At 43.9% G+C, this 71,648-nt stretch overlaps 1 protein-coding gene, 2 long non-coding RNA genes and 1 other non-coding gene across 6 annotated transcripts; 3 read left to right on the top strand and 1 right to left on the bottom strand.

The window, feature by feature from the left end:
• The first annotated feature begins 8,020 nt into the window (after nt 1–8,020).
• On the top strand, nt 8,021–13,123 carry LOC110743039. Its single transcript, XR_002521434.2, has 4 exons — nt 8,021–8,156; nt 8,824–8,983; nt 10,894–11,004; nt 11,905–13,123. It is a non-coding gene; the product is annotated as an uncharacterized LOC110743039 (long non-coding RNA).
• Nucleotides 10,364–12,355, bottom strand: LOC108585362. The gene is made up of 2 exons (XR_004184200.1): nt 12,260–12,355; nt 10,364–11,074 (listed from the first exon to the last, which is right to left on the bottom strand). It is a non-coding gene; the product is annotated as an uncharacterized LOC108585362 (long non-coding RNA).
• A 6,928-nt stretch (nt 13,124–20,051) lies between the features above and the next one.
• Nucleotides 20,052–39,304, top strand: CD83 (CD83 molecule). Of its 3 annotated transcripts, none has more exons than XM_003897081.4 (5): nt 20,052–20,400; nt 20,493–20,608; nt 34,114–34,342; nt 36,265–36,371; nt 37,728–39,304. In XM_003897081.4, exons 1-5 carry the CDS (start codon nt 20,364–20,366, stop codon nt 37,854–37,856), a joined length of 618 nt encoding a protein of 205 aa, XP_003897130.2. In that variant the 5' UTR covers nt 20,052–20,363; the 3' UTR covers nt 37,857–39,304. The 3 variants fall into 3 exon arrangements, with proteins under 3 accessions (XP_003897130.2, XP_009202733.2, XP_021792710.1); XM_009204469.3 differs by having other exon boundaries at nt 37,731–39,304; XM_021937018.2 differs by having other exon boundaries at nt 20,212–20,400; nt 33,972–34,342.
• Nucleotides 39,305–58,290: 18,986 nt separating this feature from the next.
• Nucleotides 58,291–58,351, top strand: LOC116275556. The gene has a single exon (XR_004184671.1). It is a non-coding gene; the product is annotated as a U7 small nuclear RNA (small nuclear RNA).
• The last annotated feature ends 13,297 nt before the right edge of the window (nt 58,352–71,648 follow it).

The raw sequence follows: 71,648 nt of genomic DNA on the forward strand, positions 1-71,648 counted from the left end.
AACCAACCTGCGTCTCCTGGGTTCAAGCGATTCTCCTGCCTCAGCCTCTCTAGTAGCCAGGATTAGAGGTGCCTGCCACCACCACGCCTGGCTACTTTTTGTATTTTTAGTAGAGACGGAGTTTCATCATGTTGACCAAATTGGTCTTCAACTGCTGACCTCAGGTGATCTGCCTCCCTCGGTTTCCCAGAGTGCTGGGATTACAGGCATGAGTCACCGTGCCCAGTCCTACTATAAGTAAATTTGAACACATTTTCGTATGTTTAAGGACCAGTGTTATTTCTCTTTTAATGAATTATCCGTTCAGGTATTTTGTCTATTTTTCTTCAGGATGTTTGGTCTTTTTTCTCAATTTTTAGAAGTTTTAAAATTTTAAAACCTTATGATCAGCATCTGCAAATATTTTTCTGTCAGTCAAAACACAGTCATCATGTTTTGACTGTGTTTATGCCTTTTTTAAAACAAGTTTTGTTTTTTGTTTTTTGTTTTGTAGTGATATTTTGTAGTTTTTTTTTTTTTTTTGCAGTCTTTTCTTTGTAGCCGCTGGATTTTGGTCATATTAAAAAAACTTTTCCTATCCAGGTTATACAGGAGTTCACCCATGTCTATTCCAGTACTTGTATAGTTTCATTTTGCATCTAGGCCTCTGATTCATTTGGCAATTATTCTTGTGATAGTGTGAGAAATAGATATGATCTTATTTTCTTTTTTCTTTTTTTTTTTTTTTTTTTTAAACTGAGTCTGGCTCTGTCGCCCAGGCTGGAGTGCAGTGGCCGGATCTCAGCTCACTGCAAGCTCCGCCTCCCGGGTTTACGCCATTCTCCTACCTCAGCCTCCGGAGTAGCTGGGACTACAGGCGCCTGCCACCTCGCCCGGCTAGTTTTTTGTATTTTTTAGTAGAGACGGGGTTTCACCATGTTAGCCAGGATGGTCTCGATCTCCTGACCTTGTGATCCGCCCGTCTCAGCCTCCCAAAGTGCTGGGATTACAGGCTTGAGCCACCGCGCCCGGCTTATTTTATTTTTTCAAAATGACTATCCAGTTGTTTGAGTGCCCTGTATTAAGAAGACTATCTTTGCGTCAGTGATTTGGGGATATTTGGAGATAGCACCTTTACATAACCTGGATTTTTATAAGCATTTGGATCTATTTATTGACTTTTTATTTTATTTAATTGATCTTTCTGTATTTTTATCAGTTAGTACCACACTGTTTTCATTATAGAGGCTTCACAGTGCATACTAATACAGTGTAGAACCACTCCTCGTTCAGATAGAATTTTTTTTTTTTTTTTTTTTTGAGACAGGGTTTCACTCTGTCACCCAGGCTGGAATGCAATGGTGGGATCTCAGCTCACTGCAGCCTCAACCTCCTGGACTCAAGCGATCTGCCCGCCTCAGTCCCCAGAGTAGCTGGGACTACAGGCATGCACCACCACACCTGGCTGATTTTTTTGTAGAGATGGAGTCTCACTATGTTGCCCAGGCTGGTCTCGAACTCCTGGGCTCAAGCGTTCCGCCCCACTCAGCCTCCCAAAGTGCTGGGATTACAGGCATGAGCCACTGCATTTGACCTAGATAGAATTTTTTTAAAGAAAGGAGTTACTGCAGAATATATGTAGACTGATGAGAATAAGCAAGTTGGGTCAGGAGAGAGAGGAGATTGTTGCGAAGTCCTTTGGTAGGCACAAGTGGAGAGGTCTTGGAAAGGAGCCAGAGAACCCAGATTCAGGAAGTTGGTAGATTTGTTGATGAGGAGAATTCTCTTCTGATTTTCTTTTCTGGTGAAATAAAAACCAAGGTCAACAGCTGAGTGGGGAGAGGAAAGAAGATGAGAAATAGTCATCTTGCGCAGGGGGATTGCAGAGTGAGTTGGCTAGGGAACTACCCAGATGGTGCTGGGGCCCACTTGAGTTTTACGATCATACATATAAAGGAAGAAGTAGGCCTAGTTATGTGTTTTCCACCAGCCTTGTATACAGCTTAGGTTTGGGAGCTGAGTAGGCAAGGAGGTAAGTGTAAGCAGACTTGGGGTGTTAGCCTCACAAGTATGACAGATGGGACAAGGGGTTAAGTGTGGAAGGACATGGATGCAAGGGAGCAGAATGACGGGCCCTGGATCCAAGCTGGGTAAGAGGGACAGATGTGAAAAAGATAATGGTGCCAATGGATCAGAGATCCCAAGAAATGCTGGAGTCTATGCAAGGGGAAGCAATGATCCCGGATATTGATCTAGGAAATGATCTTGGGAGTGGGCGGATAAAGTGGGATAGAAGAAAAGATGTCAACAAGGAGATAAGAAACAGAAGGGCCAGAATGTAGGGTGGGTCATCTTTGTAGTTGTGATGATAGCGGTGGTGGCAGAGAGACAATGAGCCAGATCCTGAACTCCTGATAAATAGGGGCAGTGGCTGGAAGGCTAGAGATGACTGCGGTAGCATCATCATCATGTAGATGAGAGCAGGTAGACAGCGGCATCTGAATCAATCTTTCTTCAAGGACTTGCAGAATTGCAGCACCAGGAAGTCCTAGTCCTAACACTCCCAGAAATCTCCCCACACCCCTTTTCAGTCTATTTCCCCAGTAACCTTTCAGGATTGGATTTAGTTGTGAAGTCTGAGTCTAAGAGGCTTGTCTGTAGAGCTTATCATTTCTTAAAACCTAGAGGCAGAGAACCTTAAGGGCGATCATAGAAAGCCCTTTATGAAAGACTGGCATGAATTTCATTGTGAAAAGAGCCTGGGATTCCTCTGCAGTGTAGACCAGATGAATGAAGAGTATATTCAGTGTCATAATGGAACTCAGAGCCTAGACCCTGAAGGAGTCAAATAGGCAAAAACCTGGATCAAACCACAGGGATCCCTGCCTACCTGAGCAACCTGCCCTAGGTCCCAAATCAAAGCCTCAGCTCTTTCTCCAAAAGCGAGCAAGGGTTGAAAAACACCTTCCTACTTTGAGCTTCCTTTTCCATCCAGACTTCCTGAGAATCCCAAAACATTTGAAGCCAGATTCTGAAGACTGTAGGTGTCCCTGCCAGGTGAGCTTAACCTGGGCACCTTCGGAAGATAACACATTCCTAACGAGCCCTATTTAATCGGTGACTCCAGTGTTGCTTTGGCTGTGCCACTGAGGGTGATCTTACCTGGAGTCCCTAGGAAGGAAGGGTCCCCGGTTGTTCTGAAGGGAAAATAGATAGTGTCAAGGAAATCAGTCTTTCAGGGAGCAGAAATAATTAATGGACTTAGGATGAGGTCCATGTATGAGGTGACAAATCGTGTGTATGGGATGTAAGAGCCGGGTATTTACTAAGAATTAAAGATGATGGTCTATGACCAGTTAAGATGTTAGAAATAAAGTTCAGATTTTTTTTTTTGAGACAGTTTTGCTCTTGTTGCCCAGTCTGAAGTGCAGTGGCACAATCTTGGCTCACCGCAACCTCCGCCTACTGGGTTCAAGCGATTCTCCTGCCTCAGCCTCCCAAGTAGCTGGGATTACAGTCATGTGCCACCACGCCTGGCTAATTTTCTTTCCTTTTTTTTTTTTTTTTTTTTTGTATTTTTAGTGGACACGGGGTTTTGCCATGTTGACTAGGCTGGTCTTGAACTCCTGACCTCAGATGATCCTCCTGCCTCGGCCTCCCAAAGTGCTGGGATTACAGGCATGAGCCACTGCACTTGGCTAGATTCATTTTTTCAGTCATAGCTGTATAATAATAATTTGGAAATTGACATCCATCTTTTTGGGGTAGAAAAAAAGTGTGCCCTGAACTTGGGATCCCCTGACCCATGCTCACACAGGCAGGAGAGGAGAACAGGGGAGAAAAGCCACCTCTGTTTCCATGCCATGTCTCAGGAGGTCTTTGTGTGAAGGAGAGGCAAGGTCCCACCACCAGCTCTTGCTCTCAGGCCTGGGTTCCAAGGTTGATGGACATGGTCTGGACAATGGGGAAGAGGTTAGTGATGACAGGTGAGGTTGGAGACATTCACCCATTCCTCCAAGTTCCTCTGCTCACAGAGAGAGAAGTGATGCTTGGGGATTACCAGTCCTGAATCCCCATCTGCAAGAGATGCCTCAGATCTTGAGGAAACACGCATACACAAACATGCACAGAGAAACACACACACATTTGTTCACAACCACACATATACCCACCCTCATATAGGCATGTCCTCAAATGCACAAACCTGGAGTTGCAGCTCTTCTCATCCAGACACAGGCAGCAGCCCAGGACCCTCCTATTGCTCAGTAACCTGAGGTTGTGGGTGGGATAAAGGAGTCTCATCACTTAGATAACATGTTTTGAACCCAAACACCATTTTAAAAAAATACCAGTCAATGGATAAATAAAGTATTTTATTTAAATGCCAGTCCTTTGTTAAATAAAGGCTATCAAAATCAGCTTGGGGTCTTGGGGACTGAGTCTGACCCAGGCAGGAACCCCGCTGGAAGTCCTCTGGCTCAGCTGGGTGGTCCTGGTCCTGCCTGACTCTGGCCTAGTTGCCCCGAGCCCTTAGGGTCAGGGGTCTGACCTCGCTCCCCAGCCTCACTTTCCTGTCCCCAGTCTTAGCCCCTGGCACCCACTCTCACATCCCTGATGCTGGTCTCCTGCCTTCCTGGGCCCTCCTCACACCCTCACTGCCTGCCCCATTCCTTCTTGGACCAAATGACCACACTCAGAGCCTGATGAGATCTTGGCTTCTGCTACCAGACATCTGACCTCTCTCTTTCCTGGCAGGCTGGCCTCCTTGTACAGATCTACTTTCTGGGCTTGTGTCCCCACACAAACCTATCTTTGGAATGGTAGAGAGTTGACTGTGATATCATGTTTGAATCTTCAGGGAAGGTCTATTCGGCTAGCCACAAGACATGGGAAAGGCTGCCTTTACCTTTGCAACATCATAATCTTCTCATGTAAACTACTGAAGGTACCGTTGTCAAGGAGCTTTCAATTGTTTGCTTCCCTCTCATGGAAGTGACCAGAGACAAAGTTGAACTCAACTCTTCCCTTTTGGCTTGATGCTCACCTGTGGTACCTAGAGGGCATTTATAGAATACCTTATAAAAATTCTGTAGGATATTAAAAGAGCATGGGGATAGGGGGCTCCTCACTGGCCTCAAGCGCAAAGTGAGGCATTCCCAGGAAGGTGTAATTTGGCTGGGTGCATTTTCAAAATCTGGAGCGTTTCAAGGCGTGTACTACCATATCTAACAGTGGTCTCTTGGAGTCAGGGCCTCTGGGCATCCAATTTCCTCCTTATGTACTAGTGGACATTTTTTTTTTTTTTTTTTGGGAGTGGAGTCTGGCTCTCACCCGGGCTAGAGTGGTGGGATCTCAGCTGCCATGGCTCTGCCTGCAGGTCTCACGTAATTCCTGCACCTCCAGCCTCCCAAATGGCTGGGACTACAGGTGCCTTTCCTTGGCCCCTAGTTTTTTGTATTTTGTAGGAGCCAGGACACTCACTGTATTTAGCCAGGATGGTCTCAGTCTCCCTGTGCCTCCAGCCAGATCAGCCCATCTACAGCCTCCCAAAGTGCTGGGATTACAGGCTTGAGCCACCGCGCCCGGCCACTAGTGGACATTTTAATATCACCCATCAGAATTATCATCAGGATTAAATAGTGTGATGTCTTGTATGTCTGAGTGCTTAATTATCCATCGATGGATGTTTGTTTTCTTTTGCATCTTACTTGTTTTCCAGTGAGATGTGCTCGGTGGCGTTGTTGGCCTTACATTCTTAAAAATAAAACCCTTAGGCAAGCTTAGGTGCTTTTGCGTATAAAGTGGCCTTGTTCCCATTGCAGGAAGAGATAAATGTTCTGTCATTTCTGCTGTTCCTGCCTGCAGCTGCTTTCAGGTCTGCGCATGTGGGGGAGACCTTCCCTGGCCTTCCTCAGAACCATCATGTCTGCAGCGTCCCCGGGGCTACAAGACAGTAAGGAAATGAGGAAGAGCAAGCAACAACCTGGTGCTAAACAAATATCAGGTTACAAATGACTTGTCTCAGGAATAGTTCTTGCACCTGTAGAGTAGACAGAAGCTCACATCAGGACCAGTGACTGGAGAATAAACACCTCGAAAGGCAGTTGTAGGACTTACTGACAGCTCTACTGTGTCCACAGCTGAATTCCACCTTAGAAAAAAGAGTAGGTGCTAATGTCCATAGCTTTTAGTCACAAACGGAAAAGAAGCCCACCTCTTGCTTTTCTGTTTCGAAGAGCAAAATTCTGCAAACACGGCGGAGGGTCAGTGTTTGGGGCAATACCTAGTGAGGGGCGAGCATATGCAGGGGCTATGTTAGCACCTTCCACCTTGCCCCTGAGCCCCAGGCAGAGGCTACTCATGTTGTGCTGTCGCTGATGTCGCTTGAATTCCTGAAACATTCTGCAGCACCCTACGGAGAGTTATGCATGTAAATTACTTTGCTTCTTGCCTGATTATTATGGGTGTTACACCCCCACCATCGAAAACTGTTAACAAATAATTTCAGAACCCTCAAGTGGCTCCATTAAGATGTGATAGGAACAGCCACGGGCCAAATAATGGTGGAGAAATTTGTCTTTGGTATCCACTTGTTATGCCTGCTCTCCTCTTTGCATATTTTTCCTCTCTGAACTAAAACCCATCACCCAGCTGCACACAAGGCAACTGGTCACCTCATGCTGACCCTGGCCGTCAAGGGTCCTCTCCTTAAGGTCCCAGACAAGCCTGCTACCACCAGATGTTGTACATCATGACACAAATGAGAGGTTGCATACAGACAGCCATAGGTGTGTTTGGTTTGTCTTGCAACAGTGTTTTGAACAAAAATCAACCATTTGCAGCATTTAAGAGATTTCATGTAATATCTATATCCACTTCTCTGAAAAAAAAAGCTTGAAAGATTTGACATTGGTTAACATTTTCCCATTAGCAACAATTGGTGGGAGCTAAGTGGTGGCTTCTCTTAGATGGGCGATTACTGTTCAGTTTGCCGTAGTCCTCACTACTCTATTGCTTTTCTTCTCACATGGATCACATTTATTGTCAGGTAACTGGCTTTCTTTGTTCCCTCACATAACCCTCCTGGCCCTGTAGGTAACTGTGTTTGCAATCACTGCTTTAGACCTTGCAAGCTTCCTCCCTCATCACCTGCTTTCATCCAAACTTCGTCAACTTGTGCCCATTTTCTCAAGCTACCCTGTTTCTATGAAAGCCAAAGGAGTTCTAATAGGATCAGCAAACTTATAGAAAAATGTAAGTGGTCCTTAAGGGTTTGATGCCTTTATTAGTTAATTATACCCATGATAATGCTGCTTAAAAACCAATCAGAAAATCTCAGCAGCATATAGCAGAAGGCATTTGTGGAGTTCAGATAGTTGGCCCGTGAGATGAAGGCTGACTCTAGGCTAGGTTCAGACTGGGGGTGGGGTGGCTTTGCACCACATGTTTCTCATCTTCTTCCTGGCACTAATGGGCTGGGCTGGACCTGTTCTTCTTATGATGATGGTAGAGATGAAGGAGAGAAAGTGGAATTAATACACCTTGATTTGTGCTTCATTCCATGAGCAAGAAGTCACACTACAAACTGTATAAAGCACCCTTGACATAAGTGACTCAATCTTAGAAAAAAACTCCATCTTACATTTCATAGGGCACTTGCCAACAAGGACAAGATATTTTGTGTAATAAATAAATTAATAAATAAAGACTGCATCCAAACAGATAAGGACATAAATAAGCACAATCTTCCACTATCATTCTTCACTAGAGGACACTGCAGCCATAAAAAGGGCAGGAGCAGGACTTCAGCGCTTGAAACAGTGGTTTTTTGTTTGTTTGTCTTGTTTTGTTTTGAGAGGAGTTTCACTCTTGTTGCCCAGGCTGCAGTATAGTGGTGCAGTCTCGGCTCACTGCAACTTCTGCCTCCCGGGTTCAAGCAGTTCTCCTGCCTCAGCCTCCTGAGTAGCTGGGATTACAAGCACGTGCCAGCACATCCAACTAATTTTTGTATTTTTAGCAGAGATGGGATTTCACCATGTTGGCCAGACTGGTCCCGAACTCCTGACTTCCAGTGATCCACCCACCTCAACCTCCCAAAGTGCTGGGATTACAGGCATGAGCCACCACACCCAGCTGAAACAGCTGTCTTAATCAACACTGTCTTGCTGTCACTCGAGGTAAGCTCCTTGGCATCTGCCATGAAAGGCTCTGGCATCTGCCATGAAAGGCTCTACCCACATCAAAGGTGTTCCTCGCAAGACCACTGGACTGCCTGGCCCAGACCAGGAGATTCTTTTTGTTTCTGTTGCTCTTCATGAACTGGTTCTTAATCCTTTTTTCCCATTTATTTTCTCTTGATGGTAAATGTTATTTTGTTTGTTGTAGATGTTTAACCCGTAACATTTATATATTGATTGGGTGTACTATTATGTATAATTTGGAATATAGACTGACTTGTGGGGTGGCTTCAGCCTGTGTGCCTGTGACTCTGACTGCCCAGTGAACAGGAAGTACTAACGAGAATTGCCTGCTTGGGGATTTGATGTAGCTAGTGGCTTTTGTGATTGAAATAGCATCAATAAAAGTCTGACATTATGAAAAGACACAAATGTACATGGACCTGGTTACCTCTGATCTTGCACTGCTCATGAGACAAACCCAAGGTCAAGAGCTGGGGGAGTTATTCCCACCCACAGCTCAAGGGCACAGCAAATTTATAAGGCATGTGTGAGAAAAGAATTAACTTTACCCAAAGAGAGGTCTGACCTTTGCCCTTCACTACTGGGAGGTAACCCCTAGGCTCCTGGAATATCAAGACTGATAGAAATGTCTTTGTTTGTCTAGGGGCATTGACCACTTGACAGTCTAAAAATATGATATGCAATGGAGGCATTTGGTGGAAGTAGTGATGTTCGCTTTGCCTTTGGAGGAACTAGAGAATCATGTCAGCCATGTGGGCAGTAGTGATTGAGCTGCAATAAAAACTCTGACCACCGAGGCTCAGGTGAGCATCCCTGCTTGGCAGTATTCCATGCATATTGTCGCACATCATGGCTGGGAGGAGGTACCACTGTCCATGACTCCATGAAAAGAGGATGCCTGGAACCTCCACATTGGACCTCTCTTGGACTCTGCCCTAGGCTTCTCTTCCCCAGGTGGTTTTAATTTGTATTCTTTCTCTGTAATAAATGGCAACCATGAGTATAACAGCTTTCAGCCACTTCGTGAGTCCCTTCAGTGTATTCTCACACTCAAGGGTGGTTTTGGGAACCCCTCAAACTTGAATTGATGTTGGAAGTGAGGGTCCCCTGACTTAACATTTGGCCTCAACTTTCACAGCATGAAAACGAGGAGGCATGAAAATGAAAGTTGATAATGCAAATTGCCACAATATTTATCTCAGGTACATCTGTCTTCATTGATACATCCATTCAGCAAACATTTATTGAGCACCTACTACATGCCCAGTGCTATTCTGAGACTAAAGGAAGTGAATAAGACATGGCCTCCCCATTCTAGTGGAGGAGAAAAAATATAAATAGGCATACAAATATGTACAATAATGTCAGATTGAGAAAAGTGCTGTGGGAGAAAATTAAGGCAAGGTACAAGGAGTGTGCAGGGCTTAGATCTTTTAGATAGATGGTCAATAGATACTCTTCTGGAAGAGTGACATTTGAACACACTTGGGTGAAATGAATGAGGAAGTTGGGCTGTGATTCTGGGCAAGAAGTTTCTAGAGAGAGGGACAAGCAAGCTCAAAGGTACAGCAAGAAGCATACAAGTAGGAGATTTCAACATAGAAATTCTTGCCATTAAAAAAAAAAAAAAAAAGGCAGCCTGGTGTGGTGGCTCAGGCCTGTAATCCCAGCACTCTGGGAGGCCAAGGTGGGTGGATCACCTGAGGTCAGGAGTTCAAGATCAGCCTGGTCAACATGGTGAAACCCTGTCTCTACAAAAATTAGCCAGGCATGATGGTGGGTGCCTGTAATCCCAGCTACTTGGGAGGCTGAGGCAGGAGAATTGCTTGAACCTGGGAGGTGGAGCTTGCAGTGAGCCAAGATCACACCATTGCACTCCAGCCTGGGCAACACAGTAAGACTTCATCTCAGAAAAAAAAAAAAAAAAGTAAAGGCTTTCTTTACATGGTCCTTGAAGGACTGTGTTGTGCCTGTGGAAAGACTTTCCACTAAAGTGCCTCAAATCAAGCCTGAGACCAGTATCTCTGTGTTTTGTTTTTGTGCCACTTGCTGGATTATGCGGTTTCTTCCTCATGTTCAGCAAAGGAATTGTTTCACCTCCCTCTTTCCTCCTTGGCAGAGGATGGGCACTCTCTCACAGGCTTTTAGTTTCTAAGAGAAAAAAAGAAAGCAAAGACAAAGTATTTGAAATAAGAGTTATTTCTATTTATTTGGTTCATTCAGAGAACAAACAAGACCATAACTGGAAAGTACAGGGTGACTAAGAAGTAGCCCTTAGGGAAAAACCTGATGGGAAATTTTATCTAAAAACACAATTTACATAGCCACACTTTGGGCTTTCCTTCCAGTCCTTCTGTGGTTCTCAATGGCCCATGGGTGTTCAGGTCTTAACGCTGGGGAGCGCCGCGAGCAGTGGAGGGTGTTCGCGAAGGTTCTACCGGCTTGAGGGAAGGGTTGTGGGAATGGGGACCCGAGACCTGGAGGCCAGCATATAAGAGCTCCCCACTGGGGTTGCTGGGGAGAGGAGAATCAGAAGGGACTGACCACAGAAGGCTTGACTCTTGGCCAGAGCTCAACAAGGGGCAGCTGCTGCGGTAGTCCGTGGGCGGGCCGAGGTTAAATGCATTCTTTTCACTCAGAAGCCCTTCTCTGGAAAGAAGGCTCAGAAGGCACACTTGGGGCAGAGGGGAACCCCCGCCTTCCCCTTTTACAGAACTTCCTCATCCTGAAGATCAGTCCAGCCAGGAAGTCAGAGGCTGAGTGGAGAGCTGGGTGCCTGGGGAGTACCATGGGTTTTGTCCCCATCGCTGGCAGCAGTCATCAGGTGAGCTGTTTTCAGCCCATCACAAACTTCTCTCTGCCTATTTATGATCCATTCAGCATCTGACAGTTGTCTAAGGCAGACAGCAGAAACGTGTTTACTGGCCTCCCTCCCTCGGGACTTTTTCTTAAAGGGCATGCCTTACTCTCATTTCCTTTTTCTACTAATCCTCTCTCCTTCCCCGAATTCTCCCATCACTAATTCTCTCTCTCCTCATAGAACCACCCGCATCCCACTCCCCACAGACCCTCAGAGAGAAACTGTGTAGAACTCCAGAGAGGCAAGCAAGGCCCACTGTGAGAAATGATATTCAGTGGCCAGGCACTGCGGCTCATGCCTGAAATCCCAGCACTTTGGGAGGCTGAGATGGGAGGATCAGCTGAACTCAGGAGTTAGAAACCAGCCTGGGCAACATAGTGAGATGCTCCCCCTGCAACTCCAGAAAAAAAAGGAAACCGTATTCTACTGTGTAAACTTCTTGAGAATGGTCTTTTTTTATGCACCACCTACCAGCTGCTTAGTAAATGTTTAATAGTGAATTAAAACTTCCCTCTCTCCACACCTGTTCCCCATGAGTCCCTGCCTTGGGATGGGCAGGTGAGAGAACTAATAAAACATTCTAGAGTTTTCTCCCCTGGCCCCCAAACTCTGACCAGCTTCTCAAATGTCTAGGTTCACAATGTTCTGCCATGTTCCGTCAGGTCGCTCTCTGAGAGAAATTAAACGACAAAGCCCTGGCCGTGATGCAAATTGCAATCAGACAGGAAGGTTTGAGGGTCAGAAGAGAGGCAGAGGGCCCTGGCTAGCTTTGTCTTTGCGCAAGGTTACCAAATGCTTGCCTTGGCAGTGAGAATGCGTAACCACAATGTTTTCTAATGATTTTGGGTTTTTCTCTTTTTATAGTGTCAGCAGAGAAAACATGAAGGTGACAACTAGTGGTTTCAGAAAGGCAAGAAGTTCTTCCTCTGCATTCACCTTTCTTTTCCCTTTTCACTGAAAGTGAAGATCAACATACGGGTAAGCTCCTTTCATACCTTCAAGGAAGAACCCAGGTCAGGACTCGGAGCCACTGAATTTCCACTCCCACTCCCACTCCCACGCCAGACACATGCTGCGAAATACTGTCTGGTTTTTTTTTTTATGTTAAGGGAGCCTGTAGTTAGCCTGAAAATGCTTCCTCAGGAATGGCCTTCATCAGAAATCTCTTCATGCTCAGTATGAGGACGTGAGGAAGAATATGCTATGTGTGAAAATATACCTTGGCGTTTCAGCTCTGTGGGTTAAGAAGGGGTTCCTGTGACGGCAAGCTTTTAGGTTATTGAGCAGCAGATTGGATACTTCTATTTTTCAACAACATAGGTTTCCATGTAATATGAAAAACAGCTGTTGCAAATTTCTAGAAATGTTGAATCCAGTCTAATAAATGCCTAGCCGCACCTGTAAGAAAGTAAGGGAACACTGAAGGGTCAAAAATGGAGGAAGAACTATGACCAGCCTGAGCTGCCCCTGGGGCTGCTGGGGATAAGGTTGGGGAGGACAGTTGGCCAGGCTGGGAATCTGGTTTGGGAATATGAATTCACTTTAGAATTTATTAAATCAAGGAGCTTAGGCTTTCATGACCAGCAGGCACACAAGAAGGGGCTTGGGTCCCAGAAGAGTAGGGAGTTGGAACTGGAACCCTGGTGTAAGGATGAACTGAAAACCATTGCCTGCTTACACAGGGAGATGACAGGGAAGCTTGCTTGAGAAAAAGAAAAAAAGCTCCCCTTAAAATTAATTTATAATAATTAATGTGCCCTCACATGGATATGATATTAAAATTTATATTACTAGAGTGGTCTAAGACATGTCCCACCAAGAAATTAATATGAAGTGCTGCCACATGCTGATAATATCCTTGGGAACCTGGTTGAAACAAAAATAAAACCTTTCTGGGAGGCCATACACCCATCCTAGGCCTCCTGGCATATCCTCACATGAAGTCCCAATTAAAGATCAACTTATAATTAAAAACTACCATACAGTCCTGGCATGGTGGTTCATACCTGTAATCCCAGCACTTTGGGAGAGTGAGGTGGGTGAATCACCTGAGGTCAGGAGTTCGAGACCAGCCTGGCCAACATGGTGAAATCCCATCTCTATTAAAAATACAAAACTTAGCCGGGCATGGTGGCTCCCAGCTACTTGGGAGGCTGAGACAGGAGAATCACTTGAATCCGGGAGGCAGAGGTTGCAGTGAGCCGAGATCGTGCTGCTACACTCCAGTCTTTGAGACAAAACCAAAAACAAAAAAACCCCCAAAAACAAAAAAACCCCAACTACCATACACATGAAAAAAAAATCCCCCAAAACCAATAGTTAGTGAACAAAACAAAAAGCAATTATGAAACTGCCAACAACTTCAGATAAAATATGATTATCAGGTAGATTAAAAATAAGCATGTTTAAAATGAGAAGTCATAAAAGAAGCATAATAATGATAAAGAACATAACAGAATAAGACATCATCAAAAAGATTAGACTGAGCTAAATAAGAAATCAAATATAACTCAGAAATTTAAAAATCATTTAAAGCTTACTATGTTAAATCAAAGATTATATATTACCAAATAAATAACTAATGAATGGAAAGAAAGAGCTGAGGAATCTTCAGAAGCCAGTGCAGAGAGATGAAGAGACAGAACATGCAGAGGAGGGGCTTACTGACAAGGAGTGTGGACTGTGAAGGACCAACCACACCTATTACATGTTCAAGACATGATAAATGAGGACTAATGAAAGTTATGAACCACAGCAAGTTAAATAACATGAAATCCTCTACTGGACACAACACAGTATAACTAAAAGAAGACCAGTCGGGTGTGGTGGCTCACCCCTGTAATCCTAGCACTTTGGGAGGCCAACGTGGGTGGATCACCTGAGGTCAGGAATTCGAGAACAGCCTGGCCAACATGGCAAAACCCCATCTCTACTAAAAACACACACAAAAATTAGCCAGGCGTGGTGGCACGTGCTTCTAGTCCCAGCTACCCAGGAGGCTGAGGCATCAGAATCGCTTGAACCTGGGAGGTGGAGGTTGTAGTGAGCCGAGATCACACCGCTGTACTCCAGTCTGGGCAACAGAGCGAGATTCCATCTAAAAAAAAAAAAAAAAAAGACCAAGTAGAAAGGCCAAGATCTTAGAAGCTCTCAAAGACAAAAGCATTGCCTACAAAGGAATGAGTTATCAGGTTGTCTGGAACTTTGCAATAGCAACAATAGAAGCCAGAAGACCAATGGAATAATATATTTGAGTGCTGAGAAGAAATAACTGTCAACTTACAACTTCACTATGATTCAAGGATATGGCAAAATAAACATTTTCAGACAAAAACAGAGAGCATTTTCCACTTGAAGACCTTAGCTAAAAGAATGAAGAATACACTTCCGAAGGAATTGACCCAAGAAAGAAGCAGTGAGATGTACAATATGAGATAAATTTCAACAAATATCTAATATGTAAAAAAAAGACTGCTTGGGGAGTATGAAAACAAAGTGGAATGAGGGTACTGGTCATAATAGTAGATGAGATGGGCAGAGTTTGGGCATTTGGGCATTTTAGGGAAAAGGGTGGCAATGTTAATTAACTCTAGCATTTATTAAATCGAGTATGCTTCTTAAAAATTATAAAAAGGTAATCACATAAGAAGAGAAATCGTATGCATGACTTCCAAACCAGTAGAGAGAACATATTTTTATTTTTATTTTATTTTTTGAGACCGAGTTTGGCTCTGTCGCCCAGGCTGGAGTGCAGTGGCACAGTCTTGGCTCACTGCAACCTTCGCCTCCTGGGTTCAAGTGATTCTTGTGCCTCAGCCTCCCGAGTAGCTGGGATTGCAGCCACGTGCCACCACGCCCGGCTAATTTTATTTATTTATTTATTTATTCATTTATTTATTTATTTATAGTAGAGATGATGTTTTACTATGTTGTTCAGGCTGGTCTCAAACTCCTGACCTCATGTGACCCGCCTGCCTCGGCCTCCCAAAGTGCTGGGATTACAGGCATGAGCCAACATGCCTGGGCTAAAATATTTTTATTTTATTTTTATTTTTATTTTTTTATTATTTTTAGATGGAGTCTCACTCTGTCGCCCAGGCTGGAGCAGTGGCACGATCTTGGCTCACTGCAAGCTCCGCCTCCTGGGTTCACGCCATTCTCCTGTCTCAGCCTCCCAAGTAGCTGGGACTACAGGGGCCCGCCACCATGCCCAGCTAATTTTTTGTATTTTTAGTAGAGACGGGGTTTCACCGAGTTAGCCAGGATGGTCTCAATCTCCTGACCTTGTGATCTGCCTGCCTCAGCCTCCCAAAGTGCTGAGATTACAGGCGTGAGCCACAGCGCCCCGCCATAAAATATTTTTTTTAATGGTCAATAAAAAGATGCAAGAAAGGAAGAGGCAGAGAAAAATCAGGTTAAGCATAAAGTGTAAAGCAAAATGACCAAAATAAATCCTAATATAGCAGAATTCACAAAGTAAGTAAAATTAAACCCTCAATTAGCAAGATAGATTGTCAGTCATACTGGATAGAAGAAAATCTAACAATATACTTTAAAAAGGACACACTAGAATGTAAAGACAAAGAAATGTTGAATGTAAAAGTATGGAAAATGCCAGCAAAAAATTAATCCAGAGAAAGGAAAAGGCAGAGGATGGTAATATTAAGAGTAAACAGGCCGGGCATGGTGGTTCATGCCTGTAATCCCAGCACTTTGGGAGGCTGAGGTGGGCAGATCACAAGGTCAGGAGTTTGAGACCAGCCTGACCAACATGGTGAATCTCTACTAAAAATACAAAAATTAGCCAGGCATAGTGATGGGTGCCTGTAATCCCAGTTACTTGGGAGGCTGAGGCAGAGAATTACTTGAACCTGAGAGGTGGAGGTTGCAGTAAGCCGAGATTGTGCCACTGCACTCCTGCTTGGGTGATAGAGCGAGACTCCATCTGAAAAAAAAAAAAAAAAAAAGTAGACAAAGTTGTATTTCAAGCAAAAAGGAATATTAGAAAAAAAAAGTCGAATGAAGAGAAAAAGGAACAATTCATTGGAAAAACATAACTTGCAGACACTAAAACATAGCATCAAATTATACCAAGCCAAAAAATTGGTAAAATTTCAGAGATAAACGGACAATTCTGTAGTCATGGGAGAGTATTTAACACATCTCTTTCAGTAATTGGTAGTTTATGATTACAGAAAGGATATAGAAGATCTGAGCAACACCATGAACAAACTTGATCAAAAAGACCTTTCTTTCCAAGTACCTGCCACTCTTACCAAAAGATCACACATGAGGCTACAAAGCAATCCTTTATATGCAACAAAGAATCATACTGACTGTTCTTGAGCAACGTCAACTGTTAGACACCAGTAGCAAAATAAAATCCAAACCATACATCAAGAAATTTTTTTTAAAAAACCCTCTAAGTAATTCATAATTCAACAAGTGACTTAATGGAATGTCTAAGAACACTTTGTTAACATTAATAAGAAATGAACTTTCTACTCACTGGCCGTGGACCCCTAGAAAAATATAGTTCAAAAAGATATATATATATGAAAGTAGCAACACAAAATGTGAAGGTATCCAGGAAGAAATCTATCAAAAGATGTGAAAAACCTCTCTCTATATATACATAAAATTTTAAAAATTCTTGAAGACCTAAATAAATGGAAAGATATACAATATGAGATGAATTTGTAGAACTGACTTCTAAAGATGTTGATTTTAGGCAATTTATAAACTGAATATAATCCTACTAAAATTCAAATGAGTTTTTTTTGAGATTCATAAATTGATATAATTTATATAAGGTAGAACAAAGAACCAAGAATGCCAGAACAATTTTTTATTTTATTTTTTTGATACACGGTCTTGCTCTGTCACCCAGTCTGGAATGCAGCGGCACAATCTCGGCTCACTGCAGCGTGGACCTCCTGGGCTCAAGCGATCCTCCTGCCTCAGCCTCCCGAGTAGCTGGGACCACAGGCACAAGCCACCATGCCTGGCTATTTTTTGTATTTGTTATTTTTTTGTATTTTTAGTAAAGACTGGTTTCACAATGTTGCCCAGGCCAGTCTTGAACTCCTAATCTCAAGTGATCCACCCACCTGGGCATACCAAAGTGCTGAGATTACAGGCGTGAGCCACTGCACCTGGCCACCAGAACAATTTTGAAGACGAAGTTCAACATGTGAGGACTCACTCACTCCCACCACAGCAAGACTTAAATTGTAGTAATAAGAAAGTGTGATATTAGCACAAAGAGAGGCAGAATAGAGTCTAGAAACAGGCCCACTCATACACAGAAATTTGTATAAAGCACAGATGTCATTTTAAATCAGTAGGGAAAGAAGGACTTTTAGCAAGCAACATTGGAAAAAATGGTTATCCATGTGGAAAAAATAAGTTAGATCACTACATTTAACCATATTTAAATGGATTATAGACCAACATATGAAAAAGCATGACTTTAAAAGTTTTGGAAGAAAATGAAGGATAATATTTTTATGATCTCAGGTCAGGAAAAGATTTCTTAAACACAATACCAGAAGCACAAATCATAAACAAAAAGATCAATAAATTTAACCACATTAAAATATTTTTTTAAAACTCTTTGGTAGATTAAAGATATCATAAACAAAATGGAAAATACAAATCTTAAACTTGGAGAAGAGATTTGGCATGGATATAACCAAGAAAGGATTTGGCCCAGATTTTATAAACAGTGCTCATGGAAAAGGCCAAAGGATATGAATGACAATCCTCAGAAAAGGTTATCCAATGTTCTTGAAACATATGTTATCAATGTAACATAAATTAAGCAAAAAGGATCTAATATTTCACACTCATTAGATAGGCAGAAATTTAAAAAAATCTGGCTGGACATGTTGGCTCACACCTATTATCCCAGTACCTTGGGTGGCCAAGGTGGGAGGATTGCTTGAGCCCAGGAATTTGAGACCAACCTGGGCAACATAGTGAGACCTTCAAAAAAAAAAATCTGATCATGATAAGACCTGCTGAGGAGAGTGTAAATGGGCATGTGCATTTTGGATAATAAGACGGCAATATTTAACAGTGCAGTGTAATTACTGAGCTAGAGTGTTGGAAGATTTTCAGCTCCCCTGCAACATTGTTTATGATCAAGAAAAGCTGGAAAGAAGCATAAATGCCTAGGTATGAGATCTGGCAGAGGACACATAGAGGGTCTCAAAAGACCGTCTTGGCTAACACGGTGAAATTCCGTCTCTACTAAAAATACACACAAAAAAAATTAGCCAGGCACGGTGGTGGGCACCTGTAGTCCCAGCTACTCGGGAGACTGAGGCAGGAGAATGGCATGAACCCGGGAGGTGGAACTTGAAGTGAGCTGAGATCGTGCCACTGCACTCCAGGCTGGGCAACAAAGCAAGACTCTGTCTCAAATAAAAAAAAAAAAAGAGGGTCTCGAAAATGTTAGTACTGTTTTATTTCTCAAGTATAAATTGTATACAGACGTGTTCAATTCTATATTTTCTACACTTATTTTGTATGCTTAACATTTTCGTAATTAAAAAATTAGTTTGGTGAGGCTGCTGGGGAAAAGATACACAAGCTGGTAGGACTGTAAATTTGTATAGCCACTTCCAAGAGCAGATTAAAACTGGTGGTATAGCCGGGCGCGGTGGCTCAAGCCTGTAATCCCAGCACTTTGGGAGGCCGAGACGGGCGGATCACGAGGTCAGGAGATCAAGACCATTCTGGCTAACACGGTGAAACCCCGTCTCTACTAAAAAATACAAAAAACTAGCCGGGCGAGGTGGCGGGCGCCTGTAGTCCCAGCTACTCGGGAGGCTGAGGCAGGAGAATGGCATGAACCCGGGAGGCGAAGCTTGCAGTGAGCCGAGATCGCGCCACTGCACTCCAGCCCGGGCCACAGAGTGAGACTCCGTCTCAAAAAAACAAAAAACAAAAAACAAAAAAAAAACAACAAAAAAAACCCTGGTGGTATAGTGATGCCACTCTTTTTAACCTCTTGGATGGACAAAGATAGAAACGTTGGACAACAGTGTGTGTTGGCAAGAGTGTTGGGAAACAGGCACTGTCATTGCAGATGGGAATATAGATTGAAGACACCTCCTTGCAGGTAATTTTTTGGCAATATTTAACAAAATTGGAAACTCCCCTTCACCTAGCACAATTTCCTTGAGGTATTTATTCTAAGAAAATAAGCAATTTTAGAGCAAAGATTTATCTACACTGAAGTTTCCCATAGCAATCACAGCATTGTTTCTAATATTAGTAATACAAAAAGAAACAACCTGTATGTCTAACACTAATCGATTCAAATTTATGGTGCAACTGAAAGATGGACCAAAATGATGCTGTTGGAAGTTTTTAATGATGTGGAACTCCTTGTAAATTATTAAGCTAAAAGAAAGTAGTTTACAAGATAGCAGGAAGAATAAACCATTAAAAATACCAATCTGTGCACTGACTTAAATGTTATAAATATTTTTATGTTATGTTATGTTACAAACATTTTATAACATAAAAAAACATGTTAACTGAAGTTACTTCCTGGATGGATTACGGATAACTTCATTGTCTTCTAGAATTTTCTTTTCCAAAAATGTTGTATATGTGTGTGTGTAATTATTACTTTAATAGGAGACACTCTCTTTTGGTGATATAATTTAAACAGGTAGGACGGTACTGACCGACAACCTCCCAGGGAAGGCAGGGAGCCAAGTACTACAGACTTGTATGTTCCTATGGAAATCTAAGGCGCCTTTGATTATCACAGATTCTGGAGAAGAGTGAGGACTTGGGTTCACCAGTGACGTTCCCAAGGACAGGCTGGGCTTTTGAGGAAGTTGCCTACCCTCTCGGAATCTGGTTTGGCCTCCGTAAAATGGGCAGATCCCGCTCCGATGGCCAGGTTCCCGGCTTCCTTTTGCGGGTCAACGGCAGCGTCACGCGCGCCAGCGCGGTCTGCGAAGCCCCCAGCGCTGGGCGTCACGCGGGGATTGCTGTCGCCGCTGCCAGCCGCAGCAGCGACGCGAACTTGGGGCGCCCGACCCGGGCGCGCGGGGGCGGAGACGCGCACGCGGCAAGGGCGGCGGGGAAGACGGGGGGCGGGGACGGGAGCGAAGGGGGCGGGGACGGGGGCGCCCCGGCCTAAGCGGTACTAGGGGGGCGCGCCACCCGCTTCCGCTACCCGCCGGGGAATCCCCGGGGCTGGCGCGTAGGGAAGTTCCCCAAATTCCGGGCATAAAAGGGCAGCCGGCGCCAGCGCGCCACAGTCCTGCAGCTCGTGGCAGCGGCGCAGCGCTCCAGCCATGTCGCGCGGCCTCCAGCTTCTACTCCTGAGCTGCGGTAGGGCCCGCGAGCGCCTGTCGCCCCCCGCCCCTCCACGACATCCCCTCCCGTCGGTCGCTTGCTCACGACGCACTCTCTCTTTCTTGTAGCCTACAGCCTGGCTCCCGCGACGCCGGAGGTGAAGGTGGCTTGCTCCGAAGATGTGGACTTGCCCTGCACCGCCCCCTGGGATCCGCAGGTTCCCTACACAGTCTCCTGGGTCAAGGTGGGTGCTACGATGCCCGCGGGCTGGGGTTTGGTGGACTCATTTGAAGGCAGCAGGAACCATCTCCCCGAGGCTGGCGACCCTCTGTGGCTGCCGGGTGGGGGCGGGGGGCGTCTCCCGCAGCTGATCTTGGAGTACCCAGTCTCCCGTCGCGCCTCCCCCCGCCCTATCCGCATCCAGGTACAGGGCCGACTTAGGTTTTGCTCTCCGCAGACCTCAATCCCCTTCCTGCCCCTGAAGGTGGCCTGAGATGAATGATCCACTTAAGACGTTTTGGAAGGGCAGAGACTCTCTCGTTTGGATTAATTCTGGAGGCCACCTGTGGTTGTGGGCCTACAGGTCAGGAAGAAAGCAACAGGGACCTAGATTTGGGCATTGGACAGGGGGAATGTCTCCAGACTTCTGATTTCTTGTGTTTTGTGACTGTGATGCCCATGATACATGGGAGGGGGAGGGGGCAATTTGAAATGAAGGGCTAAGACACAGAAGTGACTTAGGCCATTTCATCCGTGGTAGTTATCAGTGGTCATCCCCTTTGTGGGATACCCTTGGCTTCCTCCCCTAGCCCTCCTCCTCCTTCCTCTGGCAGCCGTGAGAGAGGCAGCCATGAGGGCATCAGGTGGATGCATGAACCGGAGCCCGCATGTGTAAGAACAGGCCTTGCTGCTCCTACTGTAAGAGGACTGAGTGGCAAGGAGGCTTTTTCAAGGTTTCCTCTTGACTGAAACATTCTCAGATTCTAAGATGGCAATGATGGTGTCATTCTAAAGTCAAGCAGCTACTGTTCGGTATCACTGGTCCTTCTTTAAGTCAGGCCACTGCTACCACTGCACCTCCATTTTAACCCAAATGAATATAATATTCCAGCCTCACTCTGTAGCTCTCACTGATTTGCTGTCTTACGGTGGGGGCAAATCTGTGCACTTGTAGCTTTCCCCAAAATGCAGGGCTTTGTTCTGCCCACCATAAAAGATACTGTAAGAACCTGTACGTGTCTCTGGCCAGTTAACAGTACAAGGCATCATTGCGGTGATCTCTTTGTGTGTGTGTCTCCTAACTGGATTGTCAGTTCCCTGGGGGGCAGTGGCTGTATCAATACTTTTGTGTATTCTTCACGGCACCTAATTTTTGCCCTATAAATTGCAAAGGTGCTCTGTGAATTCAGCCCAGCACCTCATGAGTTACGCATAACGGCGATGGTGCTGCTGCCTCAGAGCATTGTATGGTATATGAAAGTTAGGTGTTAAATATTCTTACTTCATTTGTACCTTACTGTAGGATCAGCAAACACAACAATTCCAAAGTTGTTCTCATAGTCAAAACAACACTATTTTAAAAAATATTGTAAAAACAATTTTTGAATGCTCACCACATGCCAAGCTCCAAAGTAAATATTTACATCCACTATCCATTTCCGTCCATTGGAAGAATGGACTTAGGGATCAGTACTGTTACTGTTCCTACTTTACAGGTGAGGAAACTGAGCCTTAGGGAGGGAAATAACCTGTCCACTGTTGCATTGGCTAAATGGTGGAGTTGGGATTTGAACCAAACAGTCTGATTCCAAATCCTGAGTTGTTTGAGGTCTATCTTGATATCTCTGTTTTCTACCTGAATAACTTAAGGTAAAGAAAATCAAAGTGCCCCTGGGCTAACCAGGCAGGGACTTAGTTATCTCAAAGAAGGGGGAAAACATGAAATCACTATCCTTTCCAGAGAGTAATTATTTAATAAAGAAAGAAAACATTATTAATACCCCCAGGGAGTAATTAAAAAGTACTCATGAAACAAGTAGATGAAATTTCCGACTGTAAAGTTCAAACAGTTCTGGGGTGAAAGCTTCTTGCACAGGGTCATTTGGAATGGTCCACTAAACCATAGCAATTAACCTTGGACTTCAACTTGGATGTCAGGTGGTGATGTAACTCTGTAACGCATGAGCTTGTTTATTGGACACAGTTCTTGCAAGATTGACCCTGATGGTCTTTCAAAACTCTGTCAAGAAAAAAAGGGACGGCAGTCTCTAGGCATTCTTTTTTTCCTGCTGATTCATGGAATAGTGCCAATGAAAAGTCATACTGTAGTTACTTTTTGAGAAGTAAATGGTGATTGAGATTCGTGGATAGGAGAGTTACGCTACCAATAAACGAATCAGGTGCCTCGAAAGTGACATGTAATGTGCCTTTAAGCATTTTTTTTTAAACAGGTCTCAGCATATTCTGTACGTATTTATTATCTTCCAGCCTAATAATTATACTTTTGCATTGATTGCGTTTATACAACAAAAATGGATAGAGTGTTCTGGAGATAAGGCCAGTGTTGAAATGCCGAAATATTTCATTTTACAGAAGATTAAATGTCTGGTCATTTTTCTACAAGTTTCTTGTAAAATGTTTCATCAAAGTGGAGGGGTAGCCGTAAAGGGAGGAATTTCATTTTGGTGACCAGAGCCAGCTTATCCCATCTCACCTCACTTCATCATCACTACCCTGGCTTTGTAAAACCTGTTTTGCCAGCACAGGAAGGGGCTTCGTGCTGGGCAAGGAAAGCAGAGTCCCTTGCAGTGGGTTTTCACCATCCACCAGATTGAAGTACATTCTGCAGGCTGTCTGCGTATCATAAGTATGGTTATAATGACTCGTAATTTAAAATTCCATTCACCACTCAATCCTCCGGCACCATGTAGCATCTTGCCTTTGTCCATTTGGCACTGATTACTTGTAATTAACAAAAGGACCCATGTAAACCGTGTGTTTTTTATCATATGCCTTTGACCAGAAAACTCAAAACAGACAGCATCCAATCTGTTTGCAACATTAGGGTTGGTAAGGAAGAGTGTTCATTTTATTCTCTCTGTTTCAAAGATGCAGTGAGATGGGCCAGAGGGGACTTAATGGAGACATGCGCAGGAGGGTAAAGGTGAAGCCAAAAATGGACAGAGATATCCCAATTCCTGTTGGCCCAGCTCGTCTCTTCTATGGACCATGTCCTCTTAACTGGGATCCAACAAAAGGTCCTCCTCTCATCCCTTCCTCCCTTACACTTTTTAAGGCAGAATGGGTGATTGAGAAGAAATAGAAAAGTTAATAAATTATATTCATTAGGATAGTAGCTCAATTTAGCTTTATTTTTATTTTTTGAGACAGAGTCTCACTCTGTTTCCCAAGCTGGAGTACAGTGACATGAAGACGGCTCACTGCAGCCTCGACTTCCTGGGCTCGAGTAATCCTCCCACCTCAGCCTCCCAAGTAGCATAGCTGAGACTACAAGAGAGTACCACCACACCTGGCTAATTTTTATGTCTTTAATTTTTTGTAGAGACAAGATCTCAATACATTGCCCAGGCTGTTCTCCAACTCCCGAGCTCAAGCCATCCTCCCACTTCGGCCTCCCAAAGTGCTAGGATTACAGGCATGAGCCAATCGATTTATCTTTTAAAGTTGTAATAAGCTGGGTGTGATGGCTCAGGCTCATGCCTGTAATCCCAGCATTTTAGGAGGCCAAGATGGGAGGATTGCTTGAACCCAGGAGTTTGAGGCCAGCCTGGGCAATGTAGTGAGACCTGTCTCTACAAAAAAAAAAAAAAAAAGTAAAGAAAAGAAAGAAAAGGAAAGTTGTAATAGATGTGGTTCTTTGAGGAGCTATTTTGAGAAAATAATGCAAATAGATTTTGATCCATGACTTTTCTTCCACTGGCCATGACCTGTGGTTAAATTCTGGTATAAGAGGGCATAGCACAGTATCACGTCTGTGAGGAGTAAAGCCGTGCATTAAAGGGCTGCATCCATACTTCATGAAAAGCATCGCTGTGTCTACACTCATTAATGTAGGTTTGGAGAGAGAGGACAACTTTGGATGGAGTACTTTGGGCTTGGTTGATATTCACTAAGGTTAATAACGAGTGGTCATTTATCCCAGAGATGCAATGCCTTCTTGTATCATGCTAGGAGCCCTGACAGCCTACGGGTGATGCAAAACGAAAGAGGATATATGGTGTCATCTCTGGGTGATGCTGCGGGGGTGAGGACAGTGAAGCATCACAAGACAAGTGCCCCTTTCAGATGATTTCCAAAGGAAGGGAGAAAAGGGAAGTAAGAGTGTGACTTCAGATAATAGTCTACTATAAATAGATTTTATAATATCGAGAAGAGCCCCAGCTGGGGCAGATCATGGGCCATCCATGGAGTGTTCTGCCTCTGACATTAACACTAAGGAAACTGTTGGAGAGCAGGTTAATGGCTTGCATGAGACCACTTCAAAAGTTCAAGGCTGTCTTCCACGTATGTTGCTAAACTTCTTTTTGGTGGAGTTATGTTTTCTGTCTCTACCATCTTGTGTGATAATGAGCTACAGAACCAGGGATACTGAGGAGAGCAGAGTGCCTTAGGAAGGCCTAGAGTTGATACGCAGTTGGGGCAGATGTAATTTATACAGCCACAGACCCTCATGGCCCATGGAGGAGCCAGTGCTGAACACTGACTGTGCTTCCTTCATTCTAGAATGATTCTGTTGTAAGATGGATTTAAGAACATGTTATAGGACAAAAAGGAAACATTTCTACATTAAATGTAGAACCATTGAATTATGAAAACAATGTATGTTAGAATTTAAAAAAAAAAAATCTTACTGTCCCCATTGGCACCTCTAGTACTTGACCTGGTTGAATCACTTTTATGGGTTCCTCCCTAGGTCAAACCATGAAAGATGTAAAGTTGCTTTTCAGATGTCTCTCATATTTACACTTTCATTGTTTAGTAAATATTTCTAAGTCCCAAATGCATGCCCCGTCCTGGGCCTGGCATTGGCCATCTCAGGATCAATGTACAACTTTTGCCAGAGGACCATCTTGAGCAAAGGCATGGGAATCCACTAAGACCTTCTGGGAACCATTGAGGTAACCAGTAATGTAGAAGGGAGACTTAAACAGCAGATGGCTGAGAAATAATATTAGAAAGTAAGCTAGAGACAGATTGTGAGGGGCCTCCAATGCCCAACAATAATGACTTGAGCTTTATCCTTTTGGTAGGAAGGAGCTACTGAAGGGATTTTTTTTTTTTTTTTTTTTTTTTGAGATGGAGTTTTTCTCTTGTCGCCCAGGCTGGAGTATAATGGTGTGATCTCAGCTCACTGCAACTTCCACTTCCCAGGTTCAAGTGATTCCCCTGCCTTAGCCTCCCGAGTAGCTGGGATTACAGGCGCCCGTCACCATGCCCGGCTAATTTTTTGTATTTTTAGTAGAGATGGGGTTTCACCATGTTGGCGAGGCTGGTCTCGATCTCCTGACCTCAGGTGATCCATCTGCCTAAGCCTCCCAAAGTGCTGGGATTACAGGCGTAAGCCACCGCACCTGACCCCATTGAAGGATTTTAAGCACAGAGAATGGCATAATGCAAAATATGCCTAAAGCAAAACATATTTCTCCTGGTGATGGATAGAATATGATTCTTCTTAGAAGATGAGTGTCAGAGGGAGACTTCATTCTTTTCCTTCTTTTCTCTTGGTCACCAGTCCTGTCCATGTGGTTCTGAGGAAAAGTGGGCAAGGAAGAATGAGGCTGCCACCGAGGGGCTATAGAAGAAGTCCATCTAGATGAGAATGGTGGATCACTGAGAGTTTTGGACTGTAGTGGAACAAAGCACAAGTTGCCAAAATCTTTTAGCTTGACAGTGGGGAGGGAGGAAGAAAGCGGCTGAAAGTTCAATTGGAAAAAAAAACCAACAAACTAAACTAAAGAAAAAACCCAACTTGTTTTCCATTAATAAAAGGGGGAACCTGAGTCACATGAGGACTGAATTGTCTTAGCTAAGTACTTGGCAATGTCACTACACAAAGAAGAGGAAGTTTGGAGAAGGTCTCAGTGACATAAGGGGAAGTTTTATGTAGGGCAAGAATAAAAGCAGATTGATTACCTAAAAAAAGTTTCCTCCATCTAAAGCTGTTTCCATAGTCCCTTCCTGGCTGCTCCTGGAAGAACCCTAAATTTTGTATCAACAATCATTAGCTCAAAATAGAGCTGGACGGAAAATACTTCCCTAAGATTCCTTTATTACTCATAAGCATGTTTTTGTTTTTCATTTTGTTTTGTTTTGCACTGAGGTATATTTGGGTAAAATTTCCGTGTGTTTCATGGGGAACTGTAAAGACTTGGGAGCCCAAGGCTTGTTAATATCACTTGATGCTTTCTTGGAGGACCAGTCTACTGCGTGTCCCAAATCGGTACAGTTTGGAGAGTTGTTCCAGTTCTTAGCTTCTAGTGCTTGCCAGCAGTCCTCGGGGTTACGGATTAGGATCGGTATTACTGATAGAATCGAGGTTACTGATTCTAGAAGAGCTGGTAACTGCCTAGGATTATGGGTCCACATAAGGAAAACCTTTAGGAAAAGAAGGATGCTGGTTTCCATAAACAGTTCATAATCGCCTTGGACTAGCAGTTCTGGAGAACAGAGGTTCTGATTCAAATCAGCCCTTGAGGTCTCATTCCCCAAGGAGTGGGAAGCATGTGAGCCCAAGGGACAAAGCAGGACTGACCTCGAGTCTGGAGCCATGTGCCGATAGCCCCCTACGTACCACCCTTATTTACATGGTGGTGCAGGGTGCCTTATCATTAGGAGTCTTTCAGTTGTGAGGGACTGTAAATCCAATCAAAACTAGCCTAAGGAAAAGGAAATATATTGGCTTATATATAATTGGAATGGGAAAAAACTGAAAAATCAAAATACAGTTCACTTTTCAGATACAGGTGGCATTGTGGCTTGAATTATGCCCCCCCAAAAGATCAGAAGTTCCAATTTCTGATGCTTGTGATTGTGACTTTATTTCGAAGTAGAGTCTTTGCAAATGTAATCAAATTGAGATGAGGTCCGACCTGACTAGGGTGGGCCCTACTTCAGTATGAATGATGTCCTAATAAGAGAAAACACACACTGACACAGACAACAGGGAGAACGCTACGTGAAGACAGACACAGGGATTGGAGTGATGTGTCTACAAGCCAAACAGTGCCGAGGACTGCTGGCAACCACTAGAAGCTAAGAGAAAGGCACAGAACAGATTCTCCCCTAAGGCCTTCAGAGAGCTTGGCCCTGGCAACACCTTGATTTTGGACTTCCGGCTTCCTTTGAACTGTGAGAGAATACATTTCTGTTGTTTCAGCCACCCAGTTTGTGGTGCTCTGCAGCCCTGGCAAATGCACATAGCTAGGTGTAGAGGTTCATGAATGTCCCCAGGACTTGGTGACTCTCCATCTCTCAACTCTGCCTTCCTTTACATTGGTTCTGTGTCCAGCCTCCACATAGCAGCCAGATCATAGCCAATAAGTACAGGGTTGGACAGGTTGCACATCCCTTACCTGAAATGCTTGGGAGCAGAAGTGTTTCAGATTTTTGGATTAGGGATGCTCAACCTGTATATCCTTCCAGAAGCAAGTGCAAAGGAGAAGGTTGTGTTTCTCTTCAAATATCTCACCGTATGTCTGAGTATTCTCAAGGGACTTTGACTGGGTCACGTGCCTATCAGAGCCAGTCTCCATGATCATGGGATACCAGGCCTGAGTTAAGTTGCCTCCTCTAGAACCTAGGTGTGGAGTTCTTCAGAGGACATGAACTCAGAGCTTGTAATGGTACCTCCTCCAGGTCCAGCAGGCCCCACAGGACGCTAATGAAAAAGAGATGATTGGCATAAACAATGAAGGGTCCAACATTGCCTTCAAATCTCAATTCCAAAGGGGCTTTGCTATATTATTATGATGGTGCTTAAAAAAATTCAGAATGTTGTGGATATTTTGAAGACACTGTATGTGGAAAAAACAGTTTCTCCCTAGAGCAGAGATTGGGACTTCTAGGACAACTTTCCCAGAGGAGACGGGAAGTGTCATTGGTGAGGGAAGTGACAGAATGGGTGGATGGTGTGGAAAGCTATCACATATAAGAATAATTTCTATTGCCAGCATTACCAATTATATAGCACTTTTCTGTGTTTTCTCACTTGATTCTTATAATAACCCCATGAGCAAGTAAGGGAGCTCCAGATGACGAAATGGCTCAGAGGTGAAGTGACGTATGTAAGATGACCCAGCTAACGCATGGAGAAGCTGGGATTGACTTCAGTCCTTTGATTCCAAAGCTAGTGCTCTTGCAACTTTCTCATTGTTTTCTAAAATTCATGCATTCATTCAGTAAATACTTTTTCAATACTTCTTATATTCAGGGGAACTATTTAGTATGCAGAGTGAAACCTTGGCTCTAAAAAAAAGAGAGAGAGAGAGAGTAGTAACATCTTTAGGGCTTTCTGTGTGATCGATACGGTGCTTAGGGTCTGTATACATCATCATAAGTATCTTCATGCCAGCTCAGTGAGATGTGATCACCCCCAGACTCCAGTGGAGCTATCCAAGCCTGAGAGTGGTTCAGTCAGTTGGCCAAGAGCAGAGGTAGCCGTGGGAGGGCTGGGGTTTGGTTCCAGCTCAGTCCAATGCCAATGCCTGTGCTCTTAATTATGTTGCCTCTGCTATACTCATAACTCTGTTAACAGCCATAAATCCAGCTCTGTCTGTTAGACCCAGTAAATTTCAAAGTGGAAAATCATTTTTCTAATAAAACTACGCATAGAAAAAAAGATATTAATGCTCATACATTCTACCCTCATTATGACATCAACCTCTGAGCCAAACTATTTTGCACATTATAAAGAGCTGTTTTTATGATGAATGGGAATTATATTGGCACTTTAATTGAGTTAGAAACCAAGGTACACGAATGTTAGTGCACAAGAAATGCAATAAAAAAAAGCTGCTCAATGTGGTTGGAATACATCAGATTAATTCAATACCAACCTTAAATCCTTACAATCTATACCCTTAAATATGTTTTATCAAATCATTAGATGAAACTTTTATACTTTTTTTTTTCTTTTAGGTAGGCAGCTATTGCATTTCCCCCCACCCACCCCCCACCTCTTTTTTTTTGAGACAGAGTCTTGCTCTGTCACCCAGGCTAGAGTACAATGGCACGATCTCGGCTCACTGCAACCTCCATCTCCTGGGTTCTCCTACCTCAACCTTCCAAGTAGCTGGAATTAACAGATGCCCACTACCATGCCCAGCTAATATTTTGTATTTGTGGTGGGGACGGGGTTTCACCATGTTGGCCAGGCTGGTCTTGAACTCCTGACCTTGTATGATCCACCTGCCTTGGCCTCCCAAAGTGCTGGGATTATAGGCGTGAGCCACCGTGCCTGGCCCTGCGTTCTTAACAAATCTGATGTATGATAAATTTAGATTTCAATTTTGTGATCAGAACTCTTTTTTTGCTATAAAATGAAACTATCACCCTCTTAGATTCAAATATGGTAATGTGGGAGGTTGGCATATATTTGGATAAAATTATGTAAACTTTAAAAAAAAAAACGCTTTCCACAATTGGATGTTTTAATATTGGTTAAGTTTCAGCCATAATTGATGATTTATTTTATGTCTTTTGTTTTAGTTCAAATTCGTTCATCATTAAAAAAAAAAAAAAACAAAAATGACTCCATTCACGTGCCCATAAAATTAGTACTTGTGTTTGCTTGATTTAGCATTCTGCAGATGAAAAAGAGTTTATTTTAATTTAGGGCTTGTGGTTTCCTTAAGGTCAAATCTCCATTTGAGAGAAAGAATATGGTATTTAAATGATTTAGTCAAATTGGAGGCCTTGAGACAAGTCACAGTCCCCAGGCTTTCTGAAAATGAGATGTCTCACGTTTGCACTTTTCCAGCTCAACCAAAAATGATAGAGTTGTCAGCATAAAAGTTAATGCACAACATGTGGATTTTTAAAACATGATTGGGATGAGTGTTTTGAGTAATTAATTTGCTGAAATTGTGTTGTGCTTTAGCGCACTGTACTACAATATTAGCGTTGTGAAGGGTGCATTAAATAGTTCCTGTCAATTATGGTTGGCTGTGAATGAATCTGAGGGTTCCTTTTGTTATAAATTACTATTTCCTAAAATGCTTTTGCAGAGAAGCGATGGAACACTTTTAGATTTGGAATGTTTAAAGAGCTGTTCTTGCCAGTGGTTGATTCTGAGCCAGCTCCAATGTTTATGAGAACTCATAAAACAAAGCAAAGTGAGGATGGCCCATTTGCTGTTACTCCATTTTCCTCCCACTGAAATTTCTCCTTCAGTTTTTGGTGGTGCCTCTGCCACAGTTAGCTCATCCGATAAAGCAGGGTGATAGCTGCCCGGCCATGTATCTGATGATAATGATTTGAGCTTCTGCATATGGTCCCTTGGTCCTGCTAGGGCTCCACCCCCATTCTGAGTATGCAACATTAACAAGAAAACTACGACGACTTTTGCAGCTGTGGACAAACGCCACATTCTACAGCTGGGGGTCACAAGAGAAAGTTTAGCTGAAAATGTATATCCCTAAAACTGGAGGTTAGAGGGAGGGTTCTGAAAGATTTCCAGCTGCAGTGTGTGAATTTACAGGGAATTCTTTTTGCTGTAGTTGGTTATTAGGCAAACGGTCCTGTTCATTAGTTTGGCAAGAGTTCCGAGGTTTTGCCGATAGTTCTCTGGGTCATTTAGGAAATGGGGCGTTTGGAAGGTGACCCTCTGAGAGTTGAGATATTTTGCCACGATCCCACTGATGGCAGTGACGTTTCAGCTCTTCAGAATTCTGCAGGTTGCTTTGGGGGTTCTTTGTCTTGCCTTGTCCCTTGGTTCTTCTTTCTGTTCTTATGGCTCACCCTGCCTTTGTTTTGTCATTTAAAAATAACTAGCAGCCCACTGACGGTTTTGCCAGAGGCCCGTGGAAATCTAACCATCAAATAAACTACATTTTATTGGTGTTGCTGCTGATGTTTAAAATGAATTCTCTGCAAATAGGCAGAAGTCACTGCCAGCCGGTTTTGATCACCAGCACCTTTTTGCTTCAACAGTTCCCAGCAGCTAACACAATAATGGGGCCATCTTTATGTAAATAGACACAATAGTTTATATTTCTCCCAGGTCCAGAGGGGTTCACAGTTTTGGTCTTGACTTTCAGATGGGCCTCTCTGAGCTGAGGGAGGGGTTGCTGGATGGGAGAGGAGCTCCCCAGGAGAAAACTATGGGTGAATAATCTCAGAATGGTTGTTGCAGCTATGCTCACATTTGGAGGTTAATTTAAAAAAAGAAAAGCAAGATTGGACATTGGAATGGGCACTGCAGGAACTGGGCTGAACTAATAATTTCAAACTGACCTTTCAGGCCATGCTAGACACAGATTGGCCCTGGATGGGCCTCGGCCTCTGGTCTGTGAAAGCCCTGCCTGGTAGGAAGAAGCAGTTCTGCCAGGGCAGCGAAAGGGAGAGGGGAGTGGTGTGAGCCCATAATGAGGCTGCAGTTTATATAAGGTTTACTTAGGCTTGAAAAGGGAAAAATGGTGCTAAATTAGATGTGTTCAGGAATCAGTTGGACACCGTTAATTTCCTTGGCCCCACCTCCTTTTTGTGCTTTATTTTTGCGTACCCAAGGGCCCCAGTCTTTTAACTTCCTCCCATAGATTCTTGATTATTTAGAAAGGAATCTTTCCACACAAAAAGGACCACCAAGAAATGGGATTTATGTCCACAGACTCGGCCTGAAAAGAGCCATTCGTCTCAGCTCAGGGCTAGGAGGGAGCTGAGCAGGTTTTCTTGCAGGAGCGATCGATCTGCCACCAGGTGTCTCTGTCGCCCACTCTACAGGAATGCGTTATAACAGACACCAGGGCTGGAGCCTGAGCTTTCTGGTGACCTTGTGGTATATGCCCTGAATTAATAAAAGACGCACAAATGACTGTGTGTGTGTGTGTGTGTGTGTATGTGTACGAGTGCACACGTGCCCATGTGTATGTATTTTCTTTCCTGAGTTGCTTCTCAGAGTATTTCCCTAACTCCTTGGATATCTCTTTCCCTGCACTGAGTCCCTTCCTAAAAGTCAGGGAAGAGTTGTAGGGTACTCCCAGAACAGGAGATTCATCACTAATAGGTGCAAGCAAAGACAGTGGCAGTGGGGCCCGATAATCTCTGTCTCCTTCCCTAAGGTGGCTCTTGGGTGCAGTTATCATGCTAGGGACAGGTAAGGAATGTCACTTAATCCTGGGCTCCCTGCTGGTCCCCAGCCAACCAGCAAAGGGAAACTCAGGTACTGCTAGGGGATGTCAATGTTGAAGGGCTGCCCAGGCAGGCTGAAAACAAGGATTTGCTTTGCTGCATGTGTAAATTCATTTTAGAGGCTTTAAAGTATTTCAATGGAGGAGCAACTTAGCAAGTTAATTAGGCAGATTAAAAATATGTCTAGGAAAGAGAGAATCAATGGTGAATGTGGTATGAACCTAATCTCTGCAGTGGGAGGTGCTGAAGACACTCCACCAGTTTGATCACAAAGAATTCACAGAAAGCAAGCTGGGCGCAGTGGCTCACGCCTGTAATCCCAGAACTTTGGGAGGCCGAGGTGGGCAGATCGCTTGAGTCTGGGAGTTCAAGACCAGCTTGGGCAACAGAGCAAGACACTGCCTCTAAAAATAAAAAATAAAAAATAAAAACTAGCCAGGTATGGTGGCACATGCCTATAGTCCTAGCTACTGGAGAGGCTGAGGTGGGAGTACCAGAAGGTTGACTCAGGAGGCCAAGGATTCAGTGAGCCCTGATCAAGCCGCTGCACTCCAGCCTGGTTGATAGAGCGAGACCCTGTCTCAAAAAAGAAAAAAAAGACAGAAAGCCAGCCAGATGAAACGTCTGGCTAAATTGGGCATCTACCCAAGTCTGGCTGGTCTGTCCTGAGTACAGTGAAGTCAGCTGTTACTGCCCTTCGACGTGGAGTTTGATATGACCAACAAATGATCTGACACATACGCTCACTATAAAGCATGCTTCTCAGCTGTCTCGCTGCCCTAGTACAGAGAAAAGGTGTGGCACATTTGGCAACGTCAAGCGTGACCACACAGAGACACAGCCCTTGAGGAACAAGGTGACTCTTTGCAGGAGGCGTTGCTCATCTGTCTGTCTGCCTATCTGATTTTAGTTGAATTGTCTGGCAAGGATCATAACAGATTCAGGAATTTTTCCAAATAAAAGGCTGGGATACAGAAATAGGAATCATTCAGTGGCTGAGTTGGTATCTGAAGAAAACAAGAGAACATTTAATACAGAACAATCCTATCTATACATGTATACATAGGCACAAAATATAATCCAGCAAGATTCACACACAGCATATCACTATCATCAACAGCGACTCCCTCTCTCTTACATAGGGTAGAAATTGGAATACTTATGATAGAATCATGAGATGCAGTACTGATATATTCCGAAGATGTAGCCTTAGGAATTTTCATAGATCTCTCCTCCCCCAGAGGTCACACACACGCAAGAGCATCGTGTCTTGTTTTACAAACATAAGTTGAGGCTGGATCTTCTGAAAACAAAATGGAAACACTGGTGTCGAGTTGGAGTTCTTGCAGTGGACCGTGATGCGCTATGATTCCTTCTTCACAGCTATTGGAGGGCGGTGAGGAGAGGATGGAGACACCCCAGGAAGACCACCTCAGGGGTCAGCACTATCATCAGAAGGGGCAAAATGGTTCTTTGGACGCCCCCAGTGAAAGGCCCTATTCCCTGAAGATCCGAAACACTACCAGCTGCAACTCGGGGGCATACAGGTGCACTCTGCAGGACCCGGATGGGCAGAGAAACCTAAGCGGCAAGGTGATCTTGAGAGTGACAGGTGAGGTGACCTGCTGCACTTGTTTTCTTCTTGCACAATGCATGTGTACTTCCTTTAGGTCCTAAAATCGATCCTCTCTTTCGGAGTGTAGCTCTAGAGCTTTGGATCACATCTGTGGCTGAGAGTGAAAATCCGCTGCAAGCATGTCTCCATTTTCTCTTTCTGTGGCTTAAATGATGCCTTTTGTTTGACTTTTGCCCAACACTTGTTAGGAGCTGAGGCTGGAAGTGATAAAAATGTGGTCACAGAGCCCCTGATTCCGTACAACAGTTGATTTCTCCTTCTGTCCAGGATCTGAAAGGAATCGGACTTAGGGTAATATTATTACCCTGCAAGAGTACAATTCCTGTTTAAGGGGGCAGTATGTGCTTTTTGCTTAGTGTTGTATGCACACACCTCTCTTACGCCCTCCTGGATCTCCAGCCCTTCATCCTGGTTTCTTTGTTTCCTCGTACTTAGTACAACTGGCATGTTATGGGTTGATTTACTGTCTGTCTCCGCAAGAGAACAAGAACCTCTTTATTTTCTTCTCTGATGTATCTGGGCACATAGTAGGCCCTCAATGAATATTCACATGAATGAGAGGAACCTTACAGAGGAGAGTGGAGAGGGGAGGCATGTTTTGTGGGGAGTGGATAGAAAATGAAGAGAATAGCTGATTTTCTCTCCTTTTCCTCTTCCAAGGCAATATTGCCTACAACTTAAGGGGTCAGAGTCTGCAGTCACTTAGATCTGGCTCAAATATTAACTCTGCCTTTTGTTAGCGTGTCACCTTGAGCAAAATCGCTGGTTGACTCTAAACCTCAGTTCTCTAATCTCTAAAATGGAAGCAATATCTACAACATAGGCTTGTTGTGAAGGTTAAATGAGAAGTTGCATTAAAATGCTGAATGTGGTGCCCGGGATAAACTGCATGATCAATACGTGTTAGGGACCATGAGGACAATGGCTCTTATTACCCACGGCTGTGAGAATCCATCCTTAGACTGCTGCACAAAATGTTGAATCCATTTTCAGGGGTCAACAGCTCTCTGGAGATCCAGCCATAGGCTCCAATGGCAGAACCCCCTCCACTCACTTGCACTCCACCTATTCCTGCCTGGGGCATCGAGCAGATTCTGCTTGCAAGCACACTATAGCCAGAGCTCAACTTGCTTCCCCAAACAGCACATTGGGTGTTGCACCTGAGTGGGGAGAGGCGCCTCCCTTCATATCTGTTCCTGGGCTAAAGGCCTCGCTGCTCTTACCCTCCCTTGGTGCTGCACCACACCCTTTAACAACCCTGAGGGAGCTATTCTTCCAACCACCCATGCTGGCAGCCTCGCCGAAAGAGCTTGAACGATTCTACAAAAATCTGTTGACGTTTTTGGCAATAGCAGGGCAGCTCACCTTCTTCCTTTCATAGTCCCTGAATCCTCATGAGGTGAGGACACACCACAGTCTACCCAACGCTAATGAGGTTAAGATAATTTATGGATTAACAAGTGGTGGTTCATCTGGTAGGAGGACAAAGTAAGCCAGGAAAGGCTTGACATCCAAAGTGGAGGCAGACAGGCCGCAGGATAAGCCTGGACCAGATGCCTGGCTCAGCCGCCTTGGTCCTTGGTCCTTGGTCCTTGGTCCTTGACCCTCTCTGAGCCTCAGCTCTTTCATCTGTAAAATGGGACACCCAGGCCTGCTCTGAAGATTCAGGGAGATGCTGTGTGCAAGTCCTGGTGCATGCAGCCGGACACAGAGCTACAGTGCACACTGGCTGCTGCTGCTGCTATCACCATCCCTGCCACTGTTACTGTCGTTCATCCTGGTGGTGGGAAGAGGAGACAAGCAGGACTCCAGGACTGAGGAACAAAGCATTCTTAGCTTTTTTTCATGGTAGAAAAATCCTGTTAAAATGGCTTCACATGTCACTTACTTTTTTAAAGGATGCCCTGCACAGCGTAAAGAAGAGACTTTTAAGAAATACAGAGCAGAGATTGTCCTGCTGCTGGCTCTGGTTATTTTCTACTTAACACTCATCATTTTTACTTGCGTAAGTATCTTTTTAAAACATCTTCTGTTATTAAAAGATTACCCAGGGCACCAATCCAAATATCTTTTGCAGACAGTGTGAATCATTTAATAATGGTGAGAGAGATTATTCTTTGAACCCTGGACTTTTTGAGGCCCCTAGACTGGGAGAATCATTACAGGAAGCTACCTGAAATATTTCCAGCGTTTGTCTAGTGGCTACATGTAGAGCATTGTGCAAAAAAGAAAAAAACAAAGTAAGATATAGGAAGGACATTTGGGAAATGACAAGGGGTTCTATGAAAGAGCAGAGGCCCTGTAGGCACAGTGCTAGAAGTTGCAGCGCTGAGGGCCCCCCATCCCAGAGCAGAGGCCCCGCTCTTCCTGTGGGTGAGGGAGGGGGCCCCACTGCCCCAGGGATGCCAGGGGATAGATCAGCCTCCTTTGGCTGCCTTCAAGCTATTTTCTCATGGGGGTTCTCCCCTTTTATTTTTGGTATTTCTGCCCATGCCTTAAGAATTAAGCCCAAGAAGCCAGAGCAGTGGGGCATAGCAGGAGGCTTCCGGGGTGGAGGATGGCTGGCTGGTACTTGGGCACCTAGACATGCCCATGAGCTGTTGGTTGCAGGCTCCAGCTAAAAGCCCTCAGAGATTCTTTCTGCGTGGCTGCTCACCTGCGTTGACCACGGTTGTGGGAGAGTAGGGCCACATGTGTGTCTGACCCCTCTAGAAAGTGATCTGCCCCCTTTGTCTCCATCTACCAGGCAGGGCTGGCTACCTAGGGGCCAGGACAGACCTCACGCAGGGGCTACCGCAGGACAGGTTCTTGCCGCTCACTGTGTCTCTGTATTCACTTACTTGCCTCTCTGGCTGTGCACTCATCTCTCTGCTTTCTGTTTGAGATACCAGTCAATCAGAGACTCCAGTGAGCACCTACTATGTTCAAGACATTATGCTAGGCACTGTACAGGGCATAAACAGGTGTAAGACATTGTTCCTGCCCTCAAGGAGCTTACAGTTAGGATGTTAGGGTTATTTGCATATAAGAAGATAATTAGAGTTACCAGGCAGTATATTTTAAACATGAATGACTTTAGCTTCTTGTTTGCAAATGCCTTCTTCTGTGGGCATTGACTTTCCATACAGAGACCTAACAGTAGGGGGTTGAAATGACCACAGTTAGTGAATCTCCTGGTCCAAGTTTGGAGACGCCAGTGACATGGTTGGTACAAATCCCTTGTGGAGCGAGTGAGGCAGTGAGTATGGGAGCTTCCAGAATGGGTTGTCTAGCCAGCTCTTAGTGAACAGAGTTTAAAAGGAGGTGGCAACTGCTGAATTTTTCCAATTATTCACTTCACTTTTATTTCATTTCTTTTTAGAAGTTTGCACGACTCCAGAGTATCTTCCCGGATTTCTCTAAAGCTGGCATGGAACGAGCTTTTCTCCCAGTCACCTCCCCAAATAAGCATTTGGGGCCAGTGACTCTTCACAAGACAGAACTGGTATGAGCAGGATTTCTGCGGGTTCTTCTTCCCGAAGCTGAGGCTCAGGGGTGTGCCTGTCTGTCACACTGGAGGAGAGAAGAATGAGCCTACGCTGAAGATGGCATCCTCCTGTGAAGTCCTTCACCTCACTGAGAACATCCGGAAGTGGATCCCACCCCATTTGCTGTGAGCAGACCTTGAAAACCATCACATGACCACATAGCATGGGGCCACTGCTGCTTCTCCATGGCCACCTTTTCAGCGATGTATGCAGCTATCTGGTCAACCTCCTGGACACTTTTTCAGTCATATAAAAGCTATGGTGAGATGCAGCCGGAAAAGGGTCTTGGGAAATACAAATGCCCCCAGCTGGCCCGTGACAGACTGCTGAGGACAGCTCTCCACTTCTGCATCTTGAGGACATCTCTTTGAACTTGCTGTGTTTTGCTGTACCAGCCCAGATGTTTTACATCTGGGAGAAATTGACAGATCCAGCTGTGAGACAGTGGGAAATATTTAGCAAATAATTTCCTGGTGTGAAGGTCCTGCTATTACTAAGGAGTAATCTGTGTACAAAGAAATAACAGGTCGATGAACTATTCCCCAGCAGGGTCTTTTCATCTGGGAAAGACATCCATAAAGAAGCAATAAAGAAGAGTGCCACATTTATTTTTATATCTATATGTACTTGTCAGAGAAGGGTTTGTGTTTTTCTGCTTTTGAAATCTGTATGTGTAATGAGATAGCATTGTGAACTGACAGGCAGCCTGGACATAGAGAGGGAGAAGAAGTCGGAGAGGGTGACAGGATAGAGAGCTATTTAGTGGCCGGCTGGAAATGCTGGGCTGACGGTGCAGTCTGGGTGCTCGCCCCATTGTTCCACTATCTGGCTGCATGATCTTGAACAAGTTCCTTCTGGTGTCTGCTTTCTCCATGGTAAACCACAAGGCTGTTGCATGGGCTGATGAAGATCATATACATGAAAATTCTTTGAAAACGTATAAAGCACTATACAAATTCGAAACTCCACTGAGCCATTATCCTTGCTATGATGGTGGTGTTTTGGGGATGAGAGGGTGCTGTCCATTTCTCATGTTTTCCATTGTGTGAAACAAAGAAGGTTACCAAGAAGCCTTTCCTGTAGCCTTCTGTAGGAATTCTTTTGGGGAAGTGAGGAAGCCAGGTCCACGGTCTGTTCTTGAAACAGAAGCCTAACACACTCCAAGATACGGACACACGGGAGCCACTGGCAGAAGGGACTCCACGAAATGTTGCATGGATGTTTTAACCATTGTTGGGTTTCTCTTGTCAAACTTGGGCCCTTCCCTTCTTGGTTTCCGAAGGCATTTTATTGCTTGGGTTATATGTTCACTGTCTCCCTAATATTAGGGAGTAAAATGGATACCAAGTTGATTTAGTGTTTTTGCCTCTGTCGTGGCTTTCATGTTATTAAACGTACGCATGTGAAGAAAGAGTGTTTTTCTGTTTTATATTCAACTCATAAGACTCTGGGATAGGAAAAATGAGTAACGGCTACTAGGCTTAATACCTGGGTGATGACATAATCTGTACAACGAACCCCCATAAGTTTACCTATGTAACAAACCTGCACTTGTTCCCATGAACTTAAAATAAAAGTTAAAAATTAAAAAAAAATACAAATAAAAAAATCCCGACTTTGGGGTGAGTGCTAGGATGTCTGTAAACCAGTCTGAGAATCAGAATCCAAAATGCGAGCTGAAAGATTGGCTGAGTCTCTCTCGGAGGGAGGGCGTGCTGGCACACAGAGCTTTGTAAGCAGCACCCTCCTTCCCAGAGATGCTTTTGCTTCCATCCTGGGGCCACGTTGCTACCCAGTACATGAGCAGCTCATACTAACATGCATGGTCATAGGTGGGAGGGATGGTGGGAGGGTTTCTGCTTCAGAAAGATGTGTAACATCGGGGGCTTTGTGCCTGGGATTCATGGGTTTCACTCGAGATTCTCAGGTCCCTTCCCCTCAAAATGTTAAGAACAATGTAGTCTAATGTAGTTAATGTAATGTAACTATTACAATGTAGTTGTAATAGTTAGAAAAGCATCATAGGTGGATGGCTCTTTACAAAGATGAATACACATAAAATGTCTCTAAAAGCTGTGGATTCACTTTCAATGGAATCAAGTCTGTTCTCAAATGCTTTACCCAAAGTGCCAGGGCATGGTAATTGAGAGTTCACAGAGCTCCTAGTCACCTGAGTTTGTAGCCCAGCTTCAAGATTTGGAAGTTATATTTCCTTGGGCAGAGGACTTACCCCTCTAAGCCTTAGCTGGCCGATCTTTAAAATAAGAATAGTATCTGCCTAATAGGTTTATTGTGAGGATTAAATAAGATAATATATAGAAGCACTAAGCCTAGTATCTAGCAAAAGGTAAGCCTTTGATTGATATTAGAACAAGAAAGGAGAAAAGGGTAGCAGAGAAAGTATCAGTAACTGTAAATCTTTGACAAAGTGGTTTTGTTAAAAGGAATGAATTGGCTTGGTGAAGGAGTCATGTTGCTTTCAGAGGATTCATACTCAGTGTACTCAATTCTTCATGGCCATTAGAATTACAGTACAGGACACACCAGGAAGGAGGGTTGCCCTTTGTCAATTTGGACTGAATTAAGCTGGAAACATGATGGAAATTTGAGAGAAGGTAGTCTCAACGTTTCAGACCTAGTCTTTGGTATAAGAAAAAGTTTGTGTGTGGCCGGGTGCGGTGGCTCACATCTGTAATCCCAGCACTTTGGGAGGCCAAGGCAGGTGGATCATGAGGTCAGGAGTTCGAGGCTGGCGTGGCCAGTATAATGAAACCTGTCTCTACTAAAAATACAAAAATTGGCCGGGCGTGGTGGTGCGTGCCTGTAGTCCCAGCTACTCAGGAGACTGAGGCAGAAGAATCGCTTGAACTTGGGAGGTGGAGGTTGCAGCGAGCCGAGATTGTGCCACTGCACTCCAGCCTGGGTGACAGAGACTTCATCTCAAAAAAAAAATGTGTGTGTGTGTGTGTGTGTGTGAGAGAGAGACATGGAGAAAGAAGGGGGTATAGAAGAGAATGGAGGGCAGAATTTGTTAAGGAGAGTGAACTGGTCTCAACTGCCTCGATTGAGGCCTATGAAGATGTTTTGGAGGAAGGCAGATAATCATGGACCCTATTTATTCTTCATCTCCACTGCCAGGGGAAGCTTTGTATTCAAGGTTGTCCCTTGTCTATGAAATGAGTTCTACAGTTACAGTGATTTTGCCTTGGGATGTCCCAGGACACAAATACAGATGTGACTATCAGCTCCACATTCTTCCAAAAGAAAGCCTGTGTTTTTTTCATATTTATAATAATACTTAGGAGATTTCCTCATAGAAAATACTGAGCCACACTCATGGAATGCAGCAGAGCCCGATTATTTGCTGGGGTTGCAAGGGAAGAGATATAACAGCGACTTCTGGACGTAGAGACAGCAAAGCAAGGGCCATATATTCAACCTCCCAGCACAGTGACAGTCGGAAGTCTGGAATAATTCAATCTGGTTCCCAGCTCTTTCCTCACTGGCAACTTTATTTGGTGGCATTACCTGGATCATTGTTTAATACCTCTTCTTTCCTATGTAAAAATAGCCGAAGGCCTAAAAATCTTAGGATACGAGCTATGTGCTAAATTCACCAGCTCTTGTCCCCCATAATTTTGTAACTGATTGTCTGCAGAGGCAGATGGGATCAATTGGTTGGTTAAATGCTGTCAGTTATTTGGTCGTGGTCTACTATTGTTATTTATTGTCTTCTCAAGACTAGATGTGTGCAGTTTTTAATGTTCACCTTTAAAGTACGTTTAAAGTACTTACGAAATTAAGATTCTACCACCTGCCATTCTGTGGTGTGTGTGTGTTGAATGGGTGAAATTAAACATAAGTTATGTTGGCTGATACAATACTGTTGTAGACACCATGCAATACTTAACCTAGTGGGACACGTTCTTTCAAGGAGCTTACAATCAACTGGAAGAAGTGAGCTCAGAGCCATATGCACGGTTACTTGTTTTACTAAATATGAGAGTGATATATAAAATATGAAGATTGCTGGGAACACAGAAAAAGAACTGTGGCAATGTCCGGATTCTTTTGGGAGCAGCTTAGGAGGCCTTGCAGAGCTGATTCCCTGTGAGCTTGGACTTCATTTTGAATGGTAGCAATGGAAAGAGCAGTGAGAAAGGCGAGGGCATAGTCTCTAAGGCAAGAAAGGAGAGAGCAGGCTGAACAGAGGGTCGTATGGAAGTTTAGGTGGGCATGAAGTGGCTTCCGCTCAGGTGGAGGAGGGAGAAGGCAGTAATGGAAGATGGATATTGTAGAGTTTGTACACTGGTAGTGTCAAAGGGTTCTGAGTTTGGGAGCCATATTGTCAGATCCAATTTTAGGATAATAACCAGGAAAACAAAGTAAAGGATGAAAGAGCTGGAAGAGATGGGAGGTGGGAGGACCACGTAGGAGACTGAGGGGAAGCCTGAAGAAGCACTGCATCAGTGGAAGAGAAGAGGAGGGCTGGGCCCCAGCTGACTCCTGCATCTGTCTTTTCAATTGCCAGCCTTGGGTTTTCTTATGATCCTAGCTGCTGCTTATATGTTTTTGTTATTATTTTTTAAAACTCAGCCATCTTTTCCTTTTAAAAAATAACAGAATGCAGCCGGGCGCGGTGGCTCATGACTGTAATCCCAGCACTTTGGGAGGCCGAGGCGGGCGGATCACGAGGTCAGGAGATCGAGACCATCCTGGCTAACTGGTGAAACCCCGTCTCTACTAAAAATACAAAAAAATTAGCCGGGCGTGGTGGCAGGTGCCTGTAGTCCCAGCTACTTGGGAGGCTGAGGCAGCAGAATGGCATGAACCCGGGAGGCAGAGCTTGCAGTGAGATCGCCACTGCACTCCAGCCTGGGTGACAGAGCAAGACTCCATCTCAAATAAATAAATAAATAAAATAAAGTAAAATAAAATAAAATCTTCCAGCAATTGGCTAACAAACACTGCTAACAGCATAATGATCAACCAAAAGATACCTTCAAGGGAACGTGACGGTTTGTGCCTGAGTGACGTGGTTTGGGTATGAATGTGTCTTAGGGAAAAGGAAAAGGAATATAACATTGTTTATTGCCCCCGGAGCTTGATAAATCACACACGAGCCCCACTCTGTCCTTTAGAGACAAGACATTTCACTTGCAGGCATATCTTTCTTCTTTTCCACTTTTTTATTTCATTCTCCCCATGGGATCCCAGGCAGCGCACAGTGAGGTAACAAAGGACTATCAGGAAAACATCATCTAGGTGGGGTATATTTGTTTCCATGGTTCCTGAGAAGTTAGGGTGAAGGAAGGAGGCAAAACGTGGGCACTGGAAGCACATCTTCTATTCTTTTCTTCTTTTCAATGCATAAACACGTACAGTATCCCTCTGGGCGAGAGAGAGAGACCCCACTTAGTGGTTCATTTAGATTCTGCATGAGAAGGAGATATTGTTTTATTCTTCATTATAAGAGGAGCTATTTCTTCAAATTGACCATTCCCCCCCCCACTCTTTGCAAAAGTAGCCTGTTTACAATCTACTCTTATAGATTACAGTACTTAGTAGAGACAAGTAGAGAGAAATTCAGACATTGAAAAGCTTTGAGATGTCCCACAGAGTTGGAATGCTTTTTTCAAAGGGGGAAAAAATCTGCAAATGTGTATGTACTTGCCTATGTACCCAAAAGAGCCAGCTGGACAGCCCATAAACAGCTTCCATTCAGGAACAACAAAAGCCCGTGTCAGAAGTCAAGGGACAGGAGGCTGAGAACTAATAACAATTTTGCACTTACACAGCAGTTTTTATCTGAAGACCTCAGAGTGCTTTATAAACATTAATTAAATTGCCCAACAGCCCTGTGAGATGGCTGTGTATCACTATTTCCAATTTGCAGGGGGTATAGGAAGGAGAAATGTATGCATGGAGTGAAGTTGGAACCAGGCCATACTACAATGCATGTGGATTGCGAACTCAGAAAAGGCAGCGGGAAGGTCTCCCTTGTGAACCCAGGGCTGTGGTCAGGCGTACATAGCCCCTGCCAGACCAAAGAGACGGTGTGATGACTCCCTCCCCAGCAGGACCCACCTTATGCATACAGGGGACTGGCCACCCGCACCCAGGCTTGAACGATGCTGGCACGATCTCCCCAACAGGCTCGTCACATGTCAGATTCCTGTCATTTCAGACTCATTCCTTTAGTGAGAATTGTGATGGCAAATCGGCTTCACCGCAGGCGTCAGCTCTGATTGCTGGTAGGTAGAGCCAGGCCGGCTGCCTGGAGGATTGCTGTATCTAGTGTGCCCACCAGAATAGGCCATGATTGATTATTGATGTCTGGAAAAGGTAGTTGTTGTAGATTAAATTGTGTCTCAAGAAAAGATGTGAGGAAGTCCTAATCCCTGGTACCTGTGAATGTGACCTTATTTGGAAACAGCGTCTTTGCAAATGTAGTCAAGTTAGGATGAGATCATTCTGGATTGGGATGGGTGTCTTTATAACAAGAGTGAAATGTGGAGACAGACACACAGAGAAGAGGAGGCCTTGTGAAGACAGAGGCAGAGATTGGAATGATACATCTGCAAGCCAAGAAATGTCGAGGATTGCTGGCAACCACTAGAAGCTAAGAGAGGGGCCTGGAACAGATTCAGAGGGAGCATGGCCTTTGCTGACTCCTTGATTTCAGACTTCTGGCCTTAGCACTAAGGGAGAATATATTCCTGTTGTTCTAAGCCATCCAGTTTCAGGTACTTTGTCATGGCAGCCCTAGAAACTAATATAATGGTCTGAATATTGGAAAGCTTTCAAATGCAGGATTGTTAAAATGATCATTCATTTAAAAACACATCCTACCATCTTGATAACTGAAGAAAGATTTCCTGGAGGGATTGGGCTGTGGCTGTGGTGTGCTCCAGCTGGAGATGAGGTCAGAGTGCAATGGTGGTGACAGGGACATCACAGCGGTACTCTGGCATTGCAGGTGTTGATGGTTCTCAGACACTTAGATGTTTTGGCAGGTCAATCCTGTCTTAACATGTTGAATTGCACTTGTGCAAATGTATTTAACACATTCCATTTCTTGATCCCTACAATAAATCAGAAAATCAAAGAATGCCCCCAGAAGCCAATGGTGCTAGATCAAGTGTAGCAAAAGGAAAAAAAATCTATAGACATTAAGACCCAAAGTCTGGAAATACCATTCCTCTGGCATGGGTGAGGTTGCAGATATTTGTGGCAGGAGATTATATGTGGTATTCCTCTTTAGTCTTAGCCCTTTCAGGCTCCTTTTAAAAAAAAAAAGCAAACGGTCCCCAGAGGGGGTAACACATAAAACGATAGAAAGATGATGACTTACACACTGGTGTGAAAAAAGTAGTCTTTGGAGTCAGTCAATGTGAATTAGAATCCAGGTGACTCAATTTACTCATCTGGTAAATGGGTATGATATTCTCATAGATTTGTTGTGAGAACTAAATGCATTGATATTTGTGTAGAGGTGTGGTGTGCAGTATGTGTTAAATTATCAGTAGCATTTACTTCTGCTCAATAAGTAGTTTTCTTTTTTTGGAGCACGGAAGCGATGATATAGGCCCGGCAAGCTGGAGTGGGGGCAGAAGGCGAGGCTGGGGGAGATGGCTCCATTGAAGGAGGCTGCATAATTGAGCCTGCCATTGGACTGTGGCTTGGAGAGAAATTGCTTCCTACTCTACATGGCTTTAGTCAGCCCCTCCCAGGATTTCCCTGGGAAGATTCTCCTTGTCTAGGGTCACCCCCGAGAGCTCCTGGCAGCAGCAGCAGCCGCCTGGCCACAGTGGGCCCACCGTGTGCAGTGGGGCTTCTTCCTTCTTTGCCTCTTCTCTCCAAGGTAGGGTTCATCTCCTGGGGAACCAGAAATGGGGAGCAACAGGGAGGCAGCTCGAGCTGTGGATGGATCCTCTTCACAGGCTGAGAGCAAAGCAATATAAAGAAAGCAAGAAGTCACTCCTCTCAGACAAGGCCAAACATCAGCCTCAGCTGAACCCAAAGGAGGTGAAATCAGCAACCTTACTTTCTTTGAAAGTGATTTCTGGGCTGGGCACGGTGGCTCACGCCTGTAATCCCAGCACTTTGGGAGGTTGAGGTGGGAGGATCACTTGGGACCGGGAGTTCAAGACCAGCCTGGGCAACATGGCAAGATCCTGTCTCTACAAATAATAATAATAATAATAAATTAGCCAGGCATGGTGGCGTGTGCCTGTTGTCCCAGCTACTTGAGAGGCTGAGGCAGGAGGATCGTTGAGCCCGGGAGGTTGGGGCTGCAGTGAGCTATAAGTAACAGTCATAATGAACTATGATCATACCATTGCACTCCAACCTGGGTGGCAGAGTGAGACCCCTGCCTCAAAAAAATGTGTCCTCTGAACCCCCATTATATTTTTTAACGCGAATTTACCCAGACAGAAATGATCTTTGCCAAATAACTCATTATGTTTTCATTTTTTAAAACAAATCCTAACAAGTTTAGAGTATAATTTTATTTCTCCAGGCTCTTCATGACCAAGGAATGAGTAACAATGCTGTTAAAAATAAAATTATCCTTGAAGCTGCATTTCCCCACCAAGTAGGGCTGGTATCCCGCGCACGGGCCCCGTTCCTATGGGCCTCCGAGGCTCTCCTTGGACCTTGGCCGCCGTCAATGTTGTCTTCTTGGTCCGGCCACTGCTGCTCTCTGTGCTGCCATCTGGTGGACTGGATAAGCAACTGCTTCCCCCATCCCTCCTGCTCAGGCCGCAAGAAGCTGACTTGCTGCTCCTAAGGCTGCAGCCGCTGGGCCCCTGGGAGTCGTAAAGGCCTCTCTTGCCAATAAAACCTCCCTACATAATAACTTCTTGTTGTTGCTTTCAGTTCCTGGAATTGGGGCATTTTCCACCACCCCAGTGCCCTATTCAAAAACATCTTGCCCCCAATGTTAGCCAAAAACCACAGCAGGGGCCAGACACAACTGTTGTCACTACAGGAAGATGCCCTGCCCATATGGGACTTCGCAGGTTGTACAGCCTTTCTCTGTCGTCTTTGTGACTCTTAATCCCGGGATGGGCCTGACCCCTCGGGTTCAGTCTCCCGGTCATCTTCCCTAGGAAGCCTGTGGAGGTTGGTGGCCGTATAGCTTAGATTTGGGGTGGCGGGGGGCATCTGTAATTTCAAATTTCCTTTCCCACTGCATGAATCTTTTTGTTCAAATAACAAGGTCAGCCTATGTTCTGCTCATGTGCACTAGGGTTCCTGATGAGCCTGTTGCTTCCGGCAGTGTTTTCATTGCCTCGGGCTCCTATAACCTCCTTTCCCCACAAGGATGTGGGAGAAAGTGTCCAGCCACCTCCTTCAGCTTCAGTCTCTGCGTGTCCTTCATGGCCCTCCCCAGAGCTAGTTCAGAACAGCAGCAGCTCAACTGGGATGCAGCCCGGTAGGCCCGCTCTGATGGTTGCTCTGGTCCTCAGGACTGGGTAGGAGCAGAGGAGAGAGGAGAGCGGAGAGGAAGAGATGTGCCTTAGTTTCCTCTTCTTCTCCCTGCCTCCTTGCCTAAATCATGCAAGCTGGGAATGGGATGCTCTCACCTGGCTCCTTTATTCTCATAAAAAATCCCGTTGTCGCCAATGCCAGACGCTTAGTAAAGAGAAGGCTAGGTCAAGCCTCAACCATAATGAACAGGAAGAGCAGCCTGGCGGTTATGGGCACAGAAAAGGGATTGGTGCAGAGAAGGGGAGAAGAGGTCCTATGTGGCAGGTCTTGGCTGGGGAAAGGGCGCAGTACACATGTGGGGAGTGTGGGCTTCGCACCAGGCACTTTGCATCCGTTAGCTTTTCCCCACTTTATGGATTAGGTAACTGAACCTCAGAGAGGTCAGATAATGTCCCAAGGCCCCATGGCTAATGTGTGGAGCCAGGATCCAGACTCACATCTGCAGATCTATTTGATTTCCATGCTCTGGCTTTTACCGCTGAACCCTCCTCCTCGTACCGGGCGAAGAATGCACGTGCTCCTGGGAGCATGTGTGCAGAAGACGCCTGGCCGCCTTCTCCTGACTACTGCCCGTCCGTGCCTCTGATCACGTTACCGTTGTTGTGCTTTCCAACCAAATATTTGCAGTCATCTCTGAGGTGGCAGAGATGGCACCAGTGTGCCGACATCTGGAAGGACTCAGGCTACGTGACCACTGGCACAGGATCCAGGCTCGGCCCATGTCCACTGCAGACCTCACATGGCCTGAATCAGATGCTCTTGGCAGGGAAGAGCATGAGCAAAATGGCTACCGGGCCTGAGAGGTTCCCCCGAGACACAGCCCTGAGTTCTGTCTCTGTGGGAAGGCCGATTTGTGCAGCAAGCCCTTTGGGAGTAGACAACCCAGTCTGACAAGTGACCTTGAAAGAATTACAGCAATAGTATTTTCAGTTGGTTGGGCCAATCTTGGCCAATTTCTCCAGAGTGTTAGGTGCGAACGTCAGTCTGGGACTCCACATTGCTTATGCATGTGTTTGCCGTGTCCCCTTTGCTGTTTTAAGTGTTTATCCTGTGGCTTGTACAAGCGACATCGCTCTCTTCCCTGGTGAGAGCCAGTCTCCAGGCCTCCCTCCCCCACTCCGCTAGAAGTGCAGCGAAGCAATGAGAACAAGGATCTTGTTCCAAGCCCACTGAGCAAGTGCTAGCATTTAGTGACCTTCTGCACCAGTAATTCTGTCCTTCGGGGATTGAAATTGATTTTCCTCCTTTCTGTGTGTGAGCACAACCCGAGTGCACAGCTCTGTTACGAATGCTGATCTCAGGTGTGTATTTAAAGGTGAACAGCAACACTCTTGAAAAAAAAAATGAGAAAAGTTGTTTCCATGGACGGGATGTCTGCTTAAATTTCCAAAGACTGGCTTTTAATTTCTCTGAGCCCTTTCGTGTATATGTCCATACATGTGTGTGTGCGCGCGTATGTGTGTGTGTGTGTTGGCGTGAGGTGGGGTGTCCGAAGCTGTAAGTGAACACATGTAAAACTATTCAAATTCCTTCCCACGAAGCTGGGCCAAGAGTGGGTTGTTTGTCTCTGGCACGAGATTTAAGAAGGTGTCCAAAGAGTCAGTACTCAAGATTAAAATGTTTTAATGTTATATCTTTTAAAAATCAAAATGAATGCAATGATGAGCAAAATCTGCAAATTTTAAATAAGTATTTTTTTCTTTTGCTTCAGGCTCCAGTATGGCTTGGCAGGGCACCTTTTTGTATAAAATTTTGATATTTTATTCATCATGGATTTTTCTATGTTCATTTTAATTTTTGCAATATTGAGAATATTCTAAATATTTAGAAATATTGGAAATATTCTATATCTTGATCACTGAGTTTTCTGGGATCCCCTCATGGTTTGCATCCCCGGTGAATTGCCTCTTCCTAGTCCCAGCCCCCTTTAAGCCTTGCCTGAGTCAGGGGTAGGACTGATTTGAGACTGGCTAAAGACACTAGCTCCGTTATTTCCCCCTAGTCGAAAGGCGTTGTTGAACTATTGCTCTAGTTAGTAACTGTTAAAGCCCAGATGGCATTCATATTTTGGCATTTGCTCTGTCACAGCTCAAGTCATCATCAGTGCCAAGTAGAAGAAGTAAAGGAGCCTTAGTTCTCTTGGGGAGAGTGCTAATTTTGTAGACCATAATGGTCCAAGAACTGCCCAGGCCATGAGAAGATTCAGTGAGGGCTGTGGTAGAGGCACAAGTGTAATTTTGATGCCCAGCCCTAGCTGATGAGGTTTGTAGAGGAGCCTCAACCTCGTCTCCCATCTTGTCCAGTTCACAGCACACACTTGGCTGTGCACCCAACGTACCCCCACATTCCCAACATTCGTGAATTATCATCCCCAGTGTGTCCCCCAGCGACGGGCTGCACAGGTATGATATTCATAGCTGCCCTTTGAGGATGTAGATGGGTGACTGCTGGTGTTTCTGGAAAAGCTAGCTATTTCATAATTGTAAAATTGACCTCTACTCCACAGCTTCACTGCACACTGGAGTATTTCCTGGCAGATCCATCTAACCCAAAATGAGATTACATTTCCTGGCAAGAAATGGGCAACTGGTTTAAAATCTCACAGCAACCACATGGCTCAGCTTGCAATACTTCTTTCCGTTCACTTAGCCAGGTCTTTCTGGGTCTATTAACTGGCAAGGTTAAAGGGGTAACATTGGAAACTTGGGCTCCTACCTTTTGAACCAAGAGGTCAGTGAGAGACGGCCTGACTCTGTTCGTTTTAACTTTTCCTGTGTATCCTCTCCATCTCAAACCTATTCTCCCTCCCCCATATGCCTTTCTTCAGGAGCTGTGGTCCTCACCTGGACCCAACCATTCATTCCCAGTGTTACCTCCTTCATTATTGAGAGCTCCTCTGCTGCCAGAGCGACCCTGTTCCAGTGCTGGTATGGCCATGCCATTTAACTTTTTTGGAGCCTTCTGGTCTCCCACCGCCACTGGGACTCTGTCCACCTCCGTGCTCAGGGCTCATGCTCTACCTGCCTGATTGTTTGCAGTTCGGTCGGTCTCAGCCTCTGCGGCTTTGCACACATTATACCTCTGGTCTCGCTCCAGTCTCCTGCCTGAGCTCTGCCCAAGCGTGGTGGTGGGGTCTTTGGGTCCAGCATCTGGGCTTTTTACTCCTTGCCCTGATGTCAGCGGGGCACCAGCCCCTGCCCTCTGACCTCCCTGGTAGCCTCGAGCCTGGAGCCATTCTTGTCCATGTCATCCGCCAAATAAGACCCCTGCATATCCTGGTGGGAGTGGGCATGGGGACCACTTACCCCACTGGACAAGTTGGGAAGTCTGACCGCCTCTTTTATGACATCTAATCAATCTTCCTGGTTGATTCAATCCCTGCCTCCCACCTTCAATGACTCTCCAGCGGGGCCTCTAATTCCTGAATCTGTCTGGGGTTCCAGAGAGCAGATGAGCTTATTTAGCATCGGCAACCCCTTTGTTGCAAGCACTCACAGCTCTCTCAGGTTTGCTAACATACTTGGTCTGACTTCATTTTTCTCTTCTGTAAAATGATAACAATTTTACATTATTTTCAGTTCTATTAAAGGAGTGGAATGAGCTAATCTCTCAGGTGACTTTTAAGCCCAGGATTATTTTATGTTCAGTCAAGGAACTTAGGTTTGGGGAAGTGTTTTAAGTTTCTCTTTCTTTTCTAGTTGACTTTGGTCAGAGAAGGATTGGGGATTGTTGGCACAAGGAAAACCTGGCAAATTAATGTACATTTGTTTTTAGGTTAAAGTCAAATGTTGGTTGTATGTATTAATCTTTTTTATGATTCTCCATGTTAATAGGCATTTTAATTAGTTGACTAATGACAACGATAGTGTGTTGGATAAGAAGCTTTGTGAAAGGAAGCAACTAGGGATTGACACTGGAGAAGAACAGAAGGACCCACTTAGCAAGGCGTGAGTGATGTCACCCTCTGGTGGAGGCAGTAACCGGATTACCTGCATCTCCTCCGTGACTTGGTGGGTAATGGTATAAGGTTCAGGGACAGATGTTATTTGGACCAATTAAATAGCTTAGAACCCTTAAAAAAGACCAAGTTTTCATTATGCTTTCCAAGAGTGGGCTGTAATTTTTATTTAAGTACACACAAACCACAGAAGTCTGAACTGTACTAGTCAATGTATATAACTGTTCTTTGGCAAATGGGACATCACCCTGAATTGCTACTTAGGGAGCCATGTGCGGCCACTGCTGGCAGCAACCAGTTACTGGGCAGCACTTTCCTGGCAAGCGTGGGAGGGATCTTAGCACTGCAATGATTTTGGAAAGGAAAATGAGCAGATGTGCTCCCGCCTGACTCCCCGTCTGCCTTGGGACTCGTTTGCACGTTCTAGGGGCTTGGATACCGTAAGGCACACGGTTGCTTTTGGTTAATTGTTATTACTGCACGTGTAAGAAGAACTCTGGGTAAAATTGCCAAGCCTTGTGCTTGGCCCCAAACTAGAAAAATCTTTCAAACAGAAAATGAAGTTTAGTTTGGCAACCTCATAGATCATTAGCCTGAAAATATACACTTGGCCTGGCTGGTAGGTTGCAGGAAACAGGACTATGCAGGGTTTGCACGCTCTGCCCAACAAGGCCAGCCTCCTGGCCCATGGGTCCCATAGAGCCCAGGCCTGGCTGAATCTCTGCTTGGGACCAGGTGTTCCTGCCCCATTGTTTTGCTGTCAAGGGAAGGGCTGATCTTCCCTGGTGGTATCTTATTTGCCCAGCATGAGCATTATGTTCTGTTGGATGGTACACTTGGTCTATTCAGTTCATGCTCCCCCCATGGCTGTGCCAGCTCCACCTGACTGCCCCATTGCCCATGACCTTGACCTCCCTTCTGATTCTTACTAGCCCTACACAGTCAACACCAGGACATTGAACATGGACACAGCTGTGGTTTCTTCTTCTGTCTGAGTCCCTTCTTCACAAGCCTGGGACCCTGGAGGATTGTATCTGATTTGTTGCACAGCTCTCATGCATGCAGTTAACCTGATTTCCGACGTGGCTCAATTTCATCCCATGTGGAAAGAAACGTGCCGATCTTTGCACCTCCATAGCTAGGTTTGGGAGCATGTTGATATCACTGATGATGTGTGGGTTACTCAGATTTATGTAGCAAGTTTGCTTGGTAAGTCAAACCACTGGGGGCACAACCCCCTGCTCTTTCCAAACTGTGACCAAAACTTATCTGCATCTCGAGGTGTTCTTTGAGCAGAGGTTATCGACTGAAGTGAGGGTTCATGCAAACAAAAATGTCAGTCACAATGTTGACTCTGTATGAGGGAAGGGGGGAAGTAGGGGGAGATGCTAGGGTCTTGGAGGCAGAGCAGATGGGGACTGACAGCCTGAGGGATAAGAAAGGAGAAGGGAGAATTCCAAAGAGTCAAAACAGACTATTCAAAAATCGATTTCTTGGATTTTGTGTTGCCATAGCTCAAAGGGGAACTGAAAAAAGTGGATGAGGGGTGGATGTGTCTTTGGGGTCAAATATGTGGAGTCTGAATCCTAACTGTGCTGGTCACTTATTTTGAGATATGACTCTGTACCTCAGTTTCTTCTGTTGTTGCCACCATGAAGACTGAACAACTCATCCTCACGTTTGCTCACTGGCGATTCTAGGAGTCTGTTTCAAGGCGTGGAGTGGAAATAATTGCAAGATCCTGATGATGAGAGTTTGAGTCCAGGGTTGTCTGAGCTCACTGACATCCCTGGAGGTGAGATGCTAGGACTTTAGGAGGCACAGAAGGGCGTCATGTGCCTGTGGACTGGAATGAATAGAACATGAGCAAGTAATTTGAGAGAAAATAACCTAGGAGGAAATCCAAGTCGAAGCCAGGCAGGCTATCTTTTTCTTTCTTTCTCTTTCCCTTCCTTCCTTCCTTCCTTCCTTCCTTCCTTCCTTCCTTCCTTCCTTCCTTCCTTCCTTCCTTCCTTCCTTCCTTCCTTTTCTTTCTTTCTTTCTTTTGTGAAACGGAGTTTTGCTCTTGTTGCCCAGGCTGGAGTGCAACGGCATGATCTTGGTTCACCGCAACCTTCACCTCCCAGGTTCAAGTGATTCTCCTGCCTCAGCCTTCCCAGTAGTTGGGATTATAGGCATCGCCACCATGCCTGGCTAATTTTGTATTTTTAGTAGAGATGGGGTTTCTCCCTGTTGGTCAGGCTGGTCTTGAACTCCTGACCTCAGGTGATGTACCCACTTTGGCCTCCCAAAGTGCTGGGATTACAGGCATGAGCCACCGTGCCCAGCCCAGGCAGGCTCTCTTAAGGAGCAGAGTACATTGTGTTTACTGGATCTTTCCAAATAGGGCCCCAGCAGGTAGACACTGGATGCAGATGCCCTCTGAGCAATGAAGAATGGAGCGCCACACTTGGATCTGGGTGTTTAAACATTTATTAATGCAGGACACACCCCTTTCCCCTCCCCTTCCCTTCCCCCTCCTTCTCCTCCTCCTCCTCCTCCTTCTTCTTCTTCCTCCTCCTTCATCCTTCCTTCTTCCTCTTCCTTTTTCCTCTTCCTGCTCCTTTTCCTCCTGCTTCTGCTTCTTCTCTCTGTCTTCTTTCTTTTGTTTCTTCTTCTTCTTTAGCAATTGCCTTATCCTTAAGGCTCAAATTGGTTAGAGATTATTTAAAGCTATATATGAGCACATAATTGGCCACTTCTTCCTGATGTGCTAGTTGTGTGTTTGAGTTTAATAATTCTAAATACAATATTTTATATTCAGTCCCGCTAAATTTAATCTTGTTTGTTTTGGCCTCTTGTTCCAACTTGCCAAGATCTTTTTGAGACTCAGGTCTGTCTTCCAATATATTATGTCACCCCCAGCTTTCTAATAACTCAAATTTGATATTCATGTTTGATAAACTTTAATTGACATAAATGTTGAAAAGATAAGGTTGGGATCTTCTACAAAATCTGTAGCAGTCCATTAGATATCTTCCAGTTTAATATCAATCTTGTAATCCAGTCTCTTTGGGTAATTGCAACCAACCAGCTATTGATCATCTAACGCAGTATGTGGGATGTACAATCTACTCCTCTTTAATGGTAATGGGCATGCTGTGGAGGCCAAGCCTTTACCTTCCATCCTGTCTGCACCACATCCCTTCCAAGGGAAGCTTCTTTACCTAATCTCCTTCTCAGGCAGCCTGGCTTTACATTCTGTCATCATGCCCCCTTGCTAGCTCATCCTGACTCCGCAGCAATAATCCTATTACCTTTGGCCTAATGTAAAAAAAAACTAGATCAATCATATCCTCTAATTTTAAAATCTGAACTAGGAAAATAAAAAGAATTTTGTAATTTGCAATTGATCAGGAAGTGAATGGATATTGTGGGGTTGAGGTGGGGCTGAGGCAAGCCAAGGATTCCTTCTTTCTGGAGAGAGAGAGGGATAAGGAGGTTTTAGGCTTCTTTTATATCTTAGATTACCCTGAGAATCCTACAAAAGCTACAGACTCCCCTTGCAGAGAAATGCATAAATGAATAATTTGCTTAAAGTTTTAAGATGTTTATAGACCTTCCAAATTTTGGAGAAATTGGCCCTAGAGAAGAGATAATAAAGCCAATACTGTGAAAATGAAGAGGATATACAGAAATAAATAGGGTTGGAGAGAGGTGGACACCCCTAGACCTGCCTCATTTGCTGAGGTCTCCAGGTCTGGTCCAGACCCTTCCACAAAACCTCTCTTCTCTTGAGATAAATTGAGTGAGTCCCAGTTCCTGCAACTAAAGGTGCCTGCCTGAAATAATCAGGTCAACATCTACTCAGTCACTGGAGTCCTAAACCCTAGAGTCCTATCTCTAACTCTAGACATCACTTTCCAAAGCTCTGTGCTTGATGCATGACCCTTCTTACTGTGCTGATATTCTGGGGTGAACCCATCCCTCTGTATCATTTATTTGCCTATATCCTAATGATTTCTATGCCTCTAGCCCAGAATGCTTCCCAAACCTTAGACTCAAGTATCCAGCCACCGGTGGAACATCTCTACTTGGTTGTCCCAGAAATAATGTAAATGCAGCATGTTTGAAACTGAACTCATAGCTTCCTTATGGACAACAAAAGAAATAGAAAGCAGCAATTTAAAAAGGCTGACACAATGGGTCTTCTCTACATATGTTTAGTGTTGTTTTTTTTTTGTCAACAGTATCCGTTCCAAGAAACCTAAGAAACATTACAGAACACCTTCCCTCACCTAACCTCAGTCCAATCAATCACTCCATTTTGCCCATTCTGTCCTTTGGAGAGTTATCATACCTGTGTATTTCTTTCTCCCCACTACCCCACGATTCTTATTCAACCATCCTCATCCATCACCTGGATGAAGTCTGTTGCAAAATAAAACCCTAATTTGTCTCCCTGTCTCCAATCTTGACCACTCCAATCTGTCTTCCAGCTGCAGCCACATGCTCAGTTTAAGTTACAAATCAAAGACCCTCCCATTTAAGGTTCTTCGGTAGTTCCAAGTAATCTATGAGATAAAGTCCACAAGTCCTACAAGACATAGGGACCTCCAAGACCTGTCTCCTGCTGATTGTCCATCAGGTCCCATCTCCTGTCCCTCCCTGCCTGGTGCTTTATGGCTCCAGCCAACGGACCTTCTCACACTTCCAGTGCAGACCATCCTATTTCCTGTCCCAAGACTCTGCTGGGGATATCCTTCTCCAGGTGGAAGTTTTCACAGGTTCCTGTTCAGCTAAATTTCTTTGGAGGGAGGGTGTTTTGGAAAACTATGTACATATATACAAAGTTACTGATGCTTTCATAAAGAAATGAGGAAGAATTGTACACACACACCATATGGCCAAGCATAAAACCCCCTTTGAAGATATCTAATTAATGGAATTTATCTAGTGTTTACTGTCTAAGGTCCCCAGCATTCATCTGATGGTCTCTGCATGGCCCCTTTATGCTCCAGTGACCTGTACCCTGCAACCTCATCAGCAGTGCTGTCCAGCCTTTCCCTTCTCTTATATTTCTCTTCGTCCACCCTAGTTTTTCTTTTTAAAAATACAGTTTTCTTTTGAATTTTTCCACCAGCATCCTTCAGCTTAGCACTCCATTAGCAGAAGCAACATTTCTCTAGGGATGCGTCTTTGTTGGAAGGCAAGGTGAATCTGAAATAACATGTGAATGTTAAGAATAAGTGAAGTTTAAAGAACATATAAATTTTTAAATAACAGTTTTTTTGGTTACAAAAATAATTTTTGCTCAATGAAAACATGTTAGAAATCACACAAAAATATAAAGGGGGTTATAACAATTACCACATTGCTAACTACCACTGGTGTAACATATAACATCTCTCTCTCTCTCTCTCTTCTTTCCTCCCTCTCTGCCTCTATCCCTCTCTTTGTGGTTTGGTTAGAATCCCCACAAGAAACCAGGAGGAATCTCTCCTGGGACCTCCTGGAATGCTGAAATCAAGTCTAACTTGCAAAAAATTCTGATGAAAGTTGAGTGTTTTCTTTTCTTTGAATAGAAGTAAACTGCCACAACTTGGAAACCCAGTGGTACTCATTCCCTTGTATTTAAAAAATTGATGGATTAAATATTGAACAGGTGGTATATTCATGAGGTTCAGAATTTTAGGAGTAGAAAAACTGGTTTTACATATGTCTGCAAATTCTTTGACACTCTTCCCATCAAAGATAGAGTCTAATTTCTCTCCCCCTGAATATGGCTTGCTCTTAGGACCCAGTTTTTTGAGTATCCATCCAGAGATTTTTATGCACTTGAAAAAGATACATATTCTTTTCTCTCCTTTTCACTCATTGTTTCATAGCTTGTTTTTTGTTTGTTTGTTTTTTCAGCTAGCAGCATATATTGGAGATCTTTTGTTCTTTTTTACACCTTAATAATATTTCCTTGTCCAGGTCCCTTTTTAATGGACATTTAGGTAGTTTCCAATTTTTCCCTCTTAGGTTGTTGCAACAAATAATCTTGTACATACATCATTTTGCATATGTGTGGGTACAACTGTAGGATAACAGCTGTGAAATGAATTACCGGGTCAAAGGGCAGGCACATTTGTAATTTTAATAGATATTGCCATATTGACCTTTGTGGCCATCCAATTTATTTCCCCTCCAGTGATAAATGAATTCCCTTTACTCTAAGCCTCACCAACTGAGTATGTTATCGGAGTTTTGGATCTTTGCCAATTTTAGCAGCAAAAAATAGTATTTCAGGGTAGTTTTAACTTGTATTTTTTTACGAGTGCTGTGAACATTTTTCATGTTTTAAAGAGCTTTATTATATTTACTTTTCTGTGAGCTGTTTATATCCTTTACTCATTTTTAAATGGATTGACCATCTTAAAAAACTAATTTGCATGATAACATGCATGGTGGGGAAATTAGGTCTTTGTCTGTGATGGAGGAAGTAGATTTTTTCCTGATTTGTCATTTGTCTTTTTTACTTTGCTTGTAATGTTTATTCCATAGAGAATTTTCATTGTATGTTTTCATGATATAATTTTATTAACCTTTTCTTTTATAACATCTGAATCTTATGTTGGATAAGTTGTTCCCATCTCAACTTATTACATATCCTCTCATGCTTTCTTCTACTGCTTTGGGGTTTTGATTTCTTACATTTGGAATTTATCCAGGTGTAAGGTGTGAGGCATGGATCCAACTTTATTTTTTCAAGATGGCTTTTTCTGTGTTGATCCAACACCATTGATCAAATAATCCACTTTCTCTTTACTCATTTGGGATGGCATCTATATAATGTATTACATTCCCAGATGTGTTTCAGTTTATTTCTGGATTCTTTATGTTGTTCCGTAGATGTGTCTGTCTGTTCTAAGGCAGTACCATACAGTTTAGTTACTGCCATTGTAGAATATAGAGTTGAGTGTGACAATTCTTTTAGAATTTATCTAACAGGGTTTCCAGTTTTCACTGGATACCATCCTTACTCCTCAAAAAGGGTACGTACAGTGGGCCCTCTATATTCACAGATTCTGCACCTGCAGATTAAGCCAACCTCAAATTGAAAACATTCAGGAAAAAAAAAACAATAAAAATAACAATACAATGATGAAAAATGTACAAATTTTTAAAACAATACAAGATAACTAATTACATAACATTTACATTGTGTTAGTATTATAAGTAAACTAGAGATGATTTAACGTATATGGGAGGATGTGCATAGATTATATGTAGATATGGCACCATTTTATATCAGGACCTGAGCATCTGTGGATTTTAATATCCATGGGAGTCCTGGAACCAATCCTCTATGGACACTGAGGGACTGCTGTATTTTAATATCTTGTATATATATTCCCCATTCATTGTTCTTCTTATTCACATTTGCTGAAATAAATCTTGTTTATTGGCCCATATGAAATTTTGAATCACTACGTCTGCATTTTCAGAAATGCACATCTGAGGTGCATATTTACCAATACCTTTAAACCTTGGATCCTATGGCCCCTTTCCCTTTCTTCCTTTCCTTCCTCCCTCCCTCCCTCCCTCCCTCCCTCCCTCCCTTCCTTCCTTCCTTCCTTCCTTCCTTCCTTCCTTCCTTCCTTCCCTCTCTCTCTCCTTCTTTCTTCTTTCTGAAAGGGTCTTGCTCTGTCCCCCAAGCTGGAGTGCAGTGGTGCAACCTTGGCTCATTGCAGCCTCAGTCACCTGGGCTCAAGTGACCCTCCCACTTCAGCCTCTCAAGTAGCCGGAACCACAGGTGCATGTCACCATCCCTGGCTTATTTTTTGTAGAAATAGGGTCTCGTGATGTCGTCCAGGCTTGTCTACAACTACTGGGCTCAAGCAATCCTCCCAACTCAGCCTCCCAAAGTGCTGGGATTACAGGTGCGAGCCACCATGACTGGTCTGGCCACTTTCTTCCAAAGGTTTTTTATCTCTTTCACCTTCAATCCTAAATGGTTCTCACTGGTTGCTGAGAGACAATTCTAAGGGATACAACTTCTATTACTCCCTGAAGGTGAAATTATTAGCAAGATAAGTCAAAGAAGCCATGTATTTGGGGTACACAGTCTTTATCACTGTCTGGAGACTTTAAATCCATCGTTAGTAATGGGCAGATGTTAGGAGAGCATCAGTAATACCCTCCGTCTGGGGGGCAGCCTATGGTATATACTCAGTCTCCACTCACACACTCTCCCCTGGGCTTTCCTCTTCGTATGTATGGGTTTCCATACTCATTTATTCATCAGCTATTTTGGGGGGACCCACTATGTGCCAGGCACTGTTATAAATAATGGTGAGGCAATAGCAAACAAAACAGATAAAAAATATTCCCTGCCTTTGTGGAGCTCACTTTTTAGGTAGCTGATAGAGTTTGCTATAATATATATATATATATATATATACTCACATTTGTATGCACAGATATATATTATGTATATATTATTTTTATGTGTATATATTTTGTGTATATGTATTTAAAAATAAAGCTGTACTCTTCCTTTGCCAAAACAAGGTCAAGAGCTCCAGGCCAACATCGTAGATATCTGTCCTTCTTGGCTGCTCAGCATTCTTTCCTCTTCCTCTGACTTTCCTTTGGGGAACCATCTTTCCAACCTCTGGGGATGAGGAAGCTCAATGATAGTACTTCACACCCTTGCTGTTTGTGATTGGAAAATAATTATGTGCTTCGTTAAACCAGAAGGAGACCCCAGGACTTTTTCTGGAATAATTTAGGAAAAGGAGTTTTTTACACTGGGTTTACTAAGCTGATTGATAGAAGGTAAACTATACTCTCTAGTGACCATCTCAGACATAGTTCAAGTTTAAAAAGTTTATTGAGAATAAAGTCAACACAAGAGAAAGCAAGACCAAGAGATTTTACTTCTATTTTATTGACATAATTTGAGCTCCTCAATCTACCTGATACGGTTTGGATTTGTGTCCTCGCCCAAGTCTCATGTCAAATTGTGATCCCCAGTGTTGAGGTGGGGCCTGGTGGGAGGTGATTGGCTCATGGGAGCATATTTCCTCTTTTGATGCTGTTCTGGTGATAGGGTTCTCATGACATCTGGTTGTCTAAAAATGTGTGGCACCTCCCACCCCCACTGCCCCTCTTGTTCCTGCTCTGGCCATGTGATGTACCTGCTCCTCCTTTACCTTCCACCATGACTGCTTCCTGTTTACTGAGACCTTCCTAAAGGCAGATACTTCCATGCTTCCCGCACAGCCTGCAGAACCAGGAGGCAATGAAACTTCTTTTCTTGATAAATTACCCAGTGCCGAGTATTTCTTTATAACAGTGGGTGGATGTACTAATACACTACCCATGTTTATAACTAGCTCTACCTCTGGACTTTTTAGTTCCATGAGCTCCTAACTCTCATTTGGACCCATGAGGCCAATTTATTTTCTATTCTTAGAATTTCAAGTTCATTTGGTTTGTTACTTATACTCTGGGAATTTGCATGTGAAATTGTGAATATGTCAGCATTGTTTTTAACCCTCTTCCCTATTATTCTTTCCTGAGAGGGACTGGAAACCTCCCTTACTGTTGTTTGTTTATGTTATGTGATGTTTGTTTTGGCCCTGCCACTGAAGATGAACTAAGATTGGGTGAGGGCTGCATGGAGGCACTCTGCCCAAGGGTGGGTGCTCCGTGGGCTGGATTGGGCAACATAGTCATCACAAGTCATGTATCTGGGTTGCCATGATGCAGGAACACCACAAAAGCAGCATCCAGGAAACTGAGCCATGGCCAGGAGCTGGAAGGTAGCTGATCACTGGATGAAAGTAGAAAAGCAAGCCAGAGGGTGAAATGATGAGCAGGCAAGGTTGAAAACAAGGCCTTTGAGGCCTGGAGCAGGGCATAAGCAAGCAGGAGTTAAGATTGCTTAACTCTGAACACCCAGTATGTGTTCTATACTAGAGTAGACACCTGAAGGGTGCCTACTGAGATAGGCATGGGTATAATGCATATTTGAGTTTGTCTCTGTTCCACACTTGAATATCATTCAACGTTGTCCTGAACACATCATCATTCTGCCAAGCCTGTTAGTCTAATATTTACAAGACAAACTTTTTCCTTTCCTAAGCCATTTATTTTTGCATAGTGTACTATGGTTCAGAAGACTAAATCCAGTTCTTTGAAAGCATCCAGTGTTGCTCACCTGGAAAACATTCCCCAAGAGGGCAACTGGAACTGTGTTGGGGCATTTTTTGGTTGTCACAATGACTGAGGTGTGTTAACTGGCATTTGGTGGCAACACGCAGGTCTGTACTATTGGCCTACAAAATAAAATATTGTCCCTCCCAAAATAAAGGCAGTGCCCACCCTTGACTGAAAAACTCTGGGTATGCTCTAGAAAATTAACTTCCCCTGTCTACTTCATAAAGGTGTCTTGACTTTCAAAGTCATGAGTTTCAATGGAAGAAGAGCTGAAAACACTACTTCTGCCCACAACTCAAGTTTGCTTCTCATGTGGATGGCAACTATTTACACTTGAATCACATAAGCCAAGTGGCTGTCAGTAAGTCTGGAAAAACCTGAAAATGTGTCCATCTTGTTTCCTTTACCTCCCAATTATCCATGCCAAGTGTACTCACAGTCACCTCTAGCCCTGCAGAGGGGAGACATCAATCACCATAATGAGAATCTTCCCTCTAGGGACAGCATGAAGCTTTAGTTGCCCACGGATTATGAAATGTTTGCTTCCGTCTATTTTCAAAGCTCCAGATCCACTATCTGTGGAAAAAGGCTATACCTAATACATACAGTGGATTAAACCTTTCCCATTTATTCATTTAGTGTTTTATTCTTTCATTTCTTCAATAACATGCATGGAGTAAATGGCTTTTTGTTTGTTTGTTTGTTTGTTTGTTTGAGACAGTCTCACACTGTCGCCTGGGGTGGAGTGCAATGGCATGATCTTGCTATCTTGGCTCACTGCAACCTCTGCCTCCCAGGTTCATGCAATTCTCCTGCCTCAGGCGCCCAAGTAGCTGGGATTACAGGTGCACACCACCACACCTGGGTAATTTTTTGTATTTTTAGTAGACAGGGTTTCACTCTGTTGGCCAGACTGGTCTTGAACTCCTGACTTCGTGATATGCCCACCTTCACCTCCCAAAGTGCTTGGATTACAGGCATGAGCCACTGTGCCTGGCCGAGTAAGCGTTATGTACCAGACACGACGCTAGGCCTTGGGTGCATTCCTTCCTTGTGCCTTGTATTTTCCATTCACTGGTTTCTTGACATTCTTTGTATTCTAGCTTCTTAGAGTTATTTTTCCTTCTGCTGCGTTCTGCAATCATCTTGGCCATTACATCTAGGAACTCTGTCCTTTCTAGCCAACCAGAATTTAGGAGACTGTCCCCAACATGCTTTTCTCTCTAGCAAAATAGCTTGCATTTATAGCATAACCAATCCACAGGAAGGCAAACACATGTGTGCCCTGCATGTCCCTAAAACAGCTTCATGTCCCCAACATCCTACTCCTTGGGTTTTGGGTTGGGCTGAACTATAGCTCTTCATGGATTTGTTCTGGACCTTGGCCCTATAAACAGTTGTGATATGGGGACTATTAGCCACACTTTTTTACCAGGTCGCATTTGTTCTTAAAGAATTCCTGGAAACTTCTTGTCAGCTACGGGCAGCTCTGTATCTGCCTCATACTTAAGCACAGCTTTTTGGCTAGGTGATTGTGTGTTTGCTTGATATGCAAATTTTACAAACCATTGTTATTTACTATTAAAAATATCCCTCACTCTGCTGATGGCAATATTGCCAAGTATTTCCCTTAGTTCACTGAGCTTCTTATGTAAAGACTATGTTCATTCTCAAAGGCTTCTGGTTCCAAGACTACTAAATTTATTTAATTGCCAGAATGTATTAAAAACCTCCTTGTCAAAATAGTACAACAATCATTGTTGGGGAAAATCTTTAACTTATCCAGCCACTTATCTCTTTGTCTATTTGGTCTCAAATCTTCCTCCATGTGTTCGCATTTTATACTCTTCAAAAAATGCAGAAGTTTGAGGATGCATTGGATTGTCAGCTTTTATGGATGGCAGAGTTAATTAAAATCCGCAATGGAACTCCACAAATTCTACCTCTATGGGTAGAAGGTGTTACAGGGCCCGCAGGGACCCAACTTCAACAGCAAGGGATCTCATGGTTCAAAAACATGAAATTGGCCAGCGAGAGTATAAGAGCGTACCCTTGTCTGTGTTATATATTATATACACAATCAGATCCATCCCAAGCATATGGCCCTTGTGAGGGAAGATGCAGTCATTAAAGGCATTGGCTGAGGTTTGACCTGCTTCAATCTAACTTTCCATGTGCTCATAAAATTGGACTCTGCTCGGAGATAAAAGAATTCTGCTTTCTTCAAAGAGAATGCCCAGCGCTCCTGCTCCACTTTTGGGAGCAGCCTTCTGCTCTGCAGCCTCCCAGATCCAGGCTATAAAGAGTGCTTTTGGTTCTCACTTGAAGCAGCTATCTGTGAAAGAAGTAACTTCCTAAGGCAAGTTTAAAACATCCACCCAGTGTCTCTGGAAGAAATCTATGTCTCTCAAGGCCTTAGTGGGAAAAGGTGGAGACATGGTGGGGAGGAGGGAGAATTACATGCAGGGGCCAGGAACTAAAAGCAAAGACTAATGGGGAAAAAGGGGAAAGAGAGAGAGACATCAAGCTCCATAAAAAGCAAGATGGAAAATCTTAGAGAGAAGTGGAGAGAGAACTGCTGGAAGCTGCACAAATCAACAAGATAGGGAGGCAAAAAATAAAAATTAAAAAATTAAAAAAAAGAGAAAGCAATAATAGTAAAAAGGAGTAGAAACTACTTTTTTTTTTTTCTTTTGAGACAGAGTCTCACTCTGTCACCAGACTGGAGTGCAGTGCCACGATCTTGGCTCACTGCAACCTTCACCTCCCAGGTTCAAGCGATTCTCCTGCCTCAGCCTCCTGAGTAGTTGGGACTACAGGCGCGCGCCACCACGCACAGCTAATTTTTGTATTTTTAGTACAGACGGGGTTTCACCATGTTGGCCAGGATGGTCTCGATCTCCTGACCTCATGATTCGCCCTCCTCGGCCTATCAAAGTGCTGGGATTACAGGAATGAGCCATCACGCCCTGCCAGAAGCTACTTTTTCTGGTGTCCCCTGAAGTGTGAATCTTCACTGTAAGTAATTGTGCAGTTGATTACTGCCTGATTCTAAGGAGTGTCACAGTTTGTTTATTTATTTATTGCTTCCATATATTTTCTTGAACATCTGAATTTTCAGAATTCTCCTCTCACTCTGGGCATACGTGGCTAAACCTTGCTCTGAAATTCACAAAACAAGGTGGAGGCACTCTAATGTCTGATTCATACTGATGGCCTTGAAAGCCCGTAACTCAAGGCCTTGAAAATGCAGGGGACCCGTTTATTAACTGTGTTCTGAATAAATGAACTAAGAAAGTGATGTCAATGTCATTTCCAGTGATGATACAGTGAAAACACCCTTATGTACCCTGCAATCATATAGCCTGGTTTAATGCTTTTTGCTGGTGGTTCTCACAAATAATAAGTGACATGGGCAGAATAGATGGACAAAATCTTAAAACAATTTCTCGACTGGAGAATCATTGTCTTTGGATCTGTACACATAGCCAAACATAATTTCAGTGGTCTCTTTTGAGTCTGGTTCTTGACAAACTTGTCGGGTCCCTGAACTAACCGTGGATACTCTCTTCCTCTGGACACCTCAACCCAAGAGTCAGATTTCTGCTACTTGCAGACAAAAGCTTCTTCACTGGTGTGATGGACTGAATTATTCTCCCCAAAATTCATAGGTTGAAGTCCTAATTCCCAGTGTGGCTGTATCTACAGATAAAGCCTTTAAAGAGGTAATTAAAATTAAATGAGGTCATAAGACTTGGTGCTAATCCAATAGCACTGGTGTCCTTATAAGAAGAGGAAGAGACCCAAGGATGTGTACACACATAAAAAAGGTCATGTGAGGACAGGGAGAAGGGGGTCATTTGCAAGCCAAGCAGAGAGGCATCAGGAGAAACCAAACCTACTGACACTTTAATCTTGGATTTCCAGCCTCCAGAACTGTGAAGGAATGAGCGTCACTGTTTTAAGCCATTCAGTATATGGTGTTTTTTTACGGCAGCTGTAGCCGAGTGATACCACTGGTAACCCTACCTTCGTGACTTTCTTGCCTCTTTTGGCGTTACAGGGGCTTGACCTCCACTTTAGGCTGTTGGCATTAGACTTTCTGCATATGAATGAACTGAGATTCATGACACAAGGGAGATACCAGGGCCTGACCCCTGGCTAAAGACCCAACACACACTAGGTGCTCCATATACGCTTATAGACTACACAGAGAAGAAACTAGTGGGGAGGACTTCATAAAGGGGCCTCTGGAGCTTCTGAAGAAGCAACCTCAGGTCTCTATCCAACGAGTAAAGCAAAACTTCAAGGAAGGATGGAGAGTAAGAGAGGTGAGGCAGTAGGGGAGAGCAGAGGTGTCTCAGAGGTCATGACAAAAGTGGGTGGAAAACTTCGGAGGTTTTTGCTGTGAGTGGGTGAGCTTGCTAATGCCCAGAAAGAAAAGGCAGTGGAGCTTGGGGACAAGGAATCCTGGTGGCTGGTCTACACAGGGACCCTGGAGTCTAAAATCATTGTTACTGTGAAACCGCAGGCTTGGCATGGGATGACTTGAGTGTGACTCACTCAAAGGAGGGAGCAAGTGTTACACTCACCTCCTCCAGCACAGAAGCTTCAATTTTCTCTGTACAAGGCCCTGCTTAGTAAAAGCCACTCAGACAACCCTCCATGTAGCTTCCCATTTTTCCCATGCCCATCTCTGGGCATAGTGATGATGGACAGCAAGGGGGGCAGAGGGGCCCAAATGCTGGAGAAAGGACCATATTCTACGCCATCATAACCACCCTGTTCCTGACCCCAGGGTAAAACATTAGCAACCAAGGTAGAGAGAGACTTTAGTTATCAGGGCTGTCTTCTTCCCTCATTTGTTCTCTGGCTTACCCTAAGTCATTCCATGGAAGATGGATTTCACACTTCATCTTCCAGATAAAATCAACGTAGCTTCATTCTTTAAGGAGTTATCCACACCACTTTGCTGTCCTTCCACTTTCCATCCTTGCTCAAATTCTCTATTTGCTCCTTTTTGGAATCCTTCTGGTTGCCCCAACCATGACTGCTGACTGCCCCACTGCCAAATGCAGCCTTCACGGGCAGCCTGTGTTGCTCAGCTACTTGGAGGAGTTTCTGGGTGGAAGGTCAGCCAGCTGTTTTCTCCACACCAGGAGAGGTTCCAGCTCTGAAGTCATTTTCCTTATGCCACCAACTCACTTGGCTTGCTTTGCAAACACTGGCTGCCCTATTTCGTGGCATTGAAATGTCATGAGCGATACCTTGTGTCCTTCAAAGCTGGCTTCTGATGCTTTCCGCATTCGATGCCTTATCTGTAGAAGCTTCATATGCCCTTGGTATTGTCGCGCTGTGGCTGAAACCAGTGTCGTGGTATTCCAGAATACTTTGTGTCTCCTGTGACTAAACACAGATAAGATTGTCTAATTCTAGCATCATAAGGAAGGATGAAAGAACGTAATTTAATAAGAAATGGGTTTGTTAGAAAGAAAAGCCCATTAACACAAGAAGCACAGTCTTGTGTTAAAATGGAGATGGGCCGGGAGCGGTGGCTCACGCTTGTCATCCCAGCACTTTGGGAGGCCAAGACAGGCGGATCACGAGGTCAGGAGATTGAGACCATCCTGGCTAACATGGTGAAACCCCGTCTCTACTAAAAATACAAAAAAATTAGCCGGGCGTGGTGGCGGGCACCTGTAGTCCCAGCTACTCTGGAGGCTGAGGCTGGAGAATGGCGTGACCCCAGGAGGCTGAGTTTGCAGTGAGCCAAGATTGCACCACTGCACTCCAGCCTGGGCCACACAGTGAGATTCTGTCTCAAAAACAAACAAACAAAATGGAGATGGTGGAGAATTTGAGAAGACTTTCTGGAACCACCGAATTTGCTGTAGTTTCTTAACATCTGAAAGAACAGCTTTAAAGAAAAATAAAAATTGTCACATTAGGGGAGAAATTCTAAGTATATAGTTTTAAAATATGCATTTGTTCGCACACACAAGTATGAAATCTCTTGGGTTCTTCTTCTTACAATTGCTTTCTATTTCACTCTAACTCAACAGCTGTAAATGGCTTTGGTAAATCGTGCTAGTACATTTCCATTAACATTAGCAAAACTTATGTCAACTGCACTGACAACAACTGTCAGCCTTGAAAGACCCTAATCTTCTCTTGCACAGAGAACACACATCTGTGTCACACCTACGGTTTCTCATACATCACAGAACCATTTGTCTATCTCGTTTCCACTTTGTTGTCCTCTGGACTCAGAAGGCTCCTTGCTCATCAATCAGCTTTAGTGTCAACAAGGTGTATTCTGACTCCTTATAGGCTCCCCTGGTTACTCCCTCCTCTGGCACAGCTGGCTTTTTATATCAGTGAATGAGGTTTTCCTCGCAGAGCAACTACATTTGTGTGCTGCGAAGATAGATGATAAATTGCTTTTGAAACTGCACCATACTGCATAACTTCAGGGAAATGTCCATTATTCCATCAACAGAATATTTTTTCCTCCTGAAGCATATGCAAAGGGCTTATGACTCCCGGGCATCAAGAATCATTACCCCAGGTTGGCAGTTTTTCTGCAAGTCACATGGCACAGAGTCTGTTCTATAGACTGGCTAGACTGCCTCTACATTTGACCCAGCTGAGACCCAGCCCCCACACTATTTGTAGATGAAGAATCAGTGATTTTTATTTCTGATATATCTGTTATGGACCATACTTTTATAAAATACAAAATAAAGTGCTTGGATGCTGTGGCAATGTCAGTAGCACATTCAAGTTTGTAAGTGCTTGTTCTAACGTTCTGTACTTATTCAGAGAAGTGATGCAGTTAACTCATGGGCCAGGCCAGGTCCATGGACCACACTGTAAGTAGCATTCAGTCTTGGCCTGCGGGTCACACTATTCTAAGACTCATCCTGTAAAAACTACCATATGATTCAAGATGTGCTCTTTCCTGTTTCCTAGAGTAGAATAGTTTTAGATCGACAAAGAAAGAAACAATTTAAACTTGTTTCTTAAAGAACAGGTGCTGAAAGCATCTGCCTTTGTTGGAACCCTGAGTCACTGTGATCAAAGCATGATGATGTACAGCACTCAGGTGAGAAAAAGAAAACAAACTAACCCACAGGGTAGCAAACAAATCCATTAAAGGGGAGCTCAAATTTGGAAAAGGGAATCCTGACCAAAAGTATGGGTAAGTTAGAAAAAATGGAAACATTGTATTTTAAAATTCATTCATTCATTCATCCATCCGTCCATCTATTGTCAAATGTTTGGGTACCTACTCCAGTCTGGGTGTTGGACATATAACAATAAATGAAACTGATAAAGGTGATGCTTTCGTGGACTTTATATAGAGAGCCTGAAGATGGTTACTAGAAAAAAAATGGGCATTGAAGATTTTAAAAGGCAGATTTTCTCCAGAAAAGCCTCCTTTATGGCTGTCTAGTAGAATAAAAGAACTAATACCATCAAAATTGGAAAATGTTGCTTGATGAAAGAGATTAAGAAAGAGCATAAGCCTGCACTTGTCAGTTACAAATCAATACTAATTAGGAAGAAACAATTTAGGGAGACTCATTATTACAATGGACTCAAAAGCCAAGAGTAAAAGTTTCTGCCCAAAAAAAAAAAAAAAAAGAAGAGGAAAACGACTACAGAACCAGAAGGGCCACTTAATAACCATGTTACAAAAGATGGTTTGAGACCAAAGAGAAGCATAGAGAGGCTCAATAACACCTCGTTTGGATTTCCATATTGATGAAATTCACAACTCTACATTTTCTTTTGAAGCTAATCGGGCAAAAATATTAGACAAATAGTTGTAAGATCATAGGCTGTTCTAAAACTAAAAACCTGGGTATGAAAATAAATTCTCAGGCTCCTAAATTACCCACCCAAGAGTTTAGACATAACTGAAAGACCACATTATGAAATTTTTAGCCATCACTTATAATATGCAGGAATCAGTAGCCCCTGGGCACTGACTGATTAGCTGAGGAGTGGCAGATCGTCAGAGGGACTTCCATTTATAAGATCTCCAAAGGATGCCCAGGAACTGCAGTGAGAGAATCTCCCTTCCACAGCTGGCCAGGTAGTGGGGAAAATAACAGAGAAACAGAGAAAGCTCAAGGAAGCACCATCATTAAGAGGGGAGGATGTGTCTGACCTGTTTGTTAGATGTCATTAAGGCATAAAGTTCTAACTATCCTTTTTAGGTTCAAAGAGGGTCTTCTGGAACCTGATGGACACAGACTTACGTCAGCCAATCTGTTTTTGAGATAGAGTAGTGAACTCTTTGTTACATCAGGGTATTAGAGACTAACTAGAATGCAAGTTCCATAAGAGCAGAGATTTTTCTCTGACTTGTTGCCAGGGGCTGTATCTCTAGCACCTAGAACAGAACTTTGCATATATTAAGTACTGAACTAGTATTTGTTGAAAAATTAAACATTCTAAGGAGAGTCAAGACTCATTCTTCAGCCAAGAAAGAAAGGTCCAGCAAAGTCAGCAAGAACAATAGGTGGAAGCTTGTCCAGAGGAGGCAGGTAGGTTAGGAAGCAGTAGGTGGGTTCCATAGATTTAAGTAGGCAGGAACCAGAGTGCAAGAGAGTCAAGAGTCAGCTAGGATTTCAGTCCTCTGGCCTGAACACACACATCTTAAGCTTTATGTTGTTGGGTCCTGACCATAGGTGTAGACAGTTTGGCTCAAAGGGCTTGAATGTTCCCAGAGCAGGTTGTATGTCTCAGATGAGATCTGTCTCTGTAGGGAGCAGAAGCAGAAATATTTGCCTTGTCTTATACACATGGAACAAGTAATTATACACAAGTAATCCCCCATGAAGCAGAGCTAAAACACACAGTTCTAGATACAGTTCTAGAAAAAAATAAAAACATAGGTAAAGCCAGTTTATCACCAGAATTCACTATTTAAGGGAAGTTAAGGGTACCAGTTGTATCTCAGGGAGGGCCATGAGGTGACAACGTTACATTCTGCTATGAAGCATCCCTGGATGATACTCTAAGAGAAATAATACTGGTTTGGATCACTGAAATAACCTGGGGTATAATAAGTAGCATTTCCTGACTGCAGAGGTAAACTCTTTTAGAGGCAACACATAGTGAAGGGTGAATAAAATGACAGTAATAATAGTAACCCATCAGTCAGCAGTGAAATGGAAGCCTGCCCTGTCCTGAGACTGTGAAAATTGAACAATGATTTATTGCTTGCCTTCATGCCTCATTTACATTATTTCATTTGATTCTCACAATAATCCTAATAGTGGATATCATTATATTTTAAAAATGAGAAAACCAGCTAAAAAATGACACAGTTGGGGTTAAAGTTGATGTTTGCATCACACCAAAACCACTGTCTTTTGCACTATACTGATTGTAATTGCTAATCAAACTGTTGAAGCCAAAGACAAGGCAGAATCTTGCAAGCAACAAGAGAGAAGTAACTGACCACATACAAGAGATTCTTAATAAGGCCTAGAGCTGACTCCTCATCAGAAACCATGAAAGCCAGAAAGCAGTGGAATGCTAATTCAAAGTGCTGAAAGATGAAAAACTGTCAATCAAAAATTCTATACCCAGCAAAACTATCTTTCAAAAATGATTGAGAAATTAAAACAGCTCCAAATAAACAAAATCTGAGAGAGTTTGCACTACTAGACATGCCCTACAAGAAATGTTACAGGGAGGCCTTTAGGCTGAAATAAAGGGACACCAGAAGTTTAATCCACATGAAGACATTAAGAACACTGGTTAAGGTAAATAATTACATAACAAATTATACAAGACAATATTAATGTATTCCTTTGGTTGTAACTCCTCTTTTTCCTATCTGATCTAAATGACAACTACATAAAGCAATAAATACAAATGTATGTTTATGAGAACATATGCACAAAGTTGTGATCTGTGACAATGGTAACATAAAGTGAAGTATGGAGCTGCACAGCAGCCAAGTATTAGTATGTAAATATTTGAAACAAAACTGCCAAAACTTATTAAGGAAGAAACAGGAACTCTAGATTTTTCAAAAAAAGAAAACTCAGGACAAGATTTCACTGGTGAATTCTACCAAATATTTAAA

The sequence above is a fragment of the Papio anubis genome, chromosome 6, assembly GCF_008728515.1.
Source record: "Papio anubis isolate 15944 chromosome 6, Panubis1.0, whole genome shotgun sequence".
NCBI classification, from domain to species: domain Eukaryota; kingdom Metazoa; phylum Chordata; class Mammalia; order Primates; family Cercopithecidae; genus Papio; species Papio anubis.

What these genes read in the sequence shown, in the direction of transcription:
- CD83 (XM_003897081.4), top strand. Translation starts at nt 20,364, where the DNA reads ATGTCGCGCGGCCTCCAGCTTCTACTCCTGAGCTGCG. An exon ending in ACACAGTCTCCTGGGTCAAG is followed by an intron (nt 20,609 to 34,113) that starts GTGGGTGCTACG and finishes CCTTCTTCACAG; the next exon opens with CTATTGGAGGGCGGTGAGGA. An exon ending in GGTGATCTTGAGAGTGACAG is followed by an intron (nt 34,343 to 36,264) that starts GTGAGGTGACCT and finishes ACTTTTTTAAAG; the next exon opens with GATGCCCTGCACAGCGTAAA.